The following is a 72,089-nucleotide window of genomic DNA, read 5'->3' on the forward strand; positions in this document are numbered from 1 at the left end:
CAATTCACACATTCGTTCAACACATTTAAGTACATCTAACCAAATTCATTCATTCCAAATACGTACATGCAAAAACAACGTAAGGCAAGGCATGAAAAGGAACTAGTAAAAGACTCTAGAAATTACGAGTTGTCACATCATCCCCAACTTGAAAGAAATCACAAAACAATCATCTACAACTTCCTAACAACTTCACATAACACAAAAATTACTTAGTTAAGTTAGATTTTGTTATTTCCTCATATGTTCATACTTTAAAGTTTGAGATTCTTGATGGTTTAACTTGTCAATCTTTATCATACTACTGTTAAGCATCAAAATGAACGATTAGAGGACTCATAACTAGCACTATTGGCTAGGGAAGATGCAACAAGAACAAGAAGATGAAGAGAGGATAAAAGTGGTGGTGAAAAGCTCCCTTGAGAGATCCTTAAGTTTCCATGCCTTGATCCTTCCTTAACTATGCTTGGTACACTCTTGAGAACCCTTGAAATGGCTTGATGATCAAAGTGAAGGTGATATAGTGGTGGTGTTCGCCGAAGGTAAGGAGGGAGAGGAGAAGGATGTGTGTTTGGAAGTTTGGTCTTAGAATGCAAGAAATAGAGATTAGGTTCTTGATAGCCTTACGCACACACTTTACTTCAAGCACTTCATTAACCATCAAACAAATTACATGAGCATGAGACAACTTGGGGGCTTGTGGGGCCCCCATTGGAACCGTCAAAATGAGTATGGGGGGTTTATGGTAACTATTGATAATTAAGGGACTTGAATGAAAATTGGTGTTTTAATTAGGGGTTTAGTGATATTAGGGATTTTTAAGGGAAATAAGGTGTTTAATGATAATAACTAGCCTTATGATGTCAAAATATGTCTAACTAGTTCATAATAGGTGTTTAGATAGTGTTCAGATAATTGTTCAGTGCTTGTTTCGTTGTCGGTATGTTAAAAGGTTAAGTTGCGTAACTTATAAGGTATGATATGTTTTTGTGTTTTAATAGTATCCCCGATACTTTTTATGTTGTGTTTGATGTTTATTGTTATTCTGGACTTGGTATAATTTGTCGGATTTTGAATCCTGCGAAAATTGTCATTTATAGCCTAAAACTGACACTTTTAATGCTTGTTAGATTTTCCAGAAAGTGTTAACAATTATACTTGTTTTCCCACATGGGATTTGATATGTTTTATATGTCGGACCTATATCTAAGTCCTGAATCTACCACTTAGCTGAGTACTAAGGCAGTGGCAGCACCGCTTGTCTAACCGCTTGTCTAACCAGTGAGTTTACTAATTTATTTGGAATTTTTGAAGAAAATTAAATTCAGCCTGATCTATGAAGAAGATAAAGTCCTGAAGATCAGTCAACAAGAAGATAACCGGATAAGGCAACAGAAAAGAAAAACATCTACTTCAAAGAATCATAAGCTGATCAAGGAACTGAAGAAGATTATCAGAAAAGGCCATTCTGATGGATCTGAAATATCATCAGTTTCTGGCAAATCTGATCATCAGACTTTCTGATGATTTGTTCACCAGAATTTCTGATGAAGTGGTTATCAGAAATTCTGATGCAACCCCACTTGTATAAAATCAGTTCTACCCTGCTACAATAACCGAAGCAACTTGACATTATTGGATATCATGATGACAAAGGCAACTTGATTATTGGATTCAATGAATATGTCAAGAAGCTACTTTTTGCAGGACATATACATGAATAAACAAATGTTTATTCATGTATCCAAGCCGTCTATAAATAGAAGGCTCATCAAGCAGAGGACAATGAGTTAAGCTAAGCATTCAACACATACAACAAAACTCCATTGTCCTTTCACCGCAGAATTCACAAGTATTCATTTGTAACAAATAATAATCTTACAATCACCTTGTAAACCATTTTGTTTCAAAGTGATATAAACTTGAAAATTCTGTAGGTCTTGTTTCTTGAAAGCCTGATTTCTATATCCGCACACTATTTTCATACTTGTTGAAATCACTTGCCATATTACGTAAAAAGAAGTTTTTAAGTCTAAACTGGGACCAACAATTGGTATCAGAGCAGATTGAATAAATCATTTTCCAACGATCAATCGCTCATCTTCTTTTCTCTAAACATGTCAAACTTTCAAACATGGAATAATGCTTTTAACATTGGTTCAATGTCTAAACCTCTTACTCTGGTCAGAGAGGAATACCCACAATGGAAAATCAGGATGGTCAACTTCTCTAATGGACATGACCAAGCTCTATTTCAATCCTTTGAAAGGGGTCCACATGTACCAATGACTATAATACCAGCTATTCCAACAACTGATCAATCACCAGGAATCCCTGCCTCCCGGGCTCCCAAAAGTGAAACACTTTGGAGCCCAGAAGACAAGGATCTGGTGGCTGCAGATGAAAGGGAAAAGTCACTTTTAATAATGGCTCTCCCTAATGACATATTTTCTCAAGTTGATGCATGTGCATCAGCCAAAGAAATATGGGATCAGTTGGAAAATCTTTGTGAAGGAGGTGAAATGATGAAAAGAAACAAAAGAACAAACTATGTTTCCCCTTATGAGAGATTCAAAATCTTACCAAATGAAAAATTATATGAAACATATCACAGATTTGCAAAAATTTTGAATGAGCTAAAGAAATTTGAGATAATGAAATCAAATGATGAAAGAAACATAAAATTTCTGGATGCTTTACCTAGAGAATGGAGAAGTCTAACCATGACTTTGTCCTCTACCTTAGAACTAGGTAATATGAGTCTTCATGACTTATATAGCATTCTGGTCCCCAGAGAAGATGAAATATTTGAAGAATCAATTCAGAGAGGGGGATCTTTAGCTTTAATCTCAAACTCATAAAGAACTCCTACCAATGATCCACAAACCTCAAACAGCTAAGATATTGAAATTTCTGATACATCATCAGATTTTTCAGTGTTTGTTGAAACTATTGCACTGCTCACCAAAACTTTTGGGCGGGGTTTAAGGGGAGGAGGCCAAAGATACCAGAAAAGTGATAGAGGGAGGATGGATGTAAGATCTAGGGAAGAAGGAAGATCTAAGGATAAGGGAAAGGCTGAAGTTGTGTGTTACAAATGTAAACAAAAGGGACACTATGCATCAGAGTGCAAAACCAAGAAACTGAAGGATGTTGCATATTATGAGAAGAAGCTGGGAGAAGCAAAGAAGCAACAACAAGTCAGTTTGATAGTGTTGGTGCATATGTCTGTCGACTTTGTCTTGTATCGAGTCTTGTAATAGAATAGATAGACCAGAAAGCATGAATTGCCAGAAAGCATGAAACAGTTTCGTAGGGACTGGCCAGAAAGCATGAAACAGTTTCATAGGGACTGGCCAGAAAGCATGAAACAGTTTCGTGAGGACTGGCATTCCTATAAATAGGAGAGTGTAGGTTTCATTTGTAACTTTGGTTTCCGGTAGCGAAGCTCTACCGAAATGTCCCCAAACGTTCAGATATCAATACAATCGACATATAATCTACATCTAAGTGCATATCAAGCTGAATGAAATCAAATCAATGAATTCCACCTCTGATTTGGTCTAGAACTCTTCTAATCGAGTCGTTTAGATCGATTCAACGATCCTAACAAGTGGTATCAGAGCTTAGGAGGAAGAGTTCTTACCATTTCAGCTTATTTTCACCGAAAAATCTCACTTCTACTCATTCTTCTACATTTTTCTTCAAAATTTAAACGATTTCATAGATAAAATGGGCTGATTTTCACATATAACACGTAAAACTGAGTTTTAATCAATCCTTGAAAAAATCAAACCTAAAATCAATCTAAAACTTGATAAAATGGACCAAATCGTGTGAAAACCTTGTCAGATCGTTCGAGATTGTTTCAGATCATGTGAAATCACCTTAGTTCGCACGAAATGATTTTCTAGATCGTGTGAAAGTCATCAGTTCGCTTGGAAATTTGGTCCAGTTCGTACAAAAGGTCCAGTTCGCACGAGGTCAAATACCAGTTCGCACGAACTTGAACCAGGTCGTGTGAGGTTATGCCAGTTCGCACGGTTTAATTAGTTATTGAACCAAGTCGCACGGTTTGACATCTTTTCAGATTGCACGGGTTCAAATTTAACCAGGTCGTTTGGGTTCAAATACCAGTTCGCACGATTTTGAAATTAGGGTTAATCAGGTCGTTTGAATAACATCAGTTCGCACGGTTCGAAAATTGATCCAGTTTGTTTGAATCTAATCCAGCTCGTTTGAAGGGTTAATCAGTTCGTTTGAAAAACAAAGTTCAGATCGTGTGGAATTTTTGTCAGCTCGTTTGAAAAATCTGTTATTGTGAACTTTCAATACTGAAACATGGATAACGAATTTTATAATGCTTTTGCTACTACCCCGGGTATTGAAGAATATTACAGTTGGCAAGAACGTTTCGAAAATTGGGTTCAAGCAAATCATCTAAGGTCTTGGGAATGTATTGAAACTAAGTACGTTCGACCTCGTAACAATATGGGAGTTGAAAAGAACATTTCTGAAACAGAAAAAGAAAGAGACATGTACAAAGCAGAAAAAATGAGGACCAGTTTACTTCAACAAACTGTGAAAGAAGACATTTTCATATTACTTCAACATGATGATAGTGCATATTCGATTTGGATAGCACTTCGTACAAAATTCGAGGGAAGTACGGAGATGATCAAAAATAAAAAGTCACTATTAAAAAAAGAATTTGAGTTGTTCTCAAGTCTGCCAGGTGAAACTACAAAGACTCTCATTGAGAGATACTGTCATTTAGTTCGTTCAATGAGACGGTTGGATATCACTAAAAATCGAGAAGATTGGGTTCAAAAATTAGCCGATGCTTTACCTCAAAAAGAATGGGGTACATATCTTATGATTTTGAAGAATACCGGAGAGTATGATAGATTGACAATTGCTCAGTTCATTGAACAACTTGAAGGACAAGATCTTGAACAACAAAAGATCGCTAGAATGAACAATTCAAGTGGTCAACAAGATATTAAGTTGTATTTCAAAGGTAATGCTCAACATGTTGAAGCTAGTCCGAAGATCCAAACCGCTTTTAGTGCAGAAAACTCATCAGGATCACTCAATCAAAGTTCAATCAACAACAGTGGATTTTCTTCATATCCGAGCGTTAATCCTAATGTTTCAACTTCAAATCATCAGTTTCAAAACTCAAACAATGGTAATGGTCATGTGCTACAATGCAACATCGGGTTGCATCTTCAGAACGGTCAGAATTTCTCTGAAGAATTCGCTAAAGGTCATATGGCATTACTAGTTACCGTCTTAGAATCATATGAGAGTTTGGTTGCGGGAAGAATAAAAAATCCTATGTTAACAAAAGAGGACTACGATTCGATTGATGCTGAGGAAATGGAGCTAATGGATGTTAAGTGGTGTTTAGCGAGCGTGTTGAGGAGAGCTGAGAAATTTAAGCGGATTACAGAAAGAGATGACTTACGTGATGCTAATGTTTCTACTTTAGGTTTTGATAAGTCTAAAGTTACTTGTTTTCAGTGCAGGGAAAAAGGAGATTTCAAGAGGGAATGTACCAACCGAGAAGCAGGAGGAGCTCAGAATCCTTTCAGGAACAATGATTATTATCGGAAAGCAATATATCATCAAGCAGCTCAACAACCGTCATCATCCCGTGCTATTGAAGATGGAAAGAAGAAGGCTTGTATTACTATTCCAGATCAAGAAGATGAAAGATTGCCCGAGGGATTTAGCTGGGACAAATATATTCCAGCTGAAAGCAACTCAAAGTTTAGAGCATTTATTGCACAGATCATTCAAGAGCCAGAGTTGATGAAAGAATGGATGGATGTGTTTGAAGATGATGAGAAAAGTCAAGATGAAGTGTCTGTCTCTATAGAGGATAGTTCAAAAAAAACACAAGTCTTTGATCAATCATCAACTGATAGCAGTGATGATGATGAAGAAATTAAACAAATAAACATTGGTAAAACTCATCTATCTCCTGAAAGTTTCAAATTTTATTTGCAGATAAATTGGAGAAGTTAACGGAGAGAAGAGCAGCAAAAGAAAAGAAAGAGATCAAATGTGAGAATGTTGTTCAGGTGAAAGAAAAGAATGAACAGAGTGAAGCAGCTAAAGTTGCTAAAAAGATTGTAGAGGTCACAAAACCTTGCCTGAAATGTTTGGAACCATGCAAACATTGTGAAGAGAAAGATAAGAAGTATAGTGAGCTTGACAAAATGAAAGAAAAATTATTGTTCGACGTTAAGTACGTGAAAGAATCTTATGATGTGTTGAACAAAACGATTAATCAGTTGGAAAAGACAAACTCAGAAAGGGAAGATGCTTTGACAATGATGAATGCAGTGATGATGTCTAAGCAGAAGGCCATCAATCACTATTGAAGAGTGTGCAGAGTTGAAGCAGCAATTGGAGACTGAAAAGATTGAGAATGAAAGAATCAGGCGATTGCTAATGGATTACTCAAGTTCTGATTATTTGATTGATAGAATTTATCCTACTGTTACAGGTTTTGAAGCTTTTCGAGATAAGAAGTCGGAAGATACAGATACTGGTAAGAAACAAAAGGCAAATTATAACAAGTGTCCGCCTCCGATCTGGAAAGGTTATTCTCCCAAAAAACCAAATTCGGAACAACTCAAAAAGGCAGTCAATATAAAGTTAACGTCTGAAACAACTGATGAGTTACCAGACAACATTGACGTCACATTCACATCGTCTGACACTGATCATGAGTCTGAGTTAATAAAGAAAGTGGTCAATCAGGTGTTGGATAAGGATGAGGAGTCATAGTCAAAGTCTGAATCTAAGAGTTTGAGTTCATCAGTTGACAGTTCGAAATCGTCGGTTAAAAGGGTTTACAATAAAGAATTTCTGTTATCAAAAAATAATTTGAATGACGAACCAATCAAAGTGGCATATACTTTGAATGATTCAGACAAATTATATTCTGATGAATAATTTCCAATTAAAAAAGTAAAAATTGAAAATATTAAAACAGTTTTTAAATTGATAGAAATAAAGTTTTCAGAAATAAAAGATAAAATGGGATTTTCAAAACCTAAATATACTTCTAGAGTTCAACAATGTTTAAACAAGAAGAAAGGTTTCGGTCCAGGTCATCAAAAGAAACCGAATCATAAAAGCAATTTCAAAAAGAAGGGATTGGATTTTGATGTTGAAAATAATCAAAATATTAAAGATTTTAAGACAAAAACTGTATTTGTTTCCGGTGCAAGTTCTGAAGAAGAGAAAAAGAGCTCCTTCTGGAAGCAATCGAACAAAGTTTTTCTTGCAAAAAAAAAAAAAAAAAACAGAAACATGAGAAAAATGAAGCTGATTAGAAAAAGGAGACAAGAACCTGTTACCGATGCAAAGTTGTTGGTCACATCGCCTGGAATTGTCCAAAGGCAACCGACACACAACAGGAAGTGTCTTCTAAACTCAAGGAAAAAGTTGTTGATGTGTTTAAAAATTCTAAATATGAAGTTGGTGAGTGTTCGAAAAGGTTTTACAAAAGAAGAGTGAATCTTAACAACCAAACGTGGGTTATTAAGAAACCAGAGGTTAAATCTGGTAATGAATCTGACTCGTCAAAGTCAGAGGAGCCACCGGTTGAACTGAAAAGAGAAAATACAGTTCCACCAATGGATGATGTCGACTTTCCATCATTGTGGACTGAAAATTTTAAACAAAAAGTTGGAAAAGTAGAGATTTCGAATCAATTCTATTCTGAAAAGAAAGAATTTGATGTCGAAAAAGCTTTCAATGGCAAAGTGAAAAATACTTTTGGAAAAATGGTCGATGGTAGGGCCAAAGGGGTAAAAGATTTTTATGAATAAAAAAGGAATGTTCAAAAGCCAAGTGAAGTTGAACCGGACGCACCCAAAGCTGGTCAGGCTTGGGTGTCTGTATTCCATGCTTAAAAATCCTGACTTGCCGGAACTCCCAGGTTGGTAATTGGGGAGTAGGAATCAGCATCATTCTTGAAAATTGTGATATTTCGTCTTACAAGTGATATCATCTTTCTTGAAAAATGTTTGTGTGAAAAAAACTTACAAGTGGTATTTTTCTTGAAAAATTCAAAACTGTCATATTTCGATTTATAAGTGGTATTGTTGATAAGAACCTACAAGTGGTTAATCAAGGTCATTAAGTTGAACTTGATTTAATTTTCATAAAAGGGATTCATTCATAAGCTGTTAAAAGAACAAAATGATGAATTAAACCCCTATTCTACAAGCGGTATGTGAAATCAACAAAACTAATTTTCCAGAAAAACCATTTTGATTAAAACAAACTTATGTGTTTTGAAATCATAATGGGAAAATAGTTTGTTGTCAGGGGGAGTTCTGATTGTTTATGCCAAGTGGTTGGCGAATTGAAGCAATTCACATCATTTTATCAGTTTATTTGTACAGTTTATTGCTTTCATTTTCAAATTTTCCCAGAAAATCAAAAAATGAAACATATTTTTGATTTTAGGGGGAGTAAAAAATTTAGAAATTTTGAAAAATTTGAAAAAACCAAAAACATGATAAAATCTAAAAATCTAAAAAACATCGAAAAACAAAAAATGAGTTTTGTTGTGAAAAAGAAAAAATGATAGTACATCAGTAGACTATCACAGCACGCTAAAGATTTGGAAAGTTAAATATGTGATAAACGGTCACACTGATGATATGCCAGTAGGTTTTTATACATTCAGTAGATTGTTTTTTAGATGTAAACCTAAATACGAATAGCTTACTTATCTCGTGGGGAACAACTCTCGGATATATAGGTAACCCCTGAAATCTTGTTTGAAGGGCTTTCTATTTCTGACATACTAGGTCTTTGTGCGTGATGATATTTGGGGTATTATACCAGGACTTCTGATTTTGCGGAAGCAATAGCCTAGTCCTCGTATAATATTCTGCACTGCTTTAATCATAAAGTCCACCCTCAGCATAAAAATGATGAAACATTGAAAAATGCTAATCATGTGTTGTTGAAGAAAAGATCCCCAAACGGGACACACCTAAAGACGAGCCATCATCTATTTGTCTGAACGGAAGTTCTAACCTGAGCTCTCATGGTCTCGCATTACCCGTTTACAGATATCATTAGTGTACATTCACCTGTAAGACTGAATATAGAAGTCTGGATACGGGAGTATATTCTGAGGTAGAACACGCGAATAAGTTAAGTCCATTAAAACACTAATTCTCATATCTCGAAACAGTTGAACTTTGTGTGAAAATTTAAGTGGATCGGTATACTAACAATCTAAGTGAATCGTTTAGAACTTAAAGTGTTTAAAGCTCAACGGTGCTAGTGATTTGTCAAAAATCTGATATGATCCTCTTACACAAACTCAGAAAAATATTGTCTGTAAATATTTCTTTATTGCATTTTATCACACTGAAAATCTTAAAAAAAATCCAAAAAGAATGTGTTTTAGCTAAAAATTTTGAAAAATCAAGAAGATTTTATTTTATCTTATTTTCGACAACTGATGTTGGAAAGCTGATTTTCAAAATTCCAAGTGCTGAACATGATGAACAAAAAGGGTTGGGAGAGTTGTTTTGAAAGAAAAAATTATCTTGAAATGATTAAATGGTTCATTAACTTGAAACCAAATTTGAATGTTTCAAATATAAGTGGTAAAGCAAAGATTAAAATTGTTAAAAATAAAAAATCTTACTTTTGGGTAGAGTTTGTGCAGATAGCAAATTCCAGACTGTGATCCCAGCTTATCGAAAGGGGGAGTCTGAGGACGTAAGAGCCAGATTCAGATTCTGGAACAAAGCTCGAGATAGAAGTTGCTGATGCTGAAGAGTTTAACGAATCAAGAGACCTGATCAAGAGAATTACAGAAAGGATAGAGTCAGGTTGAGATTCGGAGAAAGAGAAGAGAGAAGATTGATAAGGATGCTTACAGAGAAAGACATTTTGGAAAGAGCGAGAAGACTGATCAAGACTGAAGACTCGTCATACTGAAGACTCATACCGAAGACTCGTCAACATCCAAGGGGGAGTTTGTTGGTGTATATGTCTGTCGACTTCGTCTTGTATAGCGTCTTGTAATAGAATAGATAGACCAGAAAGCACGAACTGCCAGAAAGCATGAAACAGTTTCGTAGGGATTGGGTAGAAAGCATGAAACAGTTTCGTTTGGACTGGCCAGAAAGCATGAAACAGTTTCGTGAGGACTGGCATTCCTATAAATAGGAGAGTGAAGGTTTCGTTTGTAACTTTGGATTCTGGTAGCGAAGCTCTGCCGAAGTGTCACCAAGCCTGTAAAACGTTCAGATATCAATACAATCGACATATAATCTACTTCTAAGTGCATATCAAGCTGAATGAAGATCAAATAAATGAATTCCGCCTCTGATTTGGTCTAGAGCTCTTCTAATCGACTCGTTTAGATTGATTCAACGATCCTAACAGATAGCAGGGACAGATACATGGCTGTCTGATGATTCTTCTGATGAAGAAGAAGAAGAAGAAGAAATGGCTAATTTCTGCCTTATGGCATTTTCTAATGAACTACCAGAAACATCAGAACAGAAGATAAATTTAGATAATCTTGACCTTGAACACAAGTTAAACAAACTCAAGTCAGATTTTCTAAGTCTGCAAGATAAACAGAAATCAGATAGTAAAAAATCTGATGATTTGCTAAGAACCATGAATAAAGTTATACTTGAAAACCAATTGCTGATAGAAGAAAGTTTAGATCACAGAGCTAAAATTGAATTTTATGAAAAGGAAAGAAAAGATCTATACAAGAAAATTCATGATAAAGAAATTAATGTAAAGGGTTTTCAACAAGCTAAGGAATTCATTAACTTTATTGAATATACACCAAAGAACAGAGGTGAAGGTTTATGGTGTGTGAAAACAAGTGAAAATAAACCCACCACCTTTGTGAAAGCAACGCATCATATTTCTGATAAATTTACATAAGAATCTGATTCTGAATCATGCAGATCAACAAGTTCTGAGAACTCTTTTGAAATCTCAAAACTCAACTTAAAAGCAAAAAGGAGTGAATCAAAACAAAAATATTTAAAAACTCCAGAGGTGATTCACTCAAGATTTCAAAATTATCCAACAATTCCATCACAAGTAGAGAAATCAGAAAATTCTAATAGCGAAACTTGTATGTGTGCTGACATTCTGAAGCTTGTTCAACACCATCTCTAAATAAAAAGTGAAAAATATGTTCATGGCTCAGCATGTAACATATATTAAGATGAAAGTTCATCAAAAGAAATAAATCTGATTAAAATCTCATCAGAAAAGTACCCAAGCAAGTCTGGGTACCAAAAACCCTCTAATTTTTCCATTTCAGGACCATCATGTGCAGCAGATCTGGTACTGCGATTCTGGAAGCTCCAAGCACATGATTGGGGATAGGAGGAGCTTAGTCAGTAACTTTGTTTCAAAACTGGGTAAAATGGTTAATTTTGGGAATGGAGTAAAAGGGAGGATTTTGGGGTATGGATGCATAAAGTATGGGTGTTTGACCATAGAAAAAGTAGCCTATATAGAAGGCTTAAAGTACAATCTGCTGAGTTGTGGTCAATTTTGTGATAAAGGTTTTCAGGTAACCTTTTTACCAGAAAAATGTTTGTTACTTGGTATGGATAATAATAAAATTTATTTAAGTGGAAAAAGGATAAGACAGTCAATCTACTATTTTGATTTCAAAGAGGAAAATGAACATCCAAAGTTATGTTTATTTTCAAAAATTAACAAAGGTAGTAGCTGGTTGTGGCACAAGAGATTAGCCCACTTAAACTTTAAAAATTTAAGCAAATTAGCAAGCGAATGCCTGGTAAAAGGATTACCTTTCATATCCTCAAAGAAGGATAAAATTTGTGAAGCTTGTGAAATGGGCAAATCCAAAAGAAGCTCACACAAAGCAATTCTTGAATATTCAATAACACAAAATTTGAAACTGTTGCATATGGATCTTTGTGGACCCATAAGTACAGAAAGTTTTTCTGGAAAGAAATATATACTTATAATTGTAGATGATTTTTCCAGATACACATGGGTAGTGTTTTAAGAAAGAAAAGTGAAACTCCTGATCTGATCATTAACTTTACCAGAAAAATTGAAAATCTGTTAAAATTAACAGTCAGAAGGATCAGATCAGACAATGGAACAGAATTTAAAAATTCAAAAATTGAGAGCTTCCTTGTAAACAAAGGAATCTCTCATGACTTTTATGCTCCAAGATCACCCCAACAGAATGGAGTGGTAGAAAGGAGAAATAGAACCTTAGTGGAAGTAGCTAGAACAATGCTTGCTCATGCTAAACTACCCACTCATTTTTGGGCAGAGGCAATAGCAAATGCTTGTTTTACCCAAAACAGGTCCATGATCAAGAAAAGGCATAATAAAACACCCTACAACATTATCAATGGAAGAATTCCAAGTGTAAAATTTTTACACACATTTGGTTGTAGGTGTTTTGTTTTCAATGATTTTGAAAGCCTTGAGAAATTTGACAGCAAAGCAGAAAAGGGTATTTTTCTTGGTTATTCTTTGTCCTCAAAAGCTTATAGAATTTTTATTCTAAACACTAGGATAATCAGAGAAAGTTTATATGTATCTTTTGATGATGAATATATGAAGGAAATAAACTTTTCTGATAAACAAGAAAAATATGAACATCTCTTTGAAATGATAAAAGAAAATTTCTTAGAACATGATCAATCTCTTACAATCAAATCAATAGATAATTCATGTGCTAACCCTGCAGAACAAATGGAAAATGTATCAGAAATCTTGAATCAGAACAATGAATATATTTCTGACAATCAAAATTCTGATACATTTAATGCAACCGAGGCAAATGTTCAGGGGGAAACTTCAAATCCATCAGAACCAACAACTTTTCACAACAAGTTAAGATGGATAAAAGGACATGTTCATTCTGACATCATTGGTAATCCAGAAGATGGTGTAAGAACAACATCTGCCAAAGCACATGAATGTGCTTTTGCTGGGTTCTTAAGCAAAATAGAACCCAAGTCTGTCAAAGAAGCTCTTAATGACTTAGATTGGATTCAAGCAATGCAAGAAGAGCTTGATCAGTTTGAAAAGAGTAAGGTATGGGATCTGGTGCCTAAGCCAAATCACAAATCAGTCATAGGCTCAAAATGGGTATTTAGAAACAAATCAGGAAAAAAATGGCATAATAACCAGGAATAAGGCAACGTTAGTGGTCAAAGGTTATTGTTAACAAGAAGGAATTGACTATGATGAAACCTTTGCACAGTGGCCAGATTAGAAGCAGTGAGAATCTTTCTTGCTTATGCTGCATCCAAAGACTTCAAAGTATATCAAATGGATGTGAAATCTGCATTCCTGAATGGTAAGATTGAAGAAGAAGTTTATGTGATCAACCTAAAGGCTTTGTTGATCCAAAATTTCAAAATCATGTTTACAAATTAATCAAAGTCTTATATGGTTTGAAGCAAGCTCCTAGAGACTGGTATAAAACACTTTCAAACTTCTTACTCAATTCTGGCTTCACAAAAGGTACTATTGATACAACACTTTTTCTTAAAACACACAAGGGTCACACTTTGTTAGTGAAAATATATGTTGATGACATTATATTTGGATCAACAAATGTAAAGTTCTACAAAAATTTTCAAAAGTTAATGACCAGCCATTTTGAAATGAGCATGATGGGTGAGTTAACCTTTTTCTTAGGTTTACAAGTCAAACAAAGAATTGATGGAATATTTTCGAGTCAATCTCTGTGAAAACAATTTTGCACAAATACTCACTTGAAAATTGCTCAATTTCAAAAACTCCCATGGCAACAGGGAAGAAACTTGATTCTGATAAAGATGGAACATGTGGAGATATTAAAACCTATAGGGGGATGATAGGATCATTACTAAATTACTGAAAGCAGACCCGATATTATGTTTGCTACATGCTTTCTGGCCAGATATCAATGCAATCCTAAAGAATCTCACCTAAAAGCAGTCAAAAGGTTTTTTAAATATCTGAAAGGCACATCAGAACTTGGTCTCTGGTATCCTAAGGATACAAGCCTTGAACTAATTGCATACACAGATGCAGATTATGAAGGGTGCAAGATTGACAGAAAAAGCACATTTGGTGCATGTCAAATCTTGGGAGAAAAGTTGGTATGTTGGGCAAGAAAGAAACAAAACTGTGTTGCAACATCAACAGCTGAATCAGAATATGTAGCAGTAGCAAGCTGTTGTTCACAAGTGCTATGGATACAAACTCAGCTGAAGGATTATGGAGTAGATCTGACAAAAATACCCATTCTATGTGACTCAAAGAGTGCAATTGCAATTATAGAAAATCCAGTTCATCACTCCAGAACCAAGCACATAGATGCCATATATCACTTCATAAAGGATCATGTTGAAAAAGGTAACATAGAAATGTATTTTGTTCCAACAGAAAACCAAATTGCTGACATTTTTACAAAACCTCTTGATGAAAAGACACACAATTTTTTGATTAGCAAACTTGGCATGGTTAATATAAAAGATGAGGATGTTTCAGAAAATAAAATGTCACAATCTGATAACCAAACTGATGATAATCAAGGTGCAAATTCTGATAATTAAAGATTGAAACAACAGATTTCTGACAAATAGATTCATCAATCTGATGGAATATCAGAAAATCTGATAAATAATTATTAATTTGATAATTTATCAGATAATCAGATGAGTTATCCGAAAACCTGATAATTTATCAGAAAATCTGATGAAACATTAGAAATTCTGATAAAACATCAGAAAATCTGTTAAAATATTTGTACCAAGGTAATCATGAAACATTAGAAATTCTGATAAAACATCAGAAAATCTGTTAAAATATTTTCTGATGATTTATCAGAAAATCTGATGCAAATATTTGTGTCACCTTAGATAATCAGAAAACTTCATAAATCACCATCCGTATTCATATCTCATATTTGTATAAAAACATTACTGTAGATAATTTGTTTTTGAATTTTTTTCTTCTTTCTTTCTTTTTCTTTGTTTATATAAAAAATCAAAAAGGGGGAAGTAACTTGCATTAAGATAAATTCAAAGCTACAGCAGGGTTAATCAACCGTCACAGGAAATTTTTTTGCAGAAAATTAAATTTTTCTTATACTTCCAATGCATGCAACGTCATACTTCATAAGAGTATATAGAGACACGGAGGCATAAAAATGATTAGGAGCTATGAAACTAGCCGCCTAGTCATTAAATGCTACTCACAAATGGGGCTCCGAACTCTGCAATATACCTTCTGCACCAAATATCGTCTTAAATGAAGAGATTGAAATGGAAAAGAAAATCTTTGGTTGTTAATACCATTTATAGCATAACTATCACTTTCATCTATAAATATTAAAACTTTTAAAGACTTTCTTCATCTCAAACAACCTTCTCTTCAAAAGCAGTTTATCAGAAATTTCATTTTAAAAAAATGGCTCAAGCAAAAGAAATGAGGTCTGATCGTTTTCCTCTCCCTCTTCATAAACATCACAACCTTAGACTTAGGTCTAATCTGGAAGGCCCTCCGTGGGAAGATTGCAAGTATGTGTAAAACATGATTAAGCGAAGTCCTTTGGGCTATGTTGTATCTACATACGTCACTGTCTATGTGACAACTCGTATTTCGAACCCGTTTTTGTAATAAATGTAACGTATGTGGTCATGTGAACTTTGATGTATTGAATGCTATTGTGTATGTATGACGCGTGAACTTTTATGTGCTATATGTGTTACGTGTATGTATGATAAACACACAACCCGAACCGCACAACATATATCACTCGCACAAGGCCATTGGGCCGTGATGGTTGCAACCGGACCTTAAGGCGGCCCATGTTTGGGGTCGGCCCATTCACTACCCGTATACACTTGAGAGGTGTTTACTATCTCACTTTTTATCAAACACTCCACACTCACAAACCCTAGGCTTCCTCTCTCTCTCTCTCGTTTTGCTTGGAACCCGACGGCAGCCCCTCCCCACTCGAAGCTTTTCACATCGGTTCATCCAACCCATTCAAACATCACGGTTAGTGTATATTGTTTGCTTGTTCTTTGATTGTATGGTAATGATGATTATGATCTATGTGTTTCATATGATGTTTGATGATAATGTCCTTGTTAATCGGTTACATGATTAGGAAATCGGAAATTGTGTGATGATATTAATTGGCTACCATGATGTTTATGTGTATGAAGATGTCAATCGGCTGCCATGTATTGATTCGGATTGTTTGATGATGCTTGTTAGATTGACTATTATGTTATGTTTTCGGATTATTGCACAAAGATTTGGATCGGATAGTTTGAATGTTCTTGTTATTCATATTAGGGTTCATGTGAATTGCTTAGATTATGCTTGGTTAATCGATATTAGATTGATCATATGTTTGGATATTGTGTTAATTGATTGGCAAGAAAATAAGGAAACTGTTAGCGATTATGTAACCGATTTTGCTTGAAATTTGGAATGGTTTAAACTGATCGCACAAGAGGCCCTATCACACAAGGTTAGCCAATCGCACAAGGAGTCCATTCGTACAAGACTCCTGGTCGCACAAGGATTGTTAACTGGGCCGTGATTACAGACCATGTTGGGCCGTTATTGCTACTGGGCCGGATCACCCAAGATTCCACACGCACAAGACTGGTCGCACATTGTGTTGATTTATGCCGATCGCACAACATCTTGTGGATCGCACAAGATGCAGCCGATCGCACAAGATGTTGGGCCACACACACATGATTGAACTTGGATACGCTGTTGGGCCGGACAGCCCAAATCATCACCGCACAACCCGTTCGGATCGCACAAGGGCCATCCAGATCGTACAAGCCCGGCCGGATCGCACAAGGCTCTTGTGTGCTTTCTGATTGGGCTGAGAATATTATTGGGCTGATTTATTTAGTTGCACAAGTTAGATGGATTTGCTTTAACTGTAAACTGTTGCCATGATCTATACGTGATGACTTGTGTGAAACATACGTGCATTACTTGAACCAAACCTGACTTGTATGGTAACTCTGTTAGGACGTGATTGACCATTCTTAATTCAAGTAACTTTGGTATAACCTGCCGAGCAATCCCAGGTGAGTTCAATGCATTTTCTCAAGCATGCGTCCCGGTGGTTTGGGACAACTGGTACACATTTGGAAGGGAAACATTGGGTAAACAACTTAATCGGTTTTGGTTATTGCCTGGAGGGCAATGGGGGTAATTAGTTGATAGCGCTATTAGGTGGGAAACCTCACACCGGGCCGTAAGGACGGGGGTGAACTAATTATATGGGTTTCACTATGGTTGTTTAGAGGCACACTCCTCGGTTACGTAAGGGCGTTTTCCCTAGGGTAACTAACTGAACAACATAGTGGGTTGCTAAGAGGCACACTCCTCGGTTACGTAAGGGCGTAGTCCCTAGGGTAACTAACATGAGCAACATCGTAACACAACATTGAATCGCATTAACATATATCTGGTAACACAACTCGTTAACGAAACCTTGAACTCACCAGCGTAGTCTGACACACTTGTTTGCATGCTTGTAGGTCGTTAACTTTGGAACATGGACTTGCTATCTGGGCGTGCTGGAGTGGTCATGGATCGAAGCTACTGGATTATTTATAATTGATACATTGGTTTTAAGTTTATTTTGAAACAATTACTAAACGACTTATCATATGCTTCCGCTACATAACTCTTGTGAATTAATATTGTGTTTGACATTTAATTTTGGCTATTGATGACATGTTTTATTTAAGTATTTACTATTGGTTCAATGTGATTGGTGGCTCAGACTCTGATGTGTAACACGCCTCGCGGGGTTTCCGCAGGTGGTATTTTGGGGGGTGTTACAGCTTGGTATCAGAGCCACTGGTTATAGTGAACTAGGTTTTAAAACGTTTTGTAAAACCAGACTATAACCGAACAACTTCGAAAATCGATCATGACACTCAGCACCAGATTGCAAGGTTCGTTTCTCTCTCACTCTATACATTACTTGCTTAGCAGTCACACACCCACAACGTATATGAACTGAAACGTTTAACACCATAGTGACTTGATAGTGTGACACTACTCTTCGACTCATGTAAACCATAGAACTGTGATATCATCTGTTGTGTTGTTTGAACGGGGGAAACTTCGAGCGCAAGCTAAGAGGCACTGAGATAAGCATGCAAATTGCCTTATTATTATGGGTGCACACTTAATAATAACGCGGGATGCATGCAAGTCCCAGTGAGGCTTATCGAGCGTGAGAAGGGTTCTGCCTTATTATGTGTGAACTTGGTAGTACGTAGATACGAACATTATACTTGGTTTCCATCTCGTTTCGATTTCCTGAATCGGTTCATCTTCGTATATAGAATCATGAGTGGACGAGGACACGGACGTGGTAACATCAACATGACTCAGGCTGAGTTGACTGACCTAATCAATACCCGTGTAGCTGAGGCTTTAGCAGCCTATCAAGCTGGTACGGCATGTACCAAGTACTCTTACTCTCATATTGCGTACACGTCTTTTCACTTCTATAATGTGTTCCCTTTCGTCATTTAGGTCAGCAAGCGCAACCTCAACCTAACCAGCCTGTGTGTACATTCAAAATGTTTATGGACTGTAAGCCACAGACCTTCACCGGGACGGAAGGGGCTGTGGGACTCCTAAGGTGGTTCGAAAAAGCAGAGTCTGTGTTTGCTATCTGTAACTGTCCCGCTGGGGACAGGGTGAAATATGCTGCGGGTACCTTGGCTGATGGTGCCCTAACGTGGTGGAACGCCCAGGTACAATTGTTGGGCATCGAGGCGGCGAATGCCACAACCTGGGAAGACTTTAAAGAACTGATCAGGGAAGAGTACTGTCCTCGGGATGAAGTCCAGAAGCTGGAAAACGAGTACTACGACTTGAAGATGGTTGGATCTGAAGTCGAAGCGTATGTGAAGCGATCGTATGAACTGGCCGACATGTGCCCGAACTTGTCCCGGCCTATGTCTCGGAGGATTGAGTTATTCATCAAAGGGTTGCCTCCGCGTGTGAAGAGTTTGGTCACTGCAGCTCATCTCAATGATTTAACACAGATCGTTCATCAAAGGGTTGCCTCCGCGTGTGAAGAGTTTGGTTACCCCCGCGTATTTCGGCCACTACTACTGCTACACCCACTGCCACTGCGTCCGCTAATGATAACAAGCGGAAGTGGAGTGATTATGACAAGGCATCCAGTGCTGGCCAGACTCAGAAAAGGCCAGACAATAGCAACCGCAACATCAGTCAGTCATCTTCTGTCAATCAAGGCCAGGGAAGTGGCCACAGCCAGGGTTCATATGCAGGGAGAAAGCCACGGTGTAACAGATGTGGCTATCACCATTGGGGTCCGTGTGGTCGGACGTGTAACAAGTGTGGTAAGCCAGGCCATGAGGCCAGGGATTGTAGAACCTCACAACCCAAACACCAGCAGCAACAGAACCAGCAAAACCAGAGACAACAGGGGCAACCACCCCAGCAGAACCAAGGTTTCAGGAAGGGGTGCTATCAGTGTGGTGACGAGGGTCACTTTAAGCGAGATTGCCCTCAGTTAAACCAGAACGCCAACGACAACAACCGCCCGAATAATACCAATGCTGGGAACAACAACAACAACGGCAATAATGGGGGAAATGGTGCTCGAGGCAGAGTATTCCAGCTTGGAGGAGGGGATGCCAGGAATGACGGCAACGTTGTAACTGGTACGTTTCCTGTTAACAATCGTATTGCTTCTGTATTATTTGATTCGGGTGCCGATTGGAGTTACGTGTCCTTAGAGTTTAGTCAACGATTAGGGATAACCCCAACACCTTTAGAGGTTAAACAAGTAGTAGAACTAGCAGATGGTAAGACGATAGAAGCCTCAAATGTCCTTTTTGGATGCAAACTAGATCTCGTGGGTCAGGTGTTTGACATTGACCTCCTTCCCGTTACGCTCGGTAGTTTTGACATAGTGGTAGGCATGGATTGGTTGTCTAAGCACCAAGCATAAATTCTGTGTAAGGAGAAGATTGTGCGTATTCCTCTCCCTGATGGAGAGTCACTGTTAGTTCAAGGGCATCGTAGTGGGACGATGGTTGGGATTATCACGGCCATGCGTGCACAACAGTATCTACAAAAGGGGTATCCTGCACTGTTAGCGTTAGTTACCAACGCTCAGTCTGAAGAGAGTAAGATCGAGGATCTACCAGTGGTGCGAGAATTCGCTGATGTATTCCCAGAGGAGCTACCAGGGTTACCTCCTCACCGTCAAGTAGAATTTCAGATTGATCTTGCACCGGGGGCGGCTCCAATTGCTCGAGCTCCTTACCGGTTAGCACCTGGAGAGCTACAGGAGTTGTCTAATCAGCTACAGGAGTTGTTGGATAGGGGTTTCATTCGACCCAGTTCTTCGCCTTGGGGAGCCCCAGTTCTGTTCGTAAAGAAGAAAGACGGGTCATTCCGTATGTGTATCGACTATCGAGAGCACAACAAGGTGACCATTAAGAACCGCTATCCGTTACCACGCATCGACGACTTGTTCGACCAGTTGCAAGGGTCAAGTTTCTATTCAAAGATCGACTTAAGGTCGGGTTATCACCAGGTAAGGGTTAGGGAAGAGGATGTTCCCAAGACAGCCTTTCGAACGCGCTACGGACACTATGAGTTTTTGGTCATGCCGTTTGGATTGACCAATGCACCAGCGGTTTTCATGGATCTCATGAACCGCGTATGCAAGCCATATCTCGACGAGTTTGTTATAGTGTTTATTGACGACATCTTAGTCTATTCCAAGAACAAGGAAGATCACGAGCGTCACCTACGTCTCATCTTGGAACTCTTCAGAAGGGAGCAGTTGTACGCGAAATTTTCTAAGTGCGACTTTTGGATTCGAGAAGTGCACTTTCTTGGGCATGTTGTTAACGAGAAAGGGATACATGTGGATCCTGCGAAGGTGGATGCAGTTAAGAATTGGGCGGCACCAAAGACTCCGTCTGAGGTGCGACAATTTCTTGGTCTCGCAGGGTATTATCGAAGGTTCATTAAAGATTTCTCGAAAATCGCGCAACCTCTCACCTCGCTGACACAGAAGAACACAACGTACTCTTGGGGAACGAAGCAGGAAGAGGCCTTCCAAGTTCTGAAGCAGAAACTTTGCAGTGCACCGATCTTGTCTTTACTAGAGGGCACCGAAGATTTTGTGGTATATTGTGACGCGTCAATTCAGGGTCTCGGTTGCGTGTTGATGCAACGCGAGAAGGTAATAGCTTATGCTTCTCGTCAGCTGAAGGTGCACGAGAAGAACTACACGACACACGACTTGGAGTTAGGAGCGGTGGTATTTGCGTTGAAGATTTGGAGGCACTATCTGTACGGTACCAAATGCACCATCTACACCGACCATAGGAGTCTCCAGCACATCTTCGACCAGAAAGAATTGAATATGCGACAACGACGATGGGTGGAATTATTGAACGATTATGAATGTGCCATCAAGTATCATCCGGGCAAGGCGAACGTTGTAGCTGACACCCTCAGCAGAAAGGATAATGCACCTAGGCGTGTACGAGCATTGCAACTCACAATCCAGTCCAACCTCCCTTCCCAGATACGAGACGCTCAGTTGGAAGCGTTGAAACCAGAGAACGTTCGAGCTGAAGCTTTACGCGGCTCGAGGCAACGACTAGAACGAAAGGGAGACGGTGCTTACTACGTAACTGGACGCATTTGGGTCCCATTCTTTGGCAACTTACGGGAACTTGTAATGGAAGAGGCACATAAATCACGCTACTCTATACATCCTGGATCAGATAAGATGTACCACGACTTGAAAACTACCTACTGGTGGCCCAGCATGAAGGCTCATATAGCAACCTACGTCAGCAAATGTTTGACTTGTGCTAAAGTCAAAGCAGAACATCAAAAGCCCTCAGGTCTACTGCAGCAACCAGAGATACCCACATGGAAGTGGGAACAGATCGCCATGGATTTCGTGACAGGGCTACCTCGAACCCAGGCTGGGAACGATACCATTTGGGTGATTGTTGATCGCCTCACGAAGTCGGCACACTTCCTAGCAATCAAGGAAACAGACAAATTCTCTCAGTTGGCAGCAATGTATCTTAAGGAAGTGGTTTCTAGGCATGGGGTGCCAACTTCTATCATTTCAGACCGAGATCCGCGTTTCACTTCAGAATTATGGCAGTCAATTCATAAATCGTTTGGTTCCCAACTCGACATGAGCACCGCTTATCACCCACAGACGGATGGTCAAAGCGAGCGCACCATCCAAACACTCGAAGATATGCTTCGGGCATGCGTACTCGACTTTGGAAAAGGATGGGAGAAGCACCTACCGTTGATAGAATTCTCCTACAACAACAGCTACCATTCAAGTATTAAGGCAGCTCCGTTCAAAGCACTGTACGGACGGAAATGTCGTTCACCTCTCTGTTGGCATGAGGTGGGTGATAGCCAGATCACAGGCCCTGAGTTTGTTCTTGAAGCATCAGAAAGCATTGTGCAGATCAGAAACCGTATGGCCGCAGCTCGCGACCGTCAGAAAAGCTACGCTGACAAGCGTAGTAAACCGCTGGAATTTGAAGTTAATGATCGCGTTATGTTAAAGGTTTCACCCTGGAAGGGTGTAGTGCGTTTTGGGAAACGCGGCAAACTAAACCCTCGTTATGTAGGACCATTCAAAATTTTAGAACAGATTGGAAAGGTGGCCTACAGGTTGGAATTACCTGCTGAGTTGGGTAATGTCCATGATGTGTTCCACGTATCGCAGCTAAAGAAGTGTCTAGTTGATGAAACACTAGTAGTACCATTTCAAGAGCTGAAGATAGATGACAAATTGCATTTTGTCGAAGAACCAATTGAAATTATGGATCGGGAAATTAAAGTTCGTAAACACAGCCGCATACCGATTGTGAGAGTTCGTTGGAACTCGAGACGTGGTCCAGAGTTCACGTGGGAACGCGAGGACCAGATGAAACAGAAGTATCCACATTTGTTCCCCAAAGACCAAATAAAACCTAGTGAACCTAACGTCAGTGCAACTAGTGAATTTCGGGACGAAATTCCCATTCAAGTGGGGGATGATTTGACACCCCGGGAAAACCAGTGAGTGAACGATATAACTTACCTAGCTCCCTCAGTGAGTGCATACCAAATTTCGGGACAAAATTTCTTTTTAGTTGGGGATAATGGGACAACTCGTATTTCGAACCCGTTTTTGTAATAAATGTAACGTATGTGGTCATGTGAACTTTGATGTATTGAATGCTATTGTGTATGTATGACGCGTGAACTTTTATGTGCTATATGTGTTACGTGTATGTATGATAAACACACAACCCGAACCGCACAACATATATCACTCGCACAAGGCCATTGGGCCGTGATGGTTGCAACCGGACCTTAAGGCGGCCCATGTTTGGGGTCGGCCCATTCACTACCCGTATACACTTGAGAGGTGTTTACTATCTCACTTTTTATCAAACACTCCACACTCACAAACCCTAGACTTCCTCTCTCTCTCTCTCGTTTTGCTTGGAACCCGACGGCAGCCCCTCCCCACTCGAAGCTTTTCACATCGGTTCATCCAACCCATTCAAACATCACGGTTAGTGTATATTGTTTGCTTGTTCTTTGATTGTATGGTAATGATGATTATGATCTATGTGTTTCATATGATGTTTGATGATAATGTCCTTGTTAATCGGTTACATGATTAGGAAATCGGAAATTGTGTGATGATATTAATCGGCTACCATGATGTTTATGTGTATGAAGATGTCAATCGGCTGCCATGTATTGATTCGGATTGTTTGATGATGCTTGTTAGATTGACTATTATGTTAAGTTTTCGGATTATTGCACAAAGATTTGGATCGGATAGTTTGAATGTTCTTGTTATTCATATTAGGGTTCATGTGAATTGCTTAGATTATGCTTGGTTAATCGATATTAGATTGATCATATGTTTGGATATTGTGTTAATTGATTGGCAAGAAAATAAGGAAACTGTTAGTGATTATGTAACCGATTTTGCTTGAAATTTGGAATGGTTTAAACCGATCGCACAAGAGGCCCTATCACACAAGGTTAGCCAATCGCACAAGGAGTCCATTCGTACAAGACTCCTGTTCGCACAAGGATTGTTAACTGGGCCGTGATTACAGACCATGTTGGGCCATTATTGCTACTGGGCCGGATCGCCCAAGATTCCACACGCACAAGACTGGTCGCACATTGTGTTGATTTATGCCGATCGCACAACATCTTGTGGATCGCACAAGATGCAGCCGATCGCACAAGATGTTGGGCCACACACACATGATTGAACTTGGATACGCTGTTGGGCCGGACAGCCCAAATCATCACCGCACAACCCGTTCGGATCGCACAAGGGCCATCCAGATCGTACAAGCCCGGCCGGATCGCACAAGGCTCTTGTGTGCTTTCTGATTGGGCTGAGAATATTATTGGGCTGATTTATTTAGTTGCACAAGTTAGATGGATTAGCTTTAACTGTAAACTGTTGCCATGATCTATACGTGATGACTTGTGTGAAACATACGTGCATTACTTGAACCAAACCTGACTTGTATGGTAACTCTGTTAGGACGTGATTGACCATTCTTAATTCAAGTAACTTTGGTATAACCTGCCGAGCAATCCCAGGTGAGTTCAATGCATTTTCTCAAGCATGCGTCCCGGTGGTTTGGGACAACTGGTACACATTTGGAAGGGAAACATTGGGTAAACAACTTAATCGGTTTTGGTTATTGCCTGGAGGGCAATGGGGGTAATTAGTTTATAGCGCTATTAGGTGGGAAACCTCACACCGGGCCGTAAGGACGGGGGTGAACTAATTATCTGGGTTTCACTATGGTTGTTTAGAGGCACACTCCTCGGTTACGTAAGGGCGTTTTCCCTAGGGTAACTAACTGAACAACATAGTGGGTTGCTAAGAGGCACACTCCTCGGTTACGTAAGGGCGTAGTCCCTAGGGTAACTAACATGAGCAACATCGTAACACAACATTGAATCGCATTAACATATATCTGGTAACACAACTCGTTAACGAAACCTTGAACTCACCAGCGTAGTCTGACACACTTGTTTGCATGCTTGTAGGTCGTTAACTTTGGAACATGGACTTGCTATCTGGGCGTGCTGGAGTGGTCATGGATCGAAGCTACTGGATTATTTATAATTGATACATTGGTTTTAAGTTTATTTTGAAACAATTACTAAACGACTTATCATATGCTTCCGCTACATAACTCTTGTGAATTAATATTGTGTTTGACATTTAATCTTGGCTATTGATGACATGTTTTATTTAAGTATTTACTATTGGTTCAATGTGATTGGTGGCTCAGACTCTGATGTGTAACACGCCTCGCGGGGTTTCCGCAGGTGGTATTTTGGGGGTGTTACAGTCTATCCAGATCTCCTTCAAGAATTCTGGTGGAATGCTGAGACCATCTTCAGTGGCACCAACATGTGGATAGAAAGCGAGGTGATGGGGTTCAGAATCATCTTAAAGGAGGAAACTCTCAGGGATTTTCTCCAGCTGGCTGATCATCCAAGTAGCACCTTCTTCAGGAAGGAAATTATTGATGAAACCCTGAGGAACATGGGTTATTGAACACCCAATGTTTCAAGGCAGATCAGCAAGTATGGTTTCATACCACCATTCCAGTACTTGGTGACACAGCTCAGTGTCTGCTTCTCAAAGAAGATAGGATACTACAACGAGTTTTCTTACAGGATGATGAAGGTGGTTCATGCAGTTGTACAAGAGAAACCATATAACTTTTCCAAGTTTCTCATGAGAGACTTGGAATCCAACATGCACACCCGTCAACCTTTTCTGATCTACCCTCGCTTTGTGATCAAGGTGATAACCAGGAAGCTGGACTTTGGAGGGGTAACAAGCTGGTACCCAAGGGCCCAGATGGCTTTACAAGAGAACATGTATGTTCCCTCCCTGGTTCCAACATCAAATCACAGTGGTCAACAAACCTACCTCTGGTTGTATGTCAAGGGGATCTTTAATGAGTAGTTTTTTTCTTTGTTTGTTTTGTTGAATTTTTTTTGTTTGGAATATATATATATATATATATATATATATATATATATATATATATACATATATATATATATACTACTTTATAAAGCATATCCAAAGGACTTCTTAAAGTCCTAAAAATTTCCTTAAAACACCCCTAAAGCATGCTATACAACCCTCTAAAGCACAATATAATTTACAATTCCAATTATGCCCTCCAAAACTTTTACCCTTCACCTGGATCCATCATCAGCCGTCCATTTTCTCAATTCTTCACACGGATCGTGATCTGACGGATGATTTTGTTTTCACACGGATCCACCTTTCCCCTTCCTTCTCTCTCATCTCTCTCACACAGCCAACGATTAGGGTTTTGGTAAGAACCGCCAGAAGACTCATAATCTTAATCGGCTTGAAGCGCAGCGTAACGAGCTCAATTCTCGAGGTAGGGTTTGTAAAATCCCCAATTTTTTTTCAAGTAGAACCCTAATTTTGTTGTGTTGTGCGTTTGTATTAATTCAATGTTTTGTGTGGTGTTGAGATGTGTATGCGTTGTGGAATTAGGAGTGTGGGAGTTTTGATTTGATTGTTGGATTTGGTGAATGATCTTGTAGTTTTAGAGTTTTTTGTATTGAGGTTAGTTTGTAAGAAAGTTGAAACTTTAAGGTAGGTATTCTTGATATCTGACTTGTGTGTTTTGGCTCTTGAGACGAGCATCTGGAGGTAGATGGTGGTTGAGGTAGGTTCCGACAACACGGTTCCGATTTATCGGCTGCATGTACGTTTTCTGACAACGAAGGTAATTCTAGCAACCTTTTTTTTCTTATTTTTGTAGGTCATGTGCTTCAGATTTCGTTAGTTCTAGAAACTGATGTTGAAAAATTGTAATTTTGAGGATTGTATTGCTGATTTCAATAGTTTAGACTACGGCAACAATGACTGTCGGCGGGAGAAGCAAACTCCGGGCGCCAAGCAAACAATTGCTGATTTCAATAGTTTAGACTAGGGCAACATTGCTGATTTCTAGAGAAAACGTAATTTCTGTTTCATGATTAGGGCTTTTTGTTTGATCATCGGTTACTGAATTATGGTTTTGTTTGTAGTTGGATAGATTCATACCGAATAGATCAGCGATGGATTTTGATTATGCGCATTGCATGCTAACACAGTCCAAAAATGGTAAGGAGAATCCAATTGCAAGCTCACCGGCGAAGGAAGCATACAGGAATCGGCTGGCGGACAGCCTCAACATGAACAGAACCAGGATTCTAGCTTTCAGGAACAAGCCTCCGACACCAATAGATGCGGTTCCAAACGAGTGGTCTTCAGTGCAGCAGGCGAAGCCAGTAAAGGCCCTTAGATACATCCCTCAGGTGATTATTTACAATATCTGTTTGTGATTAAATTCAAATTTGTATTATTGTTTAATGTCCTAAAATTTGTATTATTGTTTAAAGTCCTAAAATGTTAAGAATGCAAATATGAGAGTTAGGGCCAAAGCTGTTGTTTCGATCTCTCAGTGTGTCTCTAAACTGGTATGCATATTGCAAAATCACCCTCTTTTGGTTAATATTTTTGTTTTTAAAGATGAAATTACTGAATTACCCTCTCATGTTTTTTAGGAGTCAGGTGAGATTAGAGAATACGGGCTTTCTTCGTTGGTGCAAACGCCGGCTGAGTTGTTGAAAGATAGGCTTCCTGAAGCGAGAGAGGCGACTCAAGGTATGGTGTTGTTGGTTTACAAGGCGGTTATGGAGGATGGGGAGAATGAAGAAGAAGATAAGTAGCAAAACTTTTGCCAGTTAAATTTGCCAGCCATTGACGCGTTGACCATGGTTTATGCAGGTTTTCATAGCTTGTGGATATTAGAGTTGTTGATCAAGTTATCTAATGAACGGATGTAGGTAAGGGTGCAAACGAGCCGAGCTACTCGCAAGCTTCGGACGTAATCACTGCTTTATCACAGAAGAACTCATACATTCCATACAGAAACAGCAAGCTCACACTACTCCTTCAGAACTCATTAGGTATATAATGCAAGAAATTAGGTAGTTCTTGATAGAACGTCGATTTTGATCGGGTTTATCTGTATAAAATTTGCAGGTGGAAACGCGAAGACTTTGAGGTTTGCTCATGTGAGCCCAGAAGGTGATTCTTTCGGGGAAACGGTTAGTAGGTTGAAGCTTGCTCAACACGCTTCGACCGTCGAACTTGGTGCGGCTCAATTGAATAAGGAAAGCAGGGAGGTCATGGACCTTAAAGAACAAATCGAGAGCCTGAAGAAACAGTTGGCAGAGAAGGACCCGCAAAGTGCGCAACAAGTCAACAAACTTGAACGAGATCGCTGTTACCACGAGCAAAAGCAGCAGCTCTTATGATAGACAGAACTCCCAAGACTCCATGATCGCCATTACCGCGACCAGAAGCAGCAGTAGCAACGATGGACAGAACTCCGCCAAATTCTGCTTCAAAAAGCTGACAGAACAGTAATATGACTTTAAAACTGAATAATCTTTCTCTAAGTTTATCATATAAATGTTTTAACCTAAAAACATTATACCAACATGCAGATCCCTCAACAACTTTCTGGTTTCATAGACATTGGCAAGATCAATCCAGATGCTTGGCCTACACTCATAGCATATTTATCAGCAGGTGAAAATGGAATCGTAAGCCTTGCATTTGGTGAGTTTTCGTTTCGGGCCGTTTACGTATAAGTTATGATCGGGTCCATTTGGTTGTGTTTTATTACAAACGGGTGTGGGTTAAAAGTCATTTAGGTACATTTTTATGCATACAACTTCTTGAATCTTCATTAATGATTTTTATTGCTATTGTCGTATTCTTTGTTTTGTAATCATAATTATGGTGTTGATAATTTATAAAAAAACATTTGAAACTGGAAGTACTGTTGGTGGAGGAAACATGGTTGGAAGTATTTTCTTTATATAGTCTACCTTTCACAATTTGATCTTTAATGTTGTTAGGTATACCCCCTATGCCCAGCTAAAAAAAGCTATCATCTTTGTTCACAAGGACTGCCTTTTACATTGGCTCAATCACAGCAAAGCGACAATGCAAGGTTTGTTTTCTCTGGTTTATTTGATTTTTGTTGAGTAATTTTGCTTCCATATGTAATTGATTGAGATCTAGTTTGGTGTTTCTTTTTGTTTACTAGCTGATTCAATAGTCTTTATTGGCCAAGCTTAGTTTATTGATCTAATTCTGTATGTTAATCATGGTGTTCTATGTGGTATATGCTGGGAATTAGAGGTGGAAAGCTTCACGGGTTGGGTAACTTGTCAAAACGGGCTTACGGGTCAGGTTGACCAATATTCTTTTCTTTGAGTTTTGAAAATTGTTATAGAAGTGTATTATTGTATTATTACTCCAATAATATGTTTTTTTGTGATATATCAGTTTTGGCGGCTGTATGACTTGTGACCCATTCCTTTTCTTAAACTTTACATCTTATTCTATTTAGGTTTTATCCATATCATTACACACCATTGGCTTATGATGTAGGAATGTGCACAACGAAACATTTAAAAAGTAGCAAAGGTATAGCCTTAGAAGGAGGATCATTTAAAAACCGACCTCTAAACATTTAAAAAGTAGTATATGTATATCCTTAGAAGTTGCTCCGCTTTTAGCTTGTGAAATTTTTTGTTTTATTTTGTCTTTTGGTCTTCTGGCCAACAATTCTAGGGAAAATCATGTTGAATATGACTGGTGGTTTTATTGTACAGGGGGAAGAAACAAGGCAAGACATCTGAGAGGGATGTGAACAAGGTAAAGGTGGATGAGAGGTCACAGTAACAAGTATCAAATATTCAGCTGCAAAGGGGTCGAAAAGATTGACTTGTAGTTGACTGAAGTTTACTAAAATTGTTAAATTTGTGATGATTTATGAAGAGGGTTTCCAGTTATGTTTGCGTACGAAAAGCCCGCCACTTTTGCGTTTTGCGCCTCGGTTTTAGACCTTGTCACTTTTGCGCGCTTCACGCTTTATAAAACCAAAACGGTCGATAGTCGTCCAAAGTGCAGTTTAATACTTACAGCCTTATTAACAACTTTATCAAAATATTAGATTTTATGAAATTAAAGGAGATGGGTTATACCTCCTGTGTAAAGGAAATAATTTTTTATGATATTAAGAAAGTGTTTTGGAGCTAACAAGTGAATACAAAGATGGATTAATGATGCCATAAAATTTGAGTATTCAGTTTTGTAATTACTCTATAATTTGAGTTTTGGAAAATCTTGGCTTCAAGAATGGGATGCGGAGGAAGTATTTGTTAGTTTTTTAGGTTCAAGTGAGGGTAAGTTAGGCAAAAGTGGATTTCTTCTAGATGGGTGTTCTAATGAAAGAGCTGTTAAAAACATAAAAACAATATACAATTGTGATTTAATTCTTGGTTTAAAAAAGTGCGCCTAGGCGCGAGGCGACCCATGACGCCAACTAAATGGCCCTATGTGACACAAGGCGCACGATGTACAAAAGGCGCAGGTGAGGCGCATTTTTTTAGCCTAAAAATTGACCTGAAGTGCAGGTGAGGCGCACGCCTTATGTACATGGTGTGTTTATGTGCTGATGAGTGTTGTACCACAAGCTTTTTAGGCTGTAAATTTATGTTTTTTTCATTCTAAAACATATATATAGTATTTGATGCTAAACACTTATGGGATATATAAAATAAATTATATAATCACTTTGCGTTTTGTGTACGAAAAACTCACCGCTTTTGCGCTTTGCTTTAAAAAAAATCGGTTTTAGACCTCATCGCTTTTGTGCGCTTCCCGCTTTTTTAAACCAAGATTTAATGGAGTGATGGTAATTAGTTGAATGAATGGTTTAAATTTTCGTTTTCAATTTTTTTGTTTATGAGAGTAATGTAAAAACACGTTGCTTTTTATGCTTTTGTTAACAACTATTAAAGTTTAACAAAATATATCAATAATGCAGTGTGACTTAGTTTAAACTCTTTGCTTGTTAAGAAAAACAAGTTAGCGGAAGGTTTTGGCTTGTTAAGAAAAACTTTGGTTTTTCTGAGTTGAGTTGGACGTTTTAGCTTTTGAGTTGAACGTTTTAGCTTGTTAGGGAAAACAATCCAAGGCGGATTCGTTTGATTAGTTTTAAGCTTACGGTTGTGTTTTGTTGGCTTGATGCAGTTCAATTTGTTTACATCATTTTAAAACTCTTTAAATCTGCATGACCGGTTTTGAAGTACCTTAACCGAAAATTTAGATTTCGGTTATAACCTAACTGAACTGAACGTTCTCATGCACACCCTTAGAATTACTAACAAGTGTTGTTTTTTCCATTGCATCGCGAATTTGGTTTTGATTATGGCTCAAAACCGAACCTCCCCGTACATAACCCTAAACTCACCAACCTAAGTGATATGTTTCCCGCCGCATCGCGCGGGTAAACGGCTAGTGTGTATATATATATATATATATATATATATATTCTTTATCTTTTTCTTAAAAAAACAAAACAATAGATCTAGGGGAATTGAAAGGACATATCTGATAAAATCAAGAGAAATCTGATGAAGTCCAAACAAATCTGATGAATCTGATAAAACATCAGAAAATCAGAAAAGATTGAAGATAACCAGAAAGACTGATAAATCAACTGTAAAATGATAAGAATTATCAGTTAACATTGCTTTAAACCAGTTACAAAGAAACTTAAAAAAGAGGAGGATTTATAAAAAGTTTCTGTCAAAATTAAAATTTTCTGGAAAATTAATCTTCAAAAATGTGATGTTAAAGAAATAAGAAAATCTTTTGCACAACAACATTCCTTGAAGATTAGAACAAAGATGTGAAGGTCAGAAATGCAATGTAAGTAAAATCTTCAAAACCTTACTTATTCCCTCTCATCTCTTAAAAAATGGATACTAGAATATCTTTTATTCAATCAAAAGAGAAACTTCAAAAATCTGATGAAAAAGCTCACAAGCTTAGGGGGAATTTCAATTAAAAAAAATTCTGTTGAAAACAGTTGACTTCTGTTGACCACATTTGAAAGGTCAACAGAATTCAAATCAGAAGAAAATATAAATTCCTAACAGAATTTATGTTCAATTTCTGATGACATCATCAGAATGAAATTTTGACTTTGAAAAAGGAGGAATATTATGAAGAAAGCTGATTGGACCATTAACAAAATGGGGTCCACAAGAATGAAAAGGTGTCATGTGACCGGTAGTTTTCTCCAATCAAAATTCACTTTCAAAAATTTGGAATGATTGAAGAAACTACAAGTTGAGAAGGCATAACCACGATTACACAATCAACCATCATTAAATATCTTGATACCCATGATCCAACGGTTACATTCTGAACCGCATTTCACATCACATGATCTAACGGTAATAAAGGTAATTAATGATCTTTTAACTGCTATTACAAGCCACGTTCCATGTCCCCTCAAATCCATAAACCCTTACATCTCTGCTAAAACCCTTACTATAAAACTCAACCTTAGCAGAAATTCACAAATCACTCACCTTCTTCCTCACAAAACTTCAAACCTCGAAATCCCCTGTTTTCACTCAAAATTCAAAATTCCCGAATCTCAAACCCTAACTCATAAAATCAAGCAATGGCAGAAGTAAACCTCAACATTCCAATTGTTCAACATGATGTACCTTTTGTTGAAGACACAGAATTCTTGCCAATGAAAGAAAATAACATGCTGATGAATACAGAGCATTCAGAATATGATGAAAGATGTCAACTTTTGATAGAATATCTCATAAGATGTCCAATCTCAAGTGCATTAACAAAGAGAAGAGAAGTACCAAAAAGATTATTGCAGCAATTTATTCACACCTTCAGTGAAGATGGAGAAAATCAGGTCTCTTCTCATGTGTGGGGAAATGTTTCAGTAACATTAACCCCTGCAAGGGTAAGAGAATGGCTCGAACTTCCAGTTTTTGACAACTACGTTGAAGCACCAAAAAGAGAAGATTTGATAAGCTTCATCATTGAGCTTGGTTACAAGAACAAGAAAATTAACAAGATTGGAGCAGTCAGAAGAAATGAAATGCCAGCTTTCTTGCAAGTGATGATGGAAGTACTGAACAAGTGCCTCACATCAAAGATAGGAGGAGCTGCTCAAGTTAGTCAAGCTATTCTATCAATCATGTATGGACTCATAACAGGGTTCAAACTTGATTACGGAACAGAAATTTTCAACCTACTCAAAAGATCAATTCTTACAAAAAATGGAAGGGTAACCTCACATCTGCCATATCCAAGGTTCATTTCAATTTTCATTTTTGAAACTTTTGCTGAAAGAAACATAGAGATTCCAATTTTGGAAGATGTCTAGAGTTCAAACACCATGAAAGCCTGGAATGCCACTCATGGATGGGAATCAGATAAAGATGTTCCTGAGTTACCAGAAAGCATGTTATTCCTCATTGCAACAGACTCTCAATACAGACTACAACATGAAGAACTTCTTGCCAAATCAGATATTCCAACAGAAGAACCTAGCAAAGAAGTTTTTAACTACTCTTCATTACCAGAAGAAGAAGAAGAAGTTGAGAAGTCCTGGACATCAGAAACTGAGCCCACAGGAGGAGAAGGAATTCTGATGATAACAAACTCACCAGAAAATAAGACAGAAACAAAACATGCTGATAGTCATCGGATACCTGAAGCTGGAACTCATTTTGAGTTTGAAATTCATCAAGAAATAGAACATCAACATTATGAAGAATCTCATGTTGCTGTAGGAACTCATGAAGAGGCTGAACATAAACATTATGAAGAATCTCACTTTGCTAGTACAACAAATGAAGCTACTGAAGTTGTACATCTTGATGAGTCTCAAATTGCCGGTACATCTCTCTTAAACACAGTTTTAGTTGATACTTCTTTAAAAAGAACAAACTCAGAAGATTCAACTAATGTTTCTTACAAAGTAGAATATAGAAACACTGATGTTAATGAGGAGGTTACTAGTTCCGTTCATCTCAACTTTGAATCAGAAAATGAGGAAGAGGTTGAGATCTCAACAGATAGAGATCAGGAAACTGATCAAGGAAATCTGGTAAAACGTTGTGACAACTCGAGTTTCCAAGATTCCATCTCCGCATTAATTGCACAGTTGTTTGTTTACACGGCTTGTTGGCCTTGTAATTGTACACGTTGGATTATATGTTGAGATGTTTCTGTGATATGTTATCTATTTAATGTGATTAAAGTGTTTGGTTACATGAACTTGTAAACGGTTTGAGAATTTGGAACTACCCGACGAAACAGAGGAGTGTTTCACCATAAAACACTTCGACGAAACAAGTGTGTTTCCTCGCACACACCCCGACGAAACAAGTGTTTCGCCGGCCCACTGATTCGCAGAAGCCCATTAAGGACCCAGTATGTTACGCGTATACTTTTTAAGTCCCAGTGTTTCATTCATCACACTTTCAACGAATTCGAAACCCTAGAACTCTCTCTGTGCGACGGCAACCTTGTGTCCTTGAAGCATTCTAGATCAATCAAGTTATTGTTCCATCTATTGCGGTTAGTGTTTAACCTTTGCATGATTATTAGATTGTTACCATTGCTAATTGTTAACCTAGAACATGATTCATCGATGTTATGTAATGCTTGATCTTATGTTTGGATTCCCCTGTTGATTGTTGATGATGATTACTATGAACGATCCAAGGTAGATTCAGTCAAGAACTGGCCTGCACCCCGTACACCAACAGAAATCCGCCAATTCTTGGGTTTGGCGGGTTATTACAGAAGGTTCATCAAGGATTTCTCCAAGATTGCGCAACCTCTCACTTCTCTAACTCAGAAAGGCATCACCTACCATTGGGGCGATGCCCAGGAGTCATCGTTTCAATATTTAAAGGAAAGACTATGCAGCGCACCAATTCGCTCATTGCCAGAGGGCACAGATGACTTTGTGGTTTATTGTGACGCATCAATTCAGGGTCTTGGTTGTGTATTGATGCAACGGGATAAATTCATTGCTTACGCCTCGCGCCAACTTAAGATTCACGAAAGGAACTACACTACGCACGATCTGGAGCTGGGAGCTTTTGTTTTTAAGCTTAAGATATGGAGACATTACCTGTACGGTACCAAGTGCACCATTTACACCGATCACAGGAGTCTTGAGCATATCTTAAAACAGAAGGAATTAAACATGCGTCAACGTCGATGGGTCGAGTTACTGAATGACTACGAATGCGCCTTCAAGTACCATCCGGGCAAAGTCAACGTGGTGGCCGATGCCCTCAGTCGAAAGGAAACTACACCTAAACGCGTGCATGCGTTACAACTCACCATTCAATCTAGCCTTCCTGCTCAGATGCGTGAAGCTCAAGTTGAAACATTGAAACCAGAAAGCGTCAGGGCTGAGGCCCTACGCGGGTCAAGGAAACGGTTAGAACAAAAGGGAGATGGCGCTTACTATGTAACGGGGCATATTTGGGTCACACTTTATGGCAACTTGCGCGAACTTGTGATGGATGAAGCACATAAGTCTCGTTACTCAGTACATCCTGGTTCCGATAAGATGTACCACGACTTGAAGACAACGTACTGGTGGCCTAGCATGAAGGCCCACATAGCAACCTACATCAGCAAATGTTTGACTTGTGCGAGGGTCAAGACTGAATATCAAAAACCAGCAGGCCTACTCCAACAACCAGAGATACCACAATGGAAATGGGAGCAAATTTCCATGGATTCCGTTACTGGCCTGCCTAGATCTCAGCACGGAAATGACACTATTTGGGTGATAGTGGACCAATTGACTAAGTCTGCACACTTCTTGGCTATCAAAGAAGCGGATAAGTTCTCCACTCTAGCAGACGTTTATTTAAAGGAAGTGGTTTCGAGGCACGGGGTGCCAACTTCCATTATATTTGATCGTGACTCGCGTTTTACTTCTGGACTGTGGCAGGCAATGCACAAATCTTTTGCTCACGTTTAGACATGAGCACCGCATATCATCCTCAGACGGATGGGCAGTTTGAGCGCACCATTCAAACTCTTGAAGACATGCTTAGGGCATGCGTGATTGATTTTGGCAGCGGCTGGGAAAAACATCTACCGTTAGTGGAATTCTCGTATAATAACAGTTACCACACCAGTATTCAAGCTGCTCCGTTTGAGGCATTGTACGGGCGTAAATGTCGATCACCTCTTTGTCGGGCAAAGGTGGGTGATAGCCAGATCACGGGTCCAGAACTTGTGGTAGATACAACGGAAAAGATTGCGCAGATACGACAATGCATGGCAGCAGCTCGTGACTGTCAGAAAAGCTACACTGATGAGCGTAGGAAACCTCTAGAATTTCAGGTTGGGGACCGGGTTCTACTTAAAGTTTCACCCTGGAAGGGTGTGTTTCGCTTTGGAAAAAAGGGGAAATCTCAATCCACGATATGTCGGACCGTTCGAAATCATTGAGAAAATAGGCAAGGTGGCCTACACACTGAGCCTACCAGCAGAACTCGGTGGAGTTCACAACGTTTTTCACGTTTCAAATCTGAAGAAGTGTCTGTCAGATGAGACCCTTATAGTTCCTTTGAAGGAGATCACAATCAACGACCAGTTGCGATTCGTCGAGGAACCAGTAGAGATTACTGACCGAGATGTGAAAGTTCTCAAGCACACCAGGATACCTCTTGTTCGAGTTTGTTGGAACTCCCGTCGTGGCCCAGAGTTCACCTGGGAACGAGAAGACCAAATGAAACTCAAGTATCCCCAGTTGTTCGGAAACAATGCAACTACTACTGAGGCTGAAGCTACCGCGGAATTTCGGGAAGAAATTCCAAATCAACGGGGGGATGATGTGACACCCCAGGAAAACCAGAAAACCACACAACTTAACTCGCTTTCTCAGTAACCGCATGCTAAATTTCGGGACGAAATTTCTTTCAAGTTGGGGATAGTGTGACAACTCGAGTTTCCAAGATTCCATCTCCGCATTAATTGCACAGTTGTTTGTTTACACGACTTGTTGGCCTTGTAATTGTACATGTTGGATTATATGTTGAGATGTTTGTGTGATATGTTATCTATTTAATGTGATTAAAGTGTTTGGTTACATGAACTTGTAAATTGTTTAAGAATTTGGAACTACCCGACGAAACAGAGGAGTGTTTCACCATAAAACACTTCGACGAAACAAGTGTGTTTCGTCGCACACACCCGGACGAAACAAGTGTTTCGCCAGCCCACTGATTCGCCGAAGCCCATTAAGGGCCCAGTATATTACGCGTATACATTTTAAGTCCCAGTGTTTCATTCGTCACACTTTCAACGAATTCGAAACCCTAGAACTCTCTCTGTGCGACGGCAACCTTGTGTCCTTGAAGCATTCTAGATCAATCAAGTTATTGTTCCATCTATTGCGGTTAGTGTTTAACCTTTGCATGATTATTAGATTGTTACCATTGCTAATTGTTAACCTAGAACATGATTCATCGATGTTATGTAATGCTTGATCTTATGTTTGGATTCCCCTGTTGATTGTTGATGATGATTACTATGAACGATAATGAAACTTGTAAACACCATTCGGATTGTGATGACAAAATGTTGAATCTGTTAACATAGGGGGGTTCTTGTTGTTGTTAGTTCGAATGGGTTATGGTTTAATGATATAGGTTGATTAATATTGTAAATCTGTGAACTTGTGTTCATGTGATGATCATCGTATGAATAGATTGTTTAAGATTAATGTTTGGCTCTATTGTGATTGAATGATTATCTTATGATTGCTGTTTGATGATGATCGATGACAGTGTGTAACGGCTGTTCAGAATGATTAGGGTTTCTATGTGTAACTGAAATCACGACGTAACTGATTTATTGGACGAAACGGTTATGCCGACGAAACTGATGTCGACGTAATAGTTGCTTGTCGACGAAACACATGTCGACGAATCCGGAGTGTTTCGATGATGGGGCTTACGACGAAACAGGGGTGTTTCGCCAGGGGAAATCATGACGAAACCAAGGGGTTTCGCCGAAGGGATTCACGACGAAACATGTATGTTTCGTCAAGTTACTTAACTGCACAGTGAACTCAGTTAAGTCTGTTTAGGGTCAACTAGGTTAGTTCGTTGTTGTTAAATGATAAGTCTGACTTGCATGAACTTCTATAACTGATAAAATGCTATGCGATACTTGTTACATGCATGTACGTGATGATCTTGCCTGTTAGTCAAACATGTGAATGTCAACTGATTTGTGTGTATGTGCAAACTATAGGCTTTGATTGAATTAATTGTGCAAGTAATTAAGCATACCGAGCAAACCGAGGTGAGTTCACACTTTCTACAAGGCATGGGATTCCCAAGGGTTGGGAATGGGTTCATGAACTAAATAGAACTCTACATAACCTCCTTGGGTAGGATATGTACGGCCATCCTCCTTGGGTAGGATGCCACTATAACTCCTACGTATTCTCCTTGGGTAGAACTACGTACGCTCGTCCTCCTTGGGTAGGACAGCAACCTTAACTTACTAGACAAAACTCTATCATGAAGTCCCTCTTCTTTATATCGACTTAATCGCCGAGGCCGATGGCGAGCGAGTCATTAGTTAATAGCGCTATTAGGTTTAACAAACCTCACATCGTGTCGTTCGAACGGGTGTGTACTAATGGACTATGGCAAACTGTCAGTGATGATAGACACTGATGCAGGGCACAACTTATATTTCGTTAGTGGTCGATATGGTATAGTCCAGTGGTTCACAGGGGAAGCCCCCCACTGATTATGGATATGTTTGGGAAACAGGGTAAAAATGGTAATTCACATGGGAAGCCCCCACCAACTATAAATATGTTTGAGAAACAAAAGTATTGGTTAACTCGTGGTTTACGAAACAACTTATGATTTCAAAACGAACTGGTAAAACTGAACAACCAACTGTGAACTCGCTCAACTTTGTTGTTGACTCGTTGTTACATTCCTTGTAGGTCGTTAGGTACTTGGGAGCTTGCACGAGGAGGCGTGGACGTTGTGGGGCATGGATAGTCATATACCATGTTAAACAATTATTATACTTTTGAACTTACACTTTGGTTTTGAACATTATGCTTCCGCTTACAACTTAAACTCTGTTTTGTTTGGACACCAATTATATTGTGTTTGGGTTTATGTTTATTTATATGATATGTTCAATATGATTGGTGGCTTGATCCTGGTCAGTCACGCCTCCAAGCGGTGATACTCCGCATGTGGATTTTGGGGGTGTGACAAACGTAATCTGTTTACCTCAACCACTTATAGAGAATCATTCACTGATATGATTCAAGGACATAAGGAAATCCAGGATGAAAATTTGTTTTTCACCTCTGGTGGAGATAATCCTCGTACACTTAAGGTTACACCAGATTCTAGTAAAGCCAAAAGTGATCCAATCATTTCCAAAACAATTGCAAATGTGTTTACAGCTGGAATGTTAGAAGGAACATTTGTTGTTCCAAATATCCCTAAATCACCCATGACACAAGAAAATCTGGAAACTGTCCTAGAAAATGTTTTCGAGGCCTGCAAAAAGAGTCCAGCGGAAGAAAAGCTTGATTTATTGCTGTCAGAGATACAAGGTCAAAGGGCAGATATGAAGACTTTTTCAGAATCAGTGGAGGTCACAAAGGCACAAACTGAAAGAAACACTGAAGCTCTAAACTCTCTGCAGAAGCTAAAGGAAAAGGCACCAGAAACCAGCATCTCTGCATCAGAAATTCAGAAGATTTTCACAGAAATGGAGAAGATCAAAACACAAGTTACAAATGCTATGGAATCAAGACAATCAAGCAATGCGAACAAGGTCTTGGAGGAAGTCACCATTCTAAGGGCAAGCAACAACAATATTATTGATGCCCTTGAAAAGTTGATAAAAGAATGGGCTACCATGCAGGAGAAAAATCAAATTGAATTTGCAGAAGTTCAGAAAAGCATAGCCAGCAACTCAAATCTGGTAGGAGAAGTGTACCATCTGATGAAGAGAATGCACTTCAACATTGCCAGATTAGCTAAGCTTGATCCCAAAGAAATCATGAAGGCAATTCCTGTTGAAAAATCTCACCAAGAAATTCCAAAGTAAACCCCACAATAATCATCTGCTACACCAATCACTGAAGCTGGAACCACTGTAATGGGTCCACCTCTTAATGTCTCAAAAGATGAAATGCTGAAAAGGTTAGCAACTTCCAAACCTCAAGTTATCACAAATTTGAAACTTATAAGTTCTCAAACTGTTCTAAAACCAACTTCTTCTGATGACACTACCATAAGTGAATTGATGAATCCTCTTCTTCTGATGACACAGCCATAAGTGAATTGATGAATCTTCAAACAATGAATGAATGGGAACAAGAAGCCGATTCAAGAAAACCACAGATTGTTAAAAGAAAAATCTCTGAAACTCAGTCTGTCATGGTTAGAGAGATTAACAGGGATATAATGATATTCCCTAAATGCAATCTGGTGAAGTACTATTGGTCAAAGGAAGATGTACCAGAAAAGCCACCAACTCCTTACAGATTGGCTATAAGGGCAGAGAGGTTAGAAAGAGGTCCAAGAAGCATTCACTACACCAATGTGAATCCAGTAATAAGAATTATGAAAGTGGATGAAATAGAAATTGGAACTGATGGTGTTGGAGGAACTTATCTGCAGAACAGATACACACTTCTCAGAGAAAATGGTGAAGAGGAAAAAGTGACTGATGGAGACGTTGCTGATAGATTGCATCATTTGGACATTCTGTTCATGAAGGATCATTATGAAAAGGAAAAGAAAAACACAAAAGAAATCAGAAGAGCATAACAAATGCTGGAATAAAGCTATTTGAAAGAGTAGCTTTTTCTGACTTTGATTTATACATCAACTATGATTATGTGGACAACAAAAGGGTCTATCTCAATGCACCAGACACAAGCATTCCCTAAGAGCTGATAGAAGATGCAAGATCTGGAGAGATCATTGAACTACCAATGATAAATGGCAGACATAACTACAGTGTAGTCTACATAGATTTTGAGAAGAACAAAGCTCTGTTCAGAAGTGTTGATATCTACAAGTACTCAAATCAAACTTTGAAGTTTATTATGAAATGCATGAACAAGAGACAAGAACAACTTTAGAAGACAGGAATGAACAAAGAGAATCAAAGGCAGGAAATAGAACAAATGATTGAAGAATGGATTCAAGCAAGAGGATGGTACAAATAGATGTATGACATCTGCAACAAATACATCTCTTACAAGAAGAAATTGAAGGATGGAGATGTACTAAAGAGGGCAAAGCTGTTTTGAAGAACATGTTTGTTTTAAATTCTATTTCATCTTATAATTTGTTTTTCAGAATAGTAGAAACTTGTTTGATTTGCAAATTTTAAGTTTCCAATGTTTAGGAAATTTTCTGTAAATAAGGTAGTTTATTTTCTTACAATACTTAGGGGGAAACTATTAGGAAACTTTACTTGGAAGTATTGAAGAAAATCAAATTCGGCCTGATCTATGAAGAAGATAAAGTCCTGAAGATCAATCAACAAGAAGATAACATGATAAGGCAACAGAAAAGAACAACATCTACTTCAAATAATCATAAGCTGATCAAGGAACTGAAGAAGATTATCAAAAAAGGCCATTCTGATGGATCTGATGATATTTCTGATATCTTCAGTTTCTGGCAAATCTGATCATCAGACTTTCTGATGATTTGTTCACCAGAATTTCTAATGAAGTGGTTATCAGAAATTCTAATGCAACCCCACTTGTCTAAAATCAGTTCTACCCTACTACAATAACCGAAGCAACTTGACATTATTGGATATCATGATGACAAAGGCAACTTGATTATTGGATTCAATGAATATGTCAAGAAGCTACTTTTTGCAGGACATATACATGAATAACCAAATATTTATTCATGTATCCAAGCCGTCTATAAATAGAAGGCTCATCAAGTAGAGGACAATGAGTTAAGCTAAGCATTCAACACATACAACAAAACTCCATTGTCCTTTCACCTCAGAATTTACAAGTATTCATTTGTAATAGATAATAATCTTACAATCACCTTGTAAACCATTTTGTTTCAAAGTGATATAAACTTGAAAATTCTGTAGGTCTTGTTTCTTGAAAGTCTGATTACTATTTCTGCACACTATTTTCATACTTGTTGAAATCACTTGCCATATTACGTGAAAAGAAGTTTTTAAGTCTAAACTGGGACCAACAGCTTAAATTGTTTCAAAATGCGATGAATGAACTGTATGATATGCATGATTAAGATGTATAACATGAAAATATGTAATGTTGACATTTAAAACACATAATTACAGAAAATAAATAATTATCTAATGGTATGGAAGTTACCGGGTTGTGTCGTTTGTCACAGCGTCACTTCCCATGTGTCGCTGGCGCATCCCGTATGTCAGTCTTCAAAGCCCTTTTGCGGCGCTTCCATGTGTCACTAAGGCACCCACTTCTGAAATGGCAAGGTTTCCGTACAAATGGATGCTTGTGATGAGTCTCCTGATGCTTTATCCTAAAAACCACTAATTTATTTATTTACACATTCTTTCAGTTATGAGGACCCATTACCCATAAAAATTTTAAAAATTTATCTCCAAGTTTTACTTTCAACTTAATTTTATCTTCAACTTTTACCTCAAGTGATATGGCTCTTAGATTTGTGGTTTACACTAGTGGCAAGTTGGAAGTCGTTGATGGGAAGCTTGAATATGTTGTCTAAGTAGATTCATTTAGACGTGGCTTTGAAACCCCTACAACAATTTCGTATAAAACCTTTTTTTTTAAATGTTAGTGGGTTGAGTGGTTTTCGAAACATCACGATTATCTTACCTGATCCTATTGATATAATTGACGCTTCTAATCTTACCTTTATTTTCAACTTTTCAGAAAAAAAAACCTTATGATTTGTTTAAATTATATGTGGTGCAAGAAGTTGGTGTTGGGTCATCTTCTCGTGCTCCTTCCAACGATTTCAGATGTCCCAATTTAAATGATCCTAACGATGAATTTAACATAATAGATAAACCAGAATTAAATGATAATAATATTTGTCTGTCTGAAAATAAATGTAGGTTTTACGAAGGTTATACTTTCCGTAACAAGCAGGAAATGAAAATCAAATTAGGAAAAATGTGTCCGTCTGAATGTTTTTTTGTATATAGTAGACATATCATCAACCACTTGTTATGAAGCATCTTCTGTTGCCGAAAATTGTGAGTGGAATAAACATAGGGCTTCCCTCTTCGGGAGCCTGCGTCCCGGCGTTTTTGCGCAATAAACCCCTCCGCCCCCCTAAAGTGGTAAAGAAGGCTCTTTGGGGTCCCTCTTTCTATCTGACAGGACAAACAAGTTCTAAGATGCAAACATGTCCACTGACGCGTGCAAGTGTGTATATGTTTTAGATGTATATTTTAAGTCCTTTTTACACTTTTAGCCAAGTTTTAAATTTATAAAACACGATATTTACTAACACTAAACACACATATGGGCAAGTGCACCCATCGTGGACGTAGTATAGTGTTGGTAAGATACCGAGGTCGTCCAAGGACACAAGAGCTTTTAGTACCGGTTTATCCTCAACGTCTAACCAAATCAAAATGTTAGAAAAGATTTTTAAACTAAGAAAATAAAACTAACTAGATGCTGAAAAATAAAAATAAAAATAAAAACAGATAGACAAGATGAATCACTTGGATCCGACTCGTGTATTAGTATAACCTTTGATTATTTTCGCACTTTTGCACTTGTTTAAGAGATTATCTTAGTTATTGTAGTAGGCCCCTCTTTTGAAGGCGACGTTACCCTCAACCCAGTAGTTTGAGTCAGCAAGGATATAATCCTAAAGGGTCGGATTATTGAAAGATAATGAATTAAGTTATTAATGCAAATTATGGTAGGCCCCTCTTTTGGAGGTGACGTTACCTTCGACTAAGTAGTCTGAGTCAGCAGGGATACAGTCCTAAATAGCCGGGTTATAGTATTAATAGTAGTTAACTTATGAGGGGGTCAAAGAGTTTGGATCCCCGCCATCCAATACCTTTGGGTATTGAAGGAGATCCTACTAAATTTGACCTAGGTCCCTTGCAGGACCTCTAAATGCTGAACAAGGGCAAGACCCTTACCAAACCGTTCCCTTAACCCCCGACCAGGTAGCCAACATACCTCCATATAGACCGTGGAGATATGAATGGTGAAAATCTTTTATTTTATATAGACAGTAAAATAATGCCAAGACACCGCGGACAAACGATAAGGAAGAATCACCTTCAACATAAGCAACTAGTTATTAAAGTCATTAATACAAAACCAAATAAAAAGTGCAAAAGATTAAAAATAAAAAGTATTATACTAAACACTTGTCTTCACCAAGTGATGTAAGAGACTTAGGCAAACATGGCCTTGATTGTCAAGAACTCTTACGATCAATCTTGGATCCTGAGACGACTCACACACTCTATGATGGACAGTGGATGATGGTGGTGGATGATGGTGTTGTGATGGTGGTGGGTGGTGGATGAAGTGTGAGAGAGGTGGTGTGCCAAGGGATGAGTTGCAATGAAACCAAGCACTCCTATTTATAGGCTGAACAGAAGCCTGGGCACGGCCCCGTGTCCGCTGGGCACGGCCCCGTGCCTGTCTGACAATCTCTCTCCTCATTAATTGTAATTCGCAATTACAATTAATGCGCCTGCAGTACTTTCGCCACGCCCCCGTGTTCACTGGGCACGGCCCCGTGGTGGGAATAGAAGCTTCTATAGGTTTGTCTTATCTGCTGCTTCTTGGGCAAGGCTCCGTGCTGGCTGAGCACGGGGCGTGTTCAGTCTTCTACCTTCTCTGTTTTGCTTGGGGGGATGCTGTCGAGGGGTCGGGCAATCCACTTATGTTCCTTTTCTTGTATTTATGTTAGATTTAGCTGCCTTTTTGCTTCTTTTGTTAATTTGAGCTCATTTAATCCTGAGAATACAAAAGGAAGACAAAAACACTATTTTCCAACATTAGTACTTAAAAAGGGTTAGTTTTATGCCTCATTTGATGTAATTTATATGTTGCATTTTACACACATCAAATATCCCCACACTTGAATTTTTGCTTGTCCTCAAGCAAAACTCTTTAATATGTGGCTTACACTCCCAAGTGGAATGGGTAGAAGAGAAGGTTTTGGCTTGTCATAGAGTGTCGGGAATCCAAGATCTTTATTGGGTTTTATTTTTATTTATTTACAATCCTATTCGTTATGATTTATTTAGAACGTTTCATAAGAGAAATTACTTATTTGGGCATAGCATGCCTTTTTAAAATTCCATTTATATACAAGTTCACATACCTCACGGGAGAAATCACTCACACTCGGCCGAAGGTGTCTTTTTTTTAGTGAATCACTCGAGAGCGGCATGGAACTTATTCCTACCATAGGCTTGCCAAGCAATCAATCCTCCTCCTTTTTAACTTTTTACCTTTGTAAATATCAAGAGGACGTTTTTGGGTAAAGGCTTGGGCTAAAGGTGGGTAGTTGGGTTAGTGGTTAGTAGAAAAGGGCGAAAATCGTAAAAAGCGTCGGTTTTCGTAAAACATTTTGTTTTAGTGATTTTTTATTCTTAATATTTCTTCAAACAAGCTTTTTAGGAGCTTTGTTTGTTTATTTCTAACTTCATTGTAAAATTCTCTTTTTTTTAGTACACGAAAACCGAGCTTGTTACTAAAATAAAGGGTAAAAATAAAAAGGGTTTTTGGTGGGTAAAAAGGGTTTTGGGTTAAGAAATGAAAAGGTTTAGGCTCAAAGGGGTTAACTAGGGGGAGTTTTTGGGTAGGTGAAAAGAAAAATAAAAATAATGGTTTTGAAAGAAAAAGGGTTAGTCCTAATGCCTCCATCATTTACTTACTTGGGTTTAAGTTGGTAAGGACCGGGAATGAATTGTCGTGGCAAGTTCTAGAGTCGTAAGAACCAAGCGGTTATTCACACAAGAAACGAAAAATGAGCATTTAGCGTAAAGATGTATATTTGTATGCTCAATAAAGGCTCAAAACTCACTTTTGTGGGAATGGGTTTTTCTATGTGATCAAGTATATATAATCGAATTTTAACTAAGCGTGTCATGCCGTTTCATAATTTTCTTATGTTGGTTCTTTTTATCACGACGCTATCGGTTGTAAATTTGTAAAAATATAACCTTGTTAGTCTTAGAATTCCCAACTTAAACTTTAGACAAGTAAAAAAAATGAAAAAAATTTTTGAAAAAAATTTGGGGTGATTAGCGGTTTCAATAGAGTTTTGTGTAAGGCTTGTTATTAGGACTTGCAAATTTCAAGGTTTTAGCATCCCCCCACACTTAAATTACACATTGTCCTTAATGTGTCCCAAAAATAAATTTTTAGGTTGATTGAATGTGTAACATGGTGTTAAAAGCAAAAATTTATGTTACTGGCAGTCTGGATACGGTCCCGTGTCCATTGGACACGACCCCGTGGTCAACTGCCAGTAATGAAAACTTACAGAAGGTGGACACGGGGGCGTGTTGGCTAGGCACGGCCCCGTGTCTGGCAAAAATCTGCAGAAAAGTAAATAAACAGCAGGTCTGGGAGGTGGGCACGGGGGTGTGTCGGCTGGACACGTCCCCGTGTGGACTGTCTGTAAGCCTGAAAAATAGGTTTCTTCCTCCGGTTTCCCATCCTGGCTTCGTGAGTGCTAATTCTTAGCACTCTAAGCCTTGGTTTGTACCTGTTTCATCACTAAATACCACACCAAGCAATACCAACACCCTAAATTACCATAGTTAATTGTTCAAACCATAGAGTAAAAGAAAAATAAAGCAGAAAATAAAAGAAGTTAAGGAAAGTAAATTGTTCAACACTTGGCACGCAGGCCACAAATTGTTTCGATAGATAAAGGGACCTTAACCTTTGGGCTCGCCATCAACCCGCTCCTGCTCCTTCAACCCCCTAGTCCATGTCCTCATCGCTGTCATCACCTCCATCCCCATGACCCGCCATATACTCCCGGATGCTGCCGATGTCGTCTTGTATATCGTTGATGTTTCGTTCGATAGCTCCGACCCGGTGGTATGTTTTGTTGGCAAGGTTGTAGGTGTTCCTGGTGCACATGAGGTTTTCCTGCAAAAGATCATGTAAACTTTGAAGGTTAGGAAAACTGCCTCCTTGTGAGGAGGATTGACCCGGATCACCATGGGGTTGATACTGGTAATGAGGAGGTGGAGCGTGAAGAACTAGGGCCTCCTGTGGGTTCCATGCATGGCCTTGCATCCTCTGAAAGCTCACTGATCCGTCTTCCGCCTCATAAAGTAGGTTCATGGCGCGGCAAATGTGATAATCAACTCGTCCCGACCATGGGCTCCTTTCAAAGGACATAGGGATGCGCGTGAAGTGCTTGAAGAGGCGGTACACCCATCCTCCAAAGAAGATAGGTGTTGGTGCACGAGCAAGACAATTCAGATGCATGTTTCGTAGCAGGAGATATGGAACATCGAGGGCCCTTCGGTTGTGGATGCAGTGAAGGACTACCAAATCTTTCAACCCCACAACGCCACTACTGTCGTGTCGTTGGCTAAGAGAGTAAGTGAGGAGCCTATGAATGTAGCGATAAAGCGGATCCCTCAGCTTAGTACTCTTGGTGCTGCTGGGGTTGTAGATTCCTTCACCGATTTGGGCCCATGCGGCTTGACGTTCATTTTCATCCAAATCTCGCAACCCCCCCGGTGTTTTCCTCATTCCCTGATTCTTCTTCCGCGTACAGTCCCACTATCGCCTCGAATTGTGCCATAGAGATCGAGTAATTCGTCCCACCACATCGAAATGCAACCCCTTCATTGTCGAACGGGTCACACCTTGAAGTGAAGGTAAAAGTACTATAGAACTCCATGGTGCATTGATGCACCAACCGAAGCCGAGTGGTTAATGCAACTCTTAGTGGTCCCGTAACGATGTTGTTGAATCGGTCGAGCTGGTTTACCAAGGTTAAAAGGTCCGTGCATGCTTGTCTGGGGTACTCCTCAGGCCTTGTTTGAAGTAACTCGTATCTTGCCCTAGCGTCGAGCTCATTCGCGTTAAACCTTGTGAACTTCGACATCTGAAAGAATACACCAAAAGTTAGCGCGAAACAGTGAGATTTTTTAAAAGAAACTGCAAACAGTGGGCTGGACACGGCCCCGTGTTCAGCGGGCACGACCCCGTGTCCAGACGTCTGTTGCTAAAAAACTTCATTTTTCGTCCTGGTCCCGAAAATCTGAAAATTTTTAGCTAAGTAGGAGCGGTTTCCCCCGAAAATGAAACCCCAAGTGCCGTTTTTTCCCAAAACAACTCGTTTACCCCTTCAATTTTATCTTTTTCGGTTCAAAAACAAGGGTTTGAGGTTTTTAGTGAGAAATCGGGCAAATCTATCAACAATACAAGTGTATTTACTTCCCATTACACTAATCTAAACTAATACTAACAGATTATATCAAAAATTTGAGGTTCGATCCGGATGAACTTGAAGAACCCTAGATTTTTCCCCAAATTTTTTATGTTTAACTACATGCAAGTAACTAATCTAACTACTAATGATGATAGAATCATACCTTGATGTTGTTAAACGTGGAGGTAACGTTGGAAATCTGTGGGAAAGCGCCTTGAACCAGAGCGTTTTTGGCAAAACGGGGCGTGTGGAATGAGGTAACTGTTATGAAAAGAGGGTTTTATCCCGACAGTTGCGTCGACACGGCCCCGTGTCCAGCGGACACGGCCCCGTGCCGAGCAAAGTTTTTTTTTGTGCTCGTGTGAGTGCCCATTTTTCCGAAAACATGGTTAGAAGACTTACCGGTTTCGATGTATACTCACTTGTCCGTAACATACTAGGTATGATGTGGGTGCTTTTCATTCGTTAACCGTTTGAAGCGAGATCTCTTCCTCCTCATCCTCAATGGATCCTCGATAGAATTTCAGCCGTTGGCCATTGACTTTAAATGAAATTCCATTTCGAGCTTTAATTTCTACTGCACCGTGAGGAAAAACATGGGTGATGGAAAAAGGTCCTGACCACCTGGATTTTAGTTTACCCGGGAATAATCGAAGTCGTGAATTAAACAACAGAACTTGGTCTCCTACTCGAAATTCAATAGGCTTAATATATTTGTCGTGTAAATTTTTCATTCTTTCCTTATAAATTTCGGAGTTAGAGTATGCATAATTCCTTAATTCGTCTAATTCATTCATTTGACAAAATCGATTTTTACCTGCAGTTTCTAAGTCTAGGTTTTCATTTTTTATTGCTCAGTAAGCCCTGTGAGCTATTTCTACTGGCAAATGACAGCTTTTTCTATAGACGAGCTTATATGGGGTTGTGCCTATAGTGGTTTTATAAGCAGTTCGAAAAGCCCATAAAGCATCATCTAATTTATCAGCCCATTCCTTTTTATTTAATCCTATGGTTTTTTCAAGTATTCGTTTTAAACCTCTGTTAATCACTTCGGCTTGTCCATTCGTTTGAGGGTGATATGCTGTTGAGACCCGGTGATAGACCCCATACCTTGTTAAGATTTTTTCGAGTTGATGATTGCAAAAATGGGTACCCCTATCACTTATTAAAGCTTTTGGTGTTCCAAAACGAGAGAATAATTTTTTCAGAAATTTTACCACTACTCTTCCATCGTTTGTTGGAAGAGCTTCGTCCTCTGCCCATTTAGACAAGTAATCAACCGCCACAAGTATATATTTGTTTCCTTTTGACGGTGGGAAGGGTCCCATGAAATCGAGTCCCCACACATCAAAAATTTCACAAACGAGAATGCCATTCTGAGGCATTTCGTTTTTGGAAGAAATATTACCTGATCTTTGGCAAGCATCACATGTCTTTACAAGATCTTGTGCATCTTTGTAAATGGTGGGCCAATAAAATCCTGAATCAAATACCTTTCGTGCGGTACTAGCGGCACCATGATGTCCTCCGTATGGACCTTCATGACAGTGGCGGAGAATTCTTCGCGCTTCGCTACCATGGACACACCTTCGGATGAGTTGGTCGGCACACATTTTGAAAAGATAAGGGTCTTCCCAAAAGTAATGCTTTACATCGGCAAAGAATTTCTTTCTTTGATGATGGGGCCATCCTTTGGTGACTATACCGCTAGCTAAGTAATTAGCATAGTCGGCATACCATGGTTCTTGTCTGCTTTCCACCATTTCCAAGGACTCTGTGGGAAATTTTTCGTTGATCTGCTCGTTCCTGGTTGCCTCCAAAGCTGGGTCTTCTAGGCGTGAAAGATGATCTGCAGCAGTGTTTTCTCCTCCTCTTTTGTCTTTGATTTCAATGTCGAATTCTTGGAGGAGTAGAATCCATCTGATCAAACGGGGTTTTGCGTCTTGTTTCTTGAAGAGGTATCGGATAGCTGCATGATCTGTATAGACTACAGTTTTAGAAAGAACAAGGTAAGAACAGAATTTATCAAAAGCAAATACCACAGCTAGTAACTCTTTTTCAGTAGTTGTGTAATTTTCTTGTGCATCGTTAAGTGTTTTACTAGCATAATAAATTGGGTGGAAATGCTTTTCTTTTCTTTGTCCCAAGACTGCTCCAACAGCAAAGTCACTTGCATCACACATGATTTCGAAAGGAAATTTCCAATCAGGGGCTATCATGATAGGTGCATTGACTAGCATTTCCTTGAGGGTTAGAAATGCTTGATTGCATTCCTTGTTAAAGATGAAAGGTGCATCTTTTTCAAGTAATTTTGTTAGAGGTCTTGAAATTTTTGAAAAGTCCTTGATAAACCTTCTATAAAATCCGGCATGCCCTAGGAAACTTTTGATTGCTCTAACGGAATCGAGAAATAGTTTCTATTTTTGCTCGATCAACTTCCATTCCTTCGCTTGAGATTTTGTGACCGAGTACTATTCCCTCTGTTACTATGAAATGGCATTTTTCGCAGTTAAGGGCAAGGTTAGTTTCCTCACATCGGGATAGCATTCGTTCAAGGTTATCGAGGCATTGGTCATATGAATCTCCAAAGATAGAAAAGTCGTCCATGAAGACTTCCATTGTCTTTTCTATCATGTCATGGAAAATGGCCACCATACAATGTTGGAATGTTGCTGGTGCATTACATAGACCTAATGGCATGCGTCGATAGGCGAAAGTTCCGTAGGGGCATGTGAAAGTTGTCTTTTCTTGGTCTTCAGGTGCTATTGGAATTTGAAAGTAACCTGAAAAACCATCCAAGAAACAGAAAAATTTATGACCGGATTGTCGTTCTAACATTTGATCAATGAAGGGCAAAGAAAAGTGGTCTTTCCTTGTTGCTTCATTTAATCGTCTATAGTCTATACAAACTCTCCATCCTGTGACGGTTCTTGTCGGTATTAATTCATTTTTTTCATTAGTTATTACCGTCATACCTCCTTTCTTTGGGACTACTTGGACGGGACTCACCCATGGACTATCAGAGATAGGATAGATTAGTCCGGCGTCAAGTAGCTTGATGACCTCATTTTTAACCACTTCTTGCACATTGGGATTTACTCTTCTTTGTGGTTGTATTACTGTTTTGTAGTCATCATTCATTAAAATTTTGTGCGTGCACATGGAAGGATTTATTCCTTTAATATCTACAAGCTTCCAAGCAATCGCATTTTTGTGTTTTTTAAGAAGATTAACTAATTTTTCTTTTTCTACGCTACTTAATTTAGATCAAATAATTACAGGTAAATTACCATCTTTGTCTAGAAAAGCATATTCCAAACCTTTAGGAAGTTCTTTGAGCTCAATGGGTGGGTCTTTAGGAGACACCTTATTTTGTGGCTCATCTAGATCAAGAACCTTAAAGGTTTGTTTTATGGCGACCTCTTCTTCAACAAAGTGGTCATCTTCTTCAGTTGTATCGGGTGGCTCATCTTCATCTTCAATTAGGGGGTCATTATTGCCAAAAGGATATTTCATTGAACGCTCAAGATCTATGTCCCTTTTGAATGCCCCTAATTGAAGAGGCAGATTGTTAAATTTCCGGTTTTTCAAAGCTTCATGAGTTTTTACAAAAGGTTTTCCCAAGATTAGAGGAGCGTCATCGAGGATGACAAAGTCGGTTGGAATAACCATCTGATTTGTTTGAACCAAGACATCCTCAACTACACCGATTGATTTTATTACCTTCCGATTGGATAGAAAAATGGGTATTTGAAGTGGAGCAAAATCACTAATACTTAGCTTTTCAAAAATGTAGTTAGGCATTATGTTAACACAAAGATCTTTATCGATAGTGACATTACTAATAAATGAATTTTGAAAGAAACATGGAACCGGTGTAATGTTAATTTCAAAAGGATCTTCTTTTATTAGCGAAGTTTGATCATTAGTTAACTTAACACTTACCATTTCTTCAATTTTAGTATTAGTGTTTAGCTCTTTTAAAAACTTAGCATGAGGGGTAACTAAACAATGATTTTCAAAAAAAGGTGACAAGAGATTAATTTCTTTTAAATTAGACTCGTCTTGAATTTTATCGTTATCGACCTCACCTTTTTCGTTGTTTAGCTCATGAGTCGGTTTTTCACTTATTTGTTCTTCCATTTTTAATTCCTCAATTATCGTTTCTTCTTTTTTTAATTCTTCCCTTGCGCGGGACTCATCTTCCCTTGTGCGAGATTCTTTTATGCATCTTTCGATAAATTTGAGTTTTTCTATTATCCTATCGGCTATGTCGGTGATAGAGTAAGGATCGGGATCCTCAAAGCTTGAATCCGGTTGTTCGATCCTTGGCTCCTCATAGTACTCATATGAAGTAGATGGTTCACACCATTGTTCTTCATGATAAGTATATGATGGATAAGGGTCGAAACTTTGTTCTTCATAGTACTCATATGAGGTGGGTTGTTCACGCCATGGTTCCTCATAATAAGAGTATGAAGGTGGTGGCTCATATCTTGGGTCCTCGAAGTATGAGTATGAAGGTTCATACCTTGGTTCATCAAAATATGAGTATGAGGAAGGAGGTTCATACCTTTGGTCTTCATAGGATGTGTATGAAGTTGATGGCTCGTACCTGGGCTCCTCATAATATGAAGTGGATGGTTGGAACAAGTTACAATATTGTACCGAGTGCGGGTTACCACAATTAGTGCAATAGACTCTCATATAATCACCCTCCTCATAGGTGTAGTTGTAACCTCCTGAGTATTGATCCATAAGAATCACTCAGCAGACCACAACTGAGTCTCGGGACCAGAAAACAAAATAAAAAAACGAAAACAGAAGGCTGGACACGGCCCCGTGTTCAGTGGACACGGCCCCATGTACAGGATCTGTATCTGGGCGTTTTAATTAAAGTTACTGGTCTTGTTGAGCACGGGGGCGTGTTTGGTGGACACGGCCCCGTGTTCAGACTCTGTATCTGGGTATCTAATCTAAAAATATGCAGCACGGGGGCGTGTTCAGTGAGCACGGCCCCGTGTTCAGGCTACTGTAAATGCAAACTAAACTAAAATGCAGAAAAATGTGCGCTCGTTTTGAAAAGGTTTTGAAAAACTGATTAGGCCGTTGATTTTAAGCTTTCTTAAAATCCTTGTGTCCCCAGCAGCGGCGCCAAAAACTTGATGCGTGCAAGTGTGTATATGTTTTAGATGTATATTTTAAGCCCTTTTTACACTTTCAGCCAAGTTTTAAATTTATAAAACACGATATTTACTAACACTAAACACACATATGGGCAAGTGCACCCATCGTGGACGTAGTATAGTGTTGGTAAGATACCGAGGTCGTCCAAGGACACAAGAGCTTTTAGTACCGGTTTATCCTCAACCTCTAACCAAATCAAAATGTTAGAAAAGATTTTTAAACTAAGAAAATAAAACTAACTAGATGCTGAAAAATAAAAATAAAAATAAAAACAGATAGACAAGATGAATCACTTGGATCCGACTCGTGTATTAGTATATCCTTTGATTATTTTCGCACTTTTGCACTTGTTTAAGAGATTATCTTAGTTATTGTAGTAGGCCCCTCTTTTGAAGGCGACGTTACCCTCAACCCAGTAGTATGAGTCAGCAAGGATACAATCCTAAAGGGTCGGATTATTGAAAGATAATGAATTAAGTTATTAATGCAAATTATGGTAGGCCCCTCTTTTGGAGGTGACGTTACCTTCGACTAAGTAGTCTGAGTCAGCAGGGATACAGTCCTAAATAGTCGGGTTATAGTATTAATAGTAGTTAACTTATGAGGGGGTCAAAGAGTTTGGATCCCCGCCATCCAATACCTTTGGGTATTGAAGGAGATCCTACTAAATTTGACCCATGTCCCTTGCAGGACCTCTAAACGCTGAACAACGGCAAGACCCTTACCAAACCGTTCCCTTAACCCCCGACCAGGTAGCCAACATACCTCCATATAGACCGTGGAGATATGAATGGTGAAAATCTTTTATTTTATATAGACAGTAAAATAATGCCAAGACACCACGGACAAATGATAAGGAAGAATCACCTTAAACATAAGCAACTAGTTATTAAAGTCATTAATACAAAACCAAATAAAAAGTGAAAAAGATTAAAAATAAAAAGTATTATACTAAACACTTGTCTTCACCAAGTGATGTAAGAGACTTAGGCAAACATGGCCTTGATTGTCAAGAACTCTTACGATCAATCTTGGATCCCGAGACGACTCACACACTCTATGATGGACAATGGATGATGGTGGTGGATGATGGTGTTGTGATGGTGGTGGGTGGTGGATGAAGTGTGAGAGAGGTGGTGTGCCCATGGATGAGTTGCAATGAAACCAAGCACTCCTATTTATAGGCTGAACAGAAGCCTGGGCACGGCCCCATGTCCGCTGGACACGGCCCCGTGCCTGTCTGACAATCTCTCTCCTCATTAATTGTAATTCGCAATTACAATTAATGCGCCTGCAGTACTTTCGCCACGCCCCCGTGTTCACTGGGCACGGCCCCGTGGTGGGCAATAGAAGCTTATATATGTTTGTCTTATCTGCTGCTTCTTGGGCACGGCCCCGTGCTGGCTGAGCACGGGGCGTGTTCAGTCTTCTGCCTTCTCTGTTTTGCTTGGGAGGATGCTGTCGAGGGGTCGGGCAATCCACTTATGTTCCTTTTCTTGTATTTATGTTAGATTTAGCTGCCTTTTTGCTTCTTTTGTTAATTTGAGCTCATTTAATCCTGAAAATACAAAAGGAAGACGAAAACACTCTTTTTCCAACATTAGTACTTAAAAAGGGTTAGTTTTATGCCTCATTCGATGTAATTTATATGTTGCATTTTACACACATCACCACACATGCATCAGACAAACCCAAAGGTGGTGGGTAGCTTATTAAAAGACCAATTACAAGATTGTGGGCGCATATACCATTGCACCGAAGTAGTAAAGGATTTTAGAATTAAAGAACAAGTTAATTTATCATATATATGCAAGGGTGGCGAGGAAAATGTAACGCATTAGAACTTTTGCAGGGAAGTTCTGCAAGTTCTTTTGTCGAAATTCCTATCTACCGGCTAATCCAGGCACAGTGACACACATACTTACTGATTCAGATAGTCGTTTTGAAATGGTATTTGTCACACCCCCAAAATCCAAATGCGGAGTACCACCGCTTGGGAGCGTGACTGACCAGGATCAAGCCACCAATCATATAGAACAATGTAAATAGTAAAAGTAAATGTGATTTAACCAAACCAATCCATATGGTAGGTGTTCAAAACATAAGTATAAATTCAATGTTTAGCGGAAGCATATGAGTAAAAGCCCAACATAAATAAAGTATGTAATGTCATAATGTTTAATCAAAGCATTCACGATCCTTGTCCACAACGACCGCGCCTCCTAACGACCTGCAAGCTCCATGTATACCTAACGACCTGCAAGGCATGTAACAGAGAGTCAACAACTAGTTGAGCGAGTTCACAGTAAGTAAGTTCGTGATAGTAAGTTTGTTTCGCAACATGTGGCTCTACTAGGCCGATAGTATGTTCTATTAATGGGGGCTTCCCATGTTTGCATATACACTAGACTATTTGTAACCATAAGTGTTCTTCTTAACCTGAGAACAGTAGTACGTACAAGGTTTACGTAGGTTTTACGTTAGTGTCCTTCACAAACCGAGGACAGTGGTACGCGGGGGTTTACGTAGGTTTTACGTAAGTGCCTGACACAACCCGAGGCAGTAGTGAGTATAAATTTACGTAGGTTTTACGTAAGTGTCCTTCGCAACCTGAGGACAGTGGTGAGTACAAGTATACGTAGGTTTTACGTATGTATCCTGCGCATCCGAGGACGATGGTAGATAGTCTAGTAACAGTGTAAGTACAAATCTAATCCTTCAATCCCATCCCCAATCCCGGGAATCCCATGCCTTGGTAAGAGTGTGAACTCACCTTGGTTTGCTCGGTATGTTATTGCTTCTAGTGTTAACTAATGGTTAGGTTCGTTACACACGACCTAAGGTACATTGCACATAACTCAATGTAAGTGTTTACGTTCAATTAGGGTTTACAATTCCTTGATGTCCAAACAACTGTGTTCCGTGTGATAATCGTGTACAGAATAACGTGACATAGAGTGTTCATACATACAGTATCATACAGTCATATAAAGTGGCATACAGTAGCACGTTGTAATATACAGAAACATACAGTAGGCTCTACACTGGTGTTTGCAATAAACTGAGACACTTATATATGTATGAAATTCGAACTACACATCACCACAAAACTTGGACAAGGCAATATAAATGAAACTCAGACCCTACTAGCATCAACAAAAGTCGGATCATGTGTCATGTTACAAAAACTCGGACCAAATCATTCCCCACTAAAAACTTCGGACCAAACACTCCCCTTGTGAAGAATTCGGACCAACCAAGCATCATTTATAAAAGTTCGGACCATGTAGCAATCGAAAGTCGGACCTAGACATCCTTGATAAAGTCAGACTAGGCACACCCTATCTAAAAGTCTGACTAGGCTATAAAATTCGGACCCATGCTTTCCTTAATCAAAAATTCGGACCCCCCCTACCTTAGTCACAAAACTCGGACCATTACATGTTAAACAATATTCGGACCTTCACAAGTTAAACAAAAATTCGGACCTTTACTCTCATGTATAAAGTTCGGACCTCATATGTTCAATCAAAGAGTTTGGACCTTATATTACATGATCAAAAATTCGGAATATACTCATTACAAAACTCAGATCATTTAACATTTACAAAACTCAGATCATATCATTCAATCAAAGCTCGGACTTTGTGACTTCACAAAACCCTGACACAATCTCCGGACTAACAATCAATCATACGTGAATTCCAAAACCATTTCACAGAATCAATGGAACAGTTACACTTACGATCAAGAAACCCTAATTTCATACATTTGCATTGCAGTAATCTAATCAAAAATCAACCATCTCTATCATATCAGGCATCTTAGCATCAGACAAATGATTACACAACTAATCATAACCATTTCACAATAATCAGAATTGATCAATAAACACAGAACCATCATATGAAGAACTAGGGTTTTTGCATGAATCAAACAATCAATGATTAACAACAAATAACCGTTAAATGTTTACCTTAGATTGATTCTAGATGAAGAGAGGGATCAAGAGTGATGATTGAGAGCTTGTACCAATGATGAAGAAGATGATTGTAGGAGAGGAGAGGAGGATGTGAAAGTACGTATGTTGATTTTGTGAGATGATTAGTGAAGGAGATTAGGGTTAAGAGTTGTTAAGATTCCACTATCTACTCTACTCACCCCTAAGTATCATCTTTTACATAAAACACACCCGTCACAATATAATTTACAGTTTCATCACCAAGTTCATGTATTTGTCAAATCTTTCGTAAATAACACATAACCATGCACAATCACAATATACTTTATCGATCCAAAACGTATACAGTTACAAAGCAAACCAATTGTGCAAGTAAACAACTAAATAAACAGTGAACGTGCAATAAATGCGAATGTGGAATCTCGGAAACTCGAGTTGTCACATTATCCTCAACTTGAAAGAAATTTCGTCCCGAAATTTAGCATGCGGTTACTGAGGAAGCTAGGTAAGTTGCATCGTTTACTGGTTTTCCTGGGGTGTCACATCATCCCCCCGTTGATTTGGAATTTCGTCCCAAAATTCTGTAGTAGCTTCGGCCTCAGTAGTGGTTGCATTGTTCTAAAATAACTGGGGACATTTGAGTTCCATTTGGTCTTCTCATTCCCAGTTATACTCTGGGCCACGACGGGAGTTCCAACGAACTCGTACAAGAGGTATTCTGGTGTTCTTGAGGACCTTAACATCCCGGTCCGTGATTTCAACAGGTTCCTCAACGAAGTGCAACTGTTCGTCGATAGTGAGTTCCTACAAAGGAACTATGAGGGTCTCATCTGACAGACACTTCTTCAGATTCGACACGTGGAAAACATTATGAACTGCACCGAGTTCGGCTGGTAGGTTTAGTTTGTAGGCCACTTTGCCTATTCTTTCAATGATCTCGAACGGTCCAACGTACCGCGGACTGAGCTTGCCCAGTTTACCAAAACGAACTACACCCTTCCAGGGTGAGACTTATGAGTAGCACTCGATTCCCAACTTGGAACTCGAGCGGTTTCCTGCGCTTATCAGCGTAACTTTTCTGATGGTCACGAGCTGCCGCCATGCGTTGTCGTATCTGTGCAATCCGTTCAGTAGCATCAACTACCATTTCTGGACCTGTGATCTGACTATCCCCCAGCTCTGCCCAACAGAGAGGTGACCGGCATTTACGTCCGTACAATGCCTCGAATGGAGCGGCCTGAATGCTGGTGTGGTAACTGTTATTGTACGAAAACTCAACTAAGGGAAGATGTTTTTCCCAGTTGTTGCCGAAATCGATAACACACGCCCGAAGCAGGTCTTCTAGGGTCTGAATCGTGCGCTCAGACTGCCCATCCGTCTGAGGGTGGTAAGCTGTGCTCATGTCTAATCGAGAGCCAAAAGATTTGTGCATTGCTTGCCATAGTTCTGAAGTGAATCGTGCATCACGATCAGAGATAATAGAAGTTGGCACTCCGTGCCTCGAAACAACTTCCTTCAAGTAGACGTCTGCTAAGGTAGAGAACTTATCCGTTTCTTTGATAGCCAAGAAGTGAGCAGACTTAGTGAGTCGATCCACGATCACCCAAATAGTATCATTCCCACGCTAGGATCTATGCAGGCCAGTAACGAAATCCATGGAAATTTCTTCCCATTTCCACTGTGGTATCTTGGGTTGCTGAAGTAGGCCTGAGGGTTTCTGGTACTCCGTCTTGACTCTCGCACAGGTCAAACACTTGCCGACGTAAGTTGCTATGTGGGCCTTCATACTAGGCCACCAATATGTAGTTCTGAGATCGTGGTACATTTTATCCGAACCTGGATGTACCGAGTAGCGAGACTAGTGAGCTTCATCCATTACCAGCTCGCGTAAGTTGCCATAATGTGGAACCCAAATGCGTCCTGTTACATAGTAGGCGTCGTCTTCCCTTTGTTCTAATCGTTGCCTTGAGCCACGTAAGGCTTCAGCCCTTATGTTTTCTGGTTTCAATGCTTCTACCTGAGCATCTCGTATCTGTGCAGGAAGACTAGACTCAATAGTAAGTTGCAGTGCTCGCACGCGCCTAGGTAAAGTATCTTTCCAACTGAGAGCGTCATCCACAACATTGGCTTTGCCTGGATGGTACTTGATGGCGCATTCGTAATCGTTCAGTAGTTCAACCCATCGACGTTGACGCATGTTCAATTCCTACTGCTTGAAGATATGCTCGAGACTCCTGTGATCGGTGTAAATAGTGCACTTGGTACCGTACAGGTAGTGTCGCCATATCTTAAGCGCGAAAACAACAGCTCCCAGCTCTAAATCGTGCATCGTGTAGTTCCGTTCATGAACTTTAAGTTGCCGCGAAGCATAGGCAATGACTTTATCCCTTTGCATCAATACACAACCAAGACCCTGAATTGACGCGTCGCAATAGACCACAAAATCGTCTGTGCCCTCTGGCAATGAGAGAATAGGTGCGCTGCAGAGCCTATCCTTTAGGTATTGAAAAGCTGTTTCTTGTGTATTACCCCAACGATAGGTAACACTTTTCTGTGTCAGCAATGTAAGCAGCTGTGCGATCTTGGAGAAGTCTTTAATGAATCGTCTGTAATAACCCGCCAAACCCAAGAATTGGCGTATTTCCGTTGGTGTACGCGGTGCAGGCCAGTTCCTGATCGAATCTACCTTGGATGGATCAACATGAATCCCATCCTTGTTTACCACATGGCCCAAAAAGTGATCTTCACGAAGCCAGAAGTCGCATTTTGAAAACTTAGCGTACAGTTGTTCCTTTCGAAGAAGTTCCAAGATAAGTCGTAAGTGCTGCTCGTGTTCCTCCTGACTCTTGGAGTAGATCAGAATGTCGTCGATAAAAACAATTACAAACTTGTATAGATAAGGCTTGCACACTCTGTTCATAAGATCCATGAAAACTGCAGGCGCGTTCGTTAGCCCGAATGGCATGACTAGAAACTCGTAGTGGCCGTAGCGAGTTCTGAATGCTGTCTTAGAGATGTCCTCATCCCGGAATCTCAGCTGATGGTAACCTGACCTTAGATCAATCTTGGAGTAGTAGCTCGACCCTTGCAACTGGTCGAATAAGTCATCAATACGTGGAAGAGGATAGCGGTTCTTCACTGTCACCTTGTTCAGTTCGCGGTAATCTATGCACATCCGGAAGGTACCGTCCTTCTTTTTCACGAATAACACTGGAGCTCCCCAAGGCGAAGAGCTAGGACGAATAAAGCCCTTATCCAAGAGCTCTTGTAGCTGCTTAGACAGTTCTTCCAATTCAGTTGGAGCTAATCGATACGGTGCGCGGGCTATTGGTGCTGCTCCTGGAGCGAGTTTAATCTGGAATTCGACCTGGCGATGAGGGGGTAGACCAGGTAAATCTTCAGGAAACACTTGAGGAAAATCACGTACAACTGGGATATCCTCTATTCTTTTCTCTTTGGTTGATGCATCAGTAAATAGTGCCAAAATGGCAGTGTGACCCTTTCGTAAACATTTCTGAGCCTTCAGGAAGGAGATGATGCCAACCACAGCACCACTCTTGTCGCCTTGAACTTCGAGAGGTTCTTTACCAGAACAGGGAATACGAATGATCTTCTCCTTACATAGGATCTGTGCTTGCTGTTTGGATAACCAGTCCATACCAATGACGATGTCGAAACTACCCAGAATTATAGGAATGAGGTCGATGGAGAAAGTCTGACCAGCGAGGATAAGATTACAACCCTGAACTATGTGTGTGGCCTCTAGAGTTTTACCGTTAGCTAACTCTACAACATGTTTGATGTTTAGGGGAGTTGGTGCACGTTTTAACATTTGGCTAACTTTTAGAGACACATAACTTGTATCCGCACCCGAATCAAACAATACAGTAACATAAAAGTCGTCAAGAAGAAACTTACCCATAACTACGTTGGGATCATTCCGGGCATCACCCTGCCCCAGCACAAATGCACGTCCCCTAGCTTCGTTGCCGTTGTTGGTCCCACCGTTGTTGTTTCCGTTGCCTTGGTTATTGTTGTTGTTGTTGTTGTTGTTGTTGTTCTGGTTTCGGTTTAACTGAGGGCAGTGTCTTTTGAAGTGACCTTCAGCGCCACAATGAAAACATCCTTTGTTGCCCTGTTGCCGATTCTGTGGTGTTTGCTGCTGCTGCTGATTCTGATTCGCAGGCCGCGGGCTCCTACAATCCTTGGCCTCATGACCCATCTTGAGGCACCTCTGACAGCGACCCTTGTTGCACTGGCCACTGTGGTGTCTGTTACAGTTGTTACACCTTGGGAGGTTCCCTCGATAACCACCCTGCCTGTGACTGCCCGAAGATTGCTGACTAGGGCTCTGATAGTTGTCACTCTTTCGTTGCTGCACCTGAGACTGAACTGAAGCTGAACCTTTGCTGGAATCCCCCTCCCATTTTCTCTTGTTGTCACTGGGGGTAGCAGGAGTAGCAGAAGTGGTAACGGTAGCAGTAGCGCTGATGCGCTTAGGTAGCCTGTCTTGTTCCACTGCCTGATCCGTAAGGCGATGAGCAAGGCGCTGAATATCCTGGATGTTAGCAAGGTTGGCCGATGTTACGTGGCTTTGAATTTCAGGTGCTAACCCCTTGAGATACAACTCAGTGCGTCTGATAGGAGGGTCCACCATAGTTGGACACAGAACGGCCAGCTCGTTTGACCTTTTAGTATATGCCTCGATTTCCAACCCAGTCATCTTCAAATGAAAGAACTCCACTTCTAACTTGTGGATGTCGTTGCGTGTGCAGTATTCCCGTTTAATCAGCTCCTTGAAATCATTCCAAGGAGTGGCGTTGGCAGCTGCCAATCCTAAAAGTTGGACTTGCGAATTCCACCAAGTCAGCGCGATTCCTTCCAGTGTGCCAGTGGCGTACTTCACCCTGCAAGCCTCAGGGCATTCACACATTTCAAACACAGACTCGAGCTTTTCAAACCAATGGAGGAGTCCCACTACTCCCTCCATGCCACTGAACGTGCTTGGACGACAGTCCATGAAATTCTTGAAAGTGCAAACAAGTGGCTGAGCGTGTTGACCTGTTGTGTATATAAGAGCAGGACAAGGTTAAACACAAGAGTTGGTTTAGGAATGTAGGATCTAAAGATCCTAGTGTGAGTTACGACTACAGGGTATACCTCCTGCTTGTGCGGCTGCAAGTGCCGCAGCAACTTGTTCGTTGATAAGAGCCGTCAACTGGGCTTGAGTCAAGTTAATACGTCCGACCATGATCTTCATAGCAAATGTAACATAAGTAAGAGAGGTTCGCGAATAGTGCGATGACAGAAGAGAGTAAGCACACAAGTGTTCTCAAGCAATAACGAATAGTAGGCAATGTAATCTAAGCATACCACGAGCAAAGTTCTATGTAATTCTAGCATGTAGGAAATAAACATAAACCTTATTACCTAGGATGTTGAGTCTTGCACGTGGAGCGAGGCCTCGTTGTGGATCGTTGAGCACTGTACTGGTTATAGTCTGGTTTTAATAAAAACGTTTCCCCTTAATAAAACCGAGTTCTCTAAAACCAATGGCTCTGATACCAATCTGTCACACCCCCAAAATCCACATGCGGAGTACCACCGCTTGGGAGAGTGACTGACCAGGATCAAGCCACCAATCATATAGAACAATGTAAATAGTAAAAGTAAATGTGATTTAACCAAACCAATCCATATGATAGGTGTTCAAAACATAAGTATAAGTTCAATGTTTAGCGGAAGCATATGAGTAAAAGCCCAACATAAATAAAGTATGTAATGTCATAATGTTTAATCAAAGCATTCACGATCCTTATCCACAACGACCGCGCCTCCCGGTGCAAGCTCCATGTATACCTAACGACCTGCAAGGCATGTAACAGAGAGTCAACAACTAGTTGAGCGAGTTCACAGTAAGTAAGTTCGTGATAGTAAGTTTGTTTCGCAACATGTGGCTCCACTAGGCCGATAGTATGTTCTATTAGTGGGGGCTTCCCACGTTTGCATATACACTAGATTATTTGTAACCATAAGTGTTCTTCTTAACCTGAGAACAGTAGTACGTACAAGGTTTACGTAGGTTTTATGTAAGTGTCCTTCACAAACCGAGGACTGTGGAATGCGGGGGTTTACGTAGGTTTTACATAAGTGCCTGACACAACCCGAGACAGTAGTGAGTATAAATTTACGTAGGTTTTACGTAATTGTCCTTCGCAACCTGAGGACAGTGGTGAGTACAAGTATACGTAGGTTTTACGTATGTATCCTGCGCATCCGAGGACGATGGTAGATAGTCTAGTAACAGTGTAAGTACAAATCTAATCCTTCAATCCCATCCCCAATCCCGGGAATCCCATGCCTTGGTAAGAGTGTGAACTCACCTTGGTTTGCTCGGTATGTTATTGCTTCTAGTGTTAATTAATGGTTAGGTCCGTTACACACGACCTAAGGTACATTACACATAACTCAATGTAAGTGTTTACGTTCAATTAGGGTTTACAATTCTTTGATGTCCAAACAACCGTGTTCCGTGTGATAATCGTGTACAGAATAACATGACATAGAGTGTTCATACATACAGTATCATACAGTCATATACAGTAGCATACAGTAGCACGTTGTAATATACCGAAACATACAGTAGGCTCTACACTGGTGTTTGCAATAAACTCAGACACTTATATATGTATGAAATTCGAACTACACATCACCACAAAACTTGGACAAGGAAATATAAATGAAACTCAGACCCTACTAGCATTAACAAAGTCGGATCAAGTGTCATGTTACAAAAACTCGGACCAAATCATTCCCCACTTAAAACTTCGGACCAAACACTCCCCTTGTGAAGAATTCGGACCAACCAAGCATCATTTATAAAAGTTCGGACCATGTAGCAATCGAAAGTCGGACCTAGACATCCTTGATAAAGTCGGACTAGGCACACCCTATCTAAAACTCGGACTAGGCTATAAAATTCGGACCCATGCATTCCTTAATCAAAAATTCAGACCCCCCTACCTTAGTCACAAAACTCGGACCATTACATGTTAAACAATATTCGGACCTTCACAAGTTAAACAAAAATTCGGACCTTTACTCTCATGTATAAAGTTCGGACCTCATATGTTCAATCAAAGAGTTCGGACCTTATATTACATGATCAAAAATTCGGACTATACTCATTGCAAAACTCAGATCATTTAACATTTATAAAACTGAGATCATATCATTCAATCAAAGCTCGAACTTTGTGACTTCACAAAACCCTGACACAATCTCCGGACTAACAATCAATCATACGTGAATTCCAAAACCATTTCACAGAATCAATGGAACAGTTACACTTACGATCAAGAAACCCTAATTTCATACATTTGCATTGCAGTAATCTAATCAAAAATCAACCATCTCTATCATATCAGGCATCTTAGCATCAGACAAATGATTACACAACTAATCATAACCATTTCACAATAATCAGAATTGATCAATAAACACAGAACCATCATATGAAGAACTAGGGTTTTTGCATGAATCAAACAATCAATGATTAACAACAAATAACCGTTAAACGTTTACCTTAGATTGATTCTAGATGAAGAGAGGGATCAAGAGTGATGATTGAGAGCTTGTGCCAATGATGAAGAAGATGATTGTAGGAGAGGAGAGGAGGATGTGAAAGTACGTATGTTGATTTTGTGAGATGATTAGTGAAGGAGATTAGGGTTAAGAGTTGTTAAGATTCCACTATCTACTCTACTCACCCCTAAGTATCATCTTTTCCATAAAACACACCCATCACAATATAATTTACAGTTTCATCACCAAGTTCATGTATTTGTCAAATCTTTCGTAAATAACACATAACCATGCACAATCACAATATACTTTATCGAACCAAAACGTATACAGTTACAAAGCAAACCAATTGTGCAAGTAAACAACTAAACAAACAGTGAACGTGCAATAAATGCGAAAGTGGAATCTCGAAAAGTCGAGTTGTCACAGTATTTGTCGCCATAGGTGCGGTGATAAGTGAAACATTAAATTTTTTAGTAGTTAAACATTTAATCAAAATCTATAGTACACGTTACAGTAAAATAAAATAAAATAATTAAATTTGACAAAAAAGTTTAATAATATCATGTTGCTTTCAGATTCGGAGCTTTCTTAGAAACTTAAGATCGGTGATTATCATAGACGCGACCCACTTGAAAGGTGAGTTTAAAGGAACAATGTTTTTGGTTGTTGGCATGGACGCAAACAATTAGATATTGCCTATTGGTTACGGCGTTGGTAAATCTGAAGACGGTAACTCGTGGCCCTGGTTCCTTTCAAAACTCAAAGATTATATTGGCGAGCATCAAGATTTGGCGATCATTTCTGATCGCGCAAATTCTATACAATTAGCCATACGACACGTGTTTCCACAAGCCATTCATGGCTTGTGTTGTCGTCATTTGATGGTCAGCCTTCGTTTACCGTGAAACCAAAAAAAGGAACACGTGTCTCTTTGGTGGAACACTTGTAAATCTTACAGGATGTCCGATTTTGAAGAATCGTTCAACGCGCTATGTGCCGTAGTTCCAAGAATATGGAACATTCATCTAAATATTGGGATTCACAAATGGTCAAGAGCACATTGTCCTAGCAAAATATCTCATTATATGACATCTAATAGCGCTGAGTCTATGAACGCTTTATCTAAACATCCCAAGAAAATGCCAATAAGGCAACTTATAGAATTATTCTGTTAATTTGTCCAAAATGGTTTTATGATCACCGGAACCAGGGAATCTAGGGCAAACGCTTGCTTATAGAGTGGGCTGAGTTCAAAAGAAAAATGATAACTCTAGGTCATGGATGGTTGTTGGCATTGGTGTTAACAGTTTTGACATTGAAGACGATGGAAAGAAAGGTTCAGTTGAATTCTTTAATGGAACATGCAGTTGTCGGGTTTGGCAAGTATCTGGTTTACCTTATAGGCCTGTTATTGCAGTATCTAGATTTTTAGGTGAAACTGACTGTGGTCATTATGCGATGTCATGTTATAGTAACGAAGTTTATAAATCCACGTATGCAGAACAGATAAATCCACTCCCTCATAAAATAGAGTGGGAAATACCCGATGGACTGGTTGAGCTGCAACCACCGAATATTACCAAACGACAAGCTGGTTGTCCTAATGAAAACAAACAAATCCTATCGCGAGGAGAGGAACCCACTCCCATATACTGCAGTCGGTGCAAAACGTATGGGCATCGTTGTGAAAGATGTTCACAATCGACCAAAGCTAGAGTTCTTCCCAATGCTTCTTTAGGACACAATCAGCACCCGTACAAGTAGAACTAAAAGAATTTCAGGATTACGTATTTCAAAATACCTTCCCCTCGTACAATTTGTGGGACTTTTAAAATCTTTTGTAATTTAGGCATATATATACTTAATCTAATTTGTTAATATCATGCATATTATTGTAAACAAGTTTAAGCATTATTTATCAAATCAATTATTAGCTGGTGTGAAACGTGCAGCATAGAGTTGATCTGCCATAAATCGTTTGTATCTCATACAGGCATCTTCCCTGTGTGCTTCCTGCCAGACTAGTGAACTGTTTTGCACAAGATTTTGCAATGACATACATACTATCACCCCCGAATCTCGACCAACACAATGATTGGAGGTAGGCCAGACAACATCCCCGGTGTAATCCAACGCATCAGCCTCGCTTAGTCCAGGGTTTTTACAATATTGTATACGTCCTTGAAGTCATAAGAACACCCTCTCGAATTCTACAAGAGCTTGGAGTATCTTTTTGTGAACGCAGAATCGTTCCCCGCAATTAAGTGCATCACAAACATAGGTAAAATATACAGTAATATTTAGTGACTACGTATCTATCTTTAGGATGTTCCAGATTTCTTTGTCTTATGATAGTGGTATGTAAACATGAAAAGCATTTAAGGTTGAAACAATATGGCTAATTATATCACGGGACTTGTTACATTAGAAAAAAAAAAGTACTTTTACAGTATCCACTTCCCAAAAGGCAGGGTATGCTCCTACAGCACCAGTCGCATATCCATAAGCATCCTGATCCTGTTCAGTAAGAAGGTTTAAAAAAATTGGCGGGAGAATGGTCCAATTAAAACTATTTCATGAAGATGTCGCTCAACGAATTTGAGTCTCCCTTAATTTTATCAGCTTGTTACAGCATTCATGAACATGCTGTCAATTTTTTTAAAATAATCAAATTTTGAAAATAAAAATAATAAAAATAATCAATTCTTTAAAATAATCAAAATATCGTTTCTTGCATAAATCCATTTCCACAATAACCTAGAAGTCCACCCCACTACTCTCTGTCTTGCGGCGTTTGCCCCATATAATCTGAATAGCAAAATGGACTATCACTGTCGTAGTAGAATTCAAGAACATTTTGCGACCAATCAACAGGTTGGTCATTCTTATTAAGCTAAACTGTGTTTTGTACTAAATTTGTAATCCTTGATCGACAACTTCCTGTTGACGACATTATTGTGGTATAAGGAAATGGCCACCAATGGCCCACATACATAGACCTCTGAAAATATCCACCTACTTCCTCCATGTATAAATAATATTTTTAATTATTTTTAAGAATTTTTTTAATTAATTTTTTAAACTAAATACAAAATATCCACCTACTTCTTTCATATATAAATACCCCTATATATCTCATTCCTACCAAATTTCATTCTACATTCCCTCCTTCATTCTTACCAAAGAAAATTTCAACCACAACGTGGTCAGAAACGGAAGACCATGCAGTTGCATTGTCTTATGTCTTAATGTGGAAATCGGGGTTGTATAGTAGCATGGATGATCCATTCTGGAACAGTGTTTTCAATAAGTTTTGTATCCACATTGGTTAAACTAGTCAAAGCATGCAAGAAGTGAGGACCCATTGTTCGTTCCTCTAGTAAAAATGTTCAATGTTTAATGAAAAGTATAATACTATGGAGAACCCCAACAACGAGCTTTCTATAAATGAAGTAATTAGGATGCCATGCTTCAGTACGTATTTATGTACGAGGACTTCGAATACCTCTCTGTTTGGCAAATTATCAAGTTTCATCTATAAGTGTTAAGTTATTGTCTAAGTTGTATGTTTTGTTAAGTTATTGTCTACGTTGAGTATTTCCTACTGTGTAATAGTTAAGTTATATATTTTTAGTTTCCATGTTGTATGTTTTATCGATTACTAAGAAATCTTGGTTTGTTTAAAATCAGTGTTTTCGATCATAAACAGCATGGCTGGGCAGTTTTAAAGCCCAAAAACAGCGGTCCGTAGCACGGCCCATTGGACCTTTTTTCATCGACCCAAACGTGTTGTAAGGACCTGCAATAATGTCCCAAAATGACTCGTAAGTAGAAACCCGGAGACCTAAACACTAATTCATACCAAAAAACCAAGAAATATGAATTTCCTGGCCGCTCGCTGTGACACCTGTGCCTCTGCGACCATCAAACAAATACCAAATTTATGAAATATTGTGTTTCATACTTGGGATTTGTAAAAAATATGTGTATCGTTTGCACATATCAATTCATGTTCGATTTCAAGCTTTAAATCGCTTTTTGGAAGGTTATAGGCGCACTGATGTGTAAATATAACCAGTTTAATGCAACGAACACTCTGGAATAGTCCAATAGGCTTAACGTACCTTAAATAACCTTTACATAACTTAGAAATAAGTTTTGGAGGGTTTGGTGTGGCGAAATCATGTTTATTCGCTTACAGGGACTAATTTCGACCAACTGCGAAAGTATGCTGATTTGTACTGTAACGAACATTCCAGAACTTGATCATAAGTTAAATATGCCCTAAATATCCTTTACGTAGCATAGAAATAGGCTTTGAGGTGTTTGGTGCGCAAAAATAAACTTATTTGATCAACAGGGACAAAAAGCGTCAAAAAGTGCATAAGTTTGCATTTTCGCGCATATTTTACATTCTGAATATATCTGGACATCCAAAAATTTATGTAATCATTAAAATATTTTATTTTAGTGATTGGCATCATAAATTTCTATTCGTCGCTTAATTTGGATCGTTTTTGCGTTCGTTACGACTTCCGTCGTAATTAACCGAGCAACGCAACCATACGACCAAACTAACCAACATCCGAGATGTTTTTGAGCATATTTTAAGTTCCCTATACTTTAACATCATTTTAGAGCTTTTAAATGGGGTTAACAGGGCTTAAAGGTGCTAAAAATCAAGTCTTACAAGTGCAGGGACCATTTTTGAAATTTCGGACCAGATTCAATGAACCTAGTCCAATTTTGAAGTGTTGATGGTTATAATGGCTGATTTTGGATGCTATGGGCTCAAATTTGTTGGTTTTAAACATTCCCATGGTTTTGAAAACCATGAGCCCAAGTGGAAGGCCAAGATCAAAGCACGAAATGCGAGGAACGATCCTAACGGTTTACCGAATCCTATATAAACCCATGCCTTCACTTCATTTCAACTCACACTTTGGCTCAATCATCTCTAAGTTGAAGTTATTACTACATACCTGAGTTGTAAGTCTCTTTGTAAGTCACAATGGTTTTAGTCCTGTGTGTCTAAACCAACTGATTACCACGTTGATTAGGCGTAGTGACGAGTCGTAGTTTCGGACAAAATGCGTATTCATGCGTATTTTGTAACCAAACTACTCTTGGGTATCAAAAGCCTTTGTTTTGATATCAAAACCTTTTTTCTAACTTAACTAAACATGTTTTAACATGTTTATCTCGTCACTTTTAGTATAGTGCTTGTATAGAGTCGTAAGTCAAGCGGTTTTATCAACCACTTAGACTTTCAAACTAAACCCGTTTGGTCGATCATTAGGATCCGACCAAGCATGTTTAGTGACCGTAGTTGTATAAGGAATAACCTTCCATGGTTATACCTTATGGTCACTTCGTTTAGTTACTTGTATGATAGGTAGTTTATATGCCTTAGGAAAATGACCAAAATGCCTTTTTTACGCATAAATTCATTTTAAGCATATGTAACCAAAATTTTTATATCTAAACTAATTAGGTAACATTATTAGACCTGTTAAGGCGTATAATACTTGTCATAGGACTAGTTAGGCGGTCCGAGCGCGTTTTACGCAAACGACGCGTTAATGTAGCGTAAGCTACCTAAACGGGTCGTAATGGATCGTAAGCACTTAGGTTAGGTTTCGATTTAGTATGTAGGCTTTGTTAAACCATATCATATGAGTTCCAATACTCATTCGGTTTACGAAACCTCATCCTATCCGAGCCTCCGATTTAGGTCCGGTTTATTTACGTAGTTACTTATATTAGGTGCCGATTGATTTCCGTGATCCCTCTAGCTTTGCTTGGTAGCTATTCAAGACTTCTAAGCGTTCTCATGTGAGTACACAGTCCCCTCTTTTACTGTTTTCAACTGTTTTGGGGTGGAACACATGTGCCTACTTGTTACTTTCATGCTTTCCATATTTTCATATCATATACTTGCTATGTTCATTAGTACACTATTAGTACATGATTTCATTATGTTTTGCTATGTATGTTCACTTAACATGCTAGCCCATTGTTTTACATTTTGAACTGTTCGAACCATTTGTAACCATCTGATGTATGTGAACCATTGGTAATCATTTGATATATGTGAACCATTTGATTGATGTGAACCATTTGTAATCATTTGATATATGTGAACCATTTGTAACCATTTGATATATGTGAACCATTTGTAACCATTTGATATATGTGAACCATTTGTAACTGTTTGAACCGTTGGGTTAGGGAAGTGATTAGGTAACGGGGCAGGTGTAATGTGTTAAAAGCATGGTGGATACGCCGCTGGTACTTCCTATATATAAGTGCATTTAACACATTATATATCGTTGTGTTATCTAGATCACTTGGGCAAACGATTTTGAAACGATGTCACACAATGATGTTTTCTGAATAATATAACCATACAAGTTTTATTAACGAGTTTCTACGAGATGTTTTACAATTTGATTTAATAAAACACATGTTTCGGAGTTAAGAATCATGGCTACGAGATTTTATAAATCATATCCAACTTGATTTGAGTTGGTTAATTATGTCGCAATACTATACTTTCAAAATAAGGTTTTTAAATAAGTATTGTAACATGTAAAACAAGCCATGAATCTGACACTCATATAAAACCTATGTACTCGCCGGCATTTTTATGCTGACGTATTTTCACATGTGTTTCAGGTACCATAGTTGATGATGTTTGATGTTGATATTTGTGTACGCACACATAGGAAAGGACGAGGCCTTAGTGACTTAATAACAATGGAAGTCTATTTGT

General features: G+C 39.1%; 1 protein-coding gene and 1 long non-coding RNA gene across 4 annotated transcripts; both read left to right on the forward strand.

The window, feature by feature from the left end:
- The first annotated feature begins 26,494 nt into the window (after positions 1–26,494).
- LOC110888336 (cell division cycle 20.1, cofactor of APC complex-like) lies at positions 26,495–28,346 on the forward strand. 3 transcript variants are annotated; one of them, XM_035979325.1, is made up of 6 exons: positions 26,495–26,930; positions 27,050–27,165; positions 27,235–27,504; positions 27,604–27,666; positions 27,754–28,158; positions 28,235–28,346. In XM_035979325.1, the coding sequence occupies exons 3-5, from the start codon at positions 27,265–27,267 to the stop codon at positions 27,916–27,918; spliced, it is 468 nt and encodes a 155-aa protein (XP_035835218.1). In that variant the 5' UTR covers positions 26,495–26,930; positions 27,050–27,165; positions 27,235–27,264; the 3' UTR covers positions 27,919–28,158; positions 28,235–28,346. The 3 variants fall into 3 exon arrangements, with proteins under 3 accessions (XP_035835218.1, XP_035835219.1, XP_021991559.2); XM_035979326.1 differs by having other exon boundaries at positions 27,055–27,165; XM_022135867.2 differs by lacking the exon at positions 27,050–27,165.
- A 1,129-nt stretch (positions 28,347–29,475) lies between these two features.
- On the forward strand, positions 29,476–30,076 carry LOC110890388. The gene is made up of 2 exons (XR_002564473.2): positions 29,476–29,692; positions 29,881–30,076. It is a non-coding gene; the product is annotated as an uncharacterized LOC110890388 (long non-coding RNA).
- Positions 30,077–72,089: the final 42,013 nt, after the last annotated feature.

Source organism: Helianthus annuus, chromosome 11, assembly GCF_002127325.2.
Source record: "Helianthus annuus cultivar XRQ/B chromosome 11, HanXRQr2.0-SUNRISE, whole genome shotgun sequence".
Classification (NCBI taxonomy): domain Eukaryota; kingdom Viridiplantae; phylum Streptophyta; class Magnoliopsida; order Asterales; family Asteraceae; genus Helianthus; species Helianthus annuus.

What these genes read in the sequence shown, in the direction of transcription:
- LOC110888336 (XM_022135867.2), top strand. Translation starts at nt 26,859, where the DNA reads ATGGTGGTTGAGGTAGGTTCCGACAACACGGTTCCGATTTATCGGCTG. An exon ending in TACGTTTTCTGACAACGAAG is followed by an intron (nt 26,931 to 27,234) that starts GTAATTCTAGCA and finishes TTTTGTTTGTAG; the next exon opens with TTGGATAGATTCATACCGAA. An exon ending in CCCTTAGATACATCCCTCAG is followed by an intron (nt 27,505 to 27,603) that starts GTGATTATTTAC and finishes TAAAATGTTAAG; the next exon opens with AATGCAAATATGAGAGTTAG.